The sequence below is a fragment of the Calliphora vicina genome, chromosome 5, assembly GCF_958450345.1.
Source record: "Calliphora vicina chromosome 5, idCalVici1.1, whole genome shotgun sequence".
Taxonomy (NCBI): domain Eukaryota; kingdom Metazoa; phylum Arthropoda; class Insecta; order Diptera; family Calliphoridae; genus Calliphora; species Calliphora vicina.
In genome coordinates, this window is record NC_088784.1 from 66,580,010 (window position 1) to 66,652,098 (window position 72,089).

At 30.5% G+C, this 72,089-nt stretch overlaps 2 protein-coding genes across 2 annotated transcripts; both read right to left on the minus strand.

Moving 5' to 3' along the window:
• Nucleotides 1-9,543: 9,543 nt before the first annotated feature.
• LOC135961336 (uncharacterized) lies at nt 9,544-14,800 on the minus strand. Its single transcript, XM_065512832.1, has 4 exons — nt 14,398-14,800; nt 14,126-14,312; nt 10,574-10,690; nt 9,544-10,510 (listed from the first exon to the last, which is right to left on the minus strand). Exons 1-4 carry the CDS (start codon nt 14,747-14,749, stop codon nt 9,544-9,546), a joined length of 1,623 nt encoding a protein of 540 aa, XP_065368904.1. The 5' UTR covers nt 14,750-14,800.
• A 5,260-nt stretch (nt 14,801-20,060) lies between these two features.
• Nucleotides 20,061-27,799, minus strand: LOC135960193 (luciferin 4-monooxygenase-like). Its single transcript, XM_065511424.1, has 5 exons — nt 27,632-27,799; nt 27,360-27,567; nt 27,108-27,294; nt 21,094-21,210; nt 20,061-21,026 (listed from the first exon to the last, which is right to left on the minus strand). The coding sequence occupies exons 1-5, from the start codon at nt 27,776-27,778 to the stop codon at nt 20,066-20,068; spliced, it is 1,620 nt and encodes a 539-aa protein (XP_065367496.1). The 5' UTR covers nt 27,779-27,799; the 3' UTR covers nt 20,061-20,065.
• Between the last annotated feature and the right edge of the window lie 44,290 nt (nt 27,800-72,089).

Below are 72,089 nucleotides of genomic sequence, written 5' to 3' on the forward strand. Positions count from 1 at the left end.
AAACGAGTTTTCTCTGTAGTGTGTTGTACGAACCACTGACCAATCGACCATGAATGGATGAGCCCCCGCTGATGAATGCGTATTTTGTAAGAATATACGGGTATCGGGAACAAGTTCCCTAATTTTATAAGAACAAATTTCATTGTAGTATCAATATAACAGTGAAACACAACCCACATTGAGACGATGCTCCAGAGAAAAAATAGAGCTGTCACCGATAAGCACCTTCGTACTATCCTGTACAGGGTCGGGCAACTCCAAAATAGACTTCTAATCATATATGAGAGTTGTAGTCCAAAAAACGGAGACTTGCGGTACCTCTGAATTAATCTTGAACTTGTTTGAAAACTCGTATATTGCGTGCTCTGAGACAGCCCGATATAAATCGTGAGAAGTCGTTACCGACACCAAAAGCAATAAGCTGCATTCAATTTCAAGAATCAAAATCCGAACCTATCCGAAAGGTGTTCCCTAACATTGCACAAAATTACAATTGGTTGAGCGAACGTTGCACAGTGGGGGATCTGAGAAAAAAGTGGAAACAAATCTGTAACTTCTAAATCAATAGACCGATTTTAACAAGTTTCCATGGTTATAGAGGAGGTGTTCATAAGTTTATGTTTTGAATTTGGACTTATAAAAGTAAGGGGTCGCTGAGCCACAATGTCCCAAATTGGGGCACCTCGGGTATATCAATAATTAAATATGATGACAATTTTTAGTTTGTGATCCTTTGGGGCATTGTGGTTCAGTGTCCCCTTGGTGTTATAAGTCCAAATTCAAAACTTAAACTTACCAACACCTCCTCTATAGCCATGGAAGCCATCCGTTTAGAAGTTACAGATTTATTTCCACTTTTTTTCTCAGATCCCCCACTGTGCGTTGATACGAAAAACACTGATGTCGACGAATTGAATTTTATGATTCAAAGTGAAATTGCTGTCAAATTGATGACGTAAAAATCAGTGGATTGCGTTACTTTCCAAGATGATGTCGTTTCATATCCAACCGAATTTTTAAACTCGCTGGTATTACCCGAATTACAAACTCACAATCTTCAACTGAAAGTCAGATCGGTAATTATAATGTTACGAAACATAAACCAACCATGTATTTATAATGGCACCTGACTTTCGGTAAAAAACCTGATAAGTAACGTCATCGGCTTAAAGGAAAGTACAAAGGAGAAGATGTCTTACTAACATAGATCCCAATGGCTCCGACCGACATGCCATTAGATTTTAAACGCTTGCAAATTCCGGTAGGGTAGTTGCTACTACAAATCTGTTTTCTCTGTGTAGTTTATTTTTACAAACATCAAATAAATTTACTTATTTAATTTTCCAAATATGATTCTCCACTGAGAGAACTTTAATTGTTTAGTTTTAAGATTTAATTACATATTGTAAGGCCTGGAAATTGAAGGCAGGAATAATATTATAATAAACGTAAAAAAAAAATTGAAATCAATTTCTGATGTTTGTTCAGACCAGGGCACACTTAGAAAGGTGACTGCATCACTACAACAATACAAAAACAACAGGTACTTTGTTTTTGTTAAAAAGTAGGTGAACTGTCAAAGTTGCCTGTTGTTGTTTTTGCTTTTGGGTTTGTTGTATTTTTCGCCACAACAACCACAAGTGAATTGACAATTCAAACTGAATAAAAGAAATAATCAGCTGTTTCATCGCAGTCACCTTTTTAAGTGTGCCCTGGTTCAGACTATATATTCTATAAGAAATATCGGACGTTTTATCAGAAATTTGTACGATGTCAGTCAGACATATCTACAATTCATTTAGAATTTTCCGGAAAATTTTGCAGAGTGGAATGAGTATTTCGGTTTATAGAAGGCCTATAACACAGTGCAACACGAAAAAAATAACCATATACGGACAGCACTATGTGATAACAGACCAAAAAAAAGACACGTGTCTCCCAGTTTTGCCCAAAATCATTTACTTTTTTATGGCCCCCAAATATTTGGGGCCTCTGTGTCATTTTTGCAAAAAAGCGATAATTTTCTCAGGTTCATATCTTGCAAACAGTTCGGAATTTTGATTTACTCTCTCTTACAGTTTTTTGAGATTTTGATATTGAAGATGAAGTTTTTTTTTTTTGATTTTATATGTTCACAATTTTTGTTCTTTATGACAAGGGCTACAACTTTGCCCCAAACCTTTGGGGGACCATAAAAAAAGTACATGACTTTGGGCAAAACTGGTAGACGTGTCTTTTTTTTTGGTCTTTTATTACGTAGTGGTGTCCGTATATGGTTATATTTCCAAGACTCAAAAAATTACACACAGTAATGTGAAGATCTAGTATTTTTCCCGCTGGGATGTAAGCATAAATATATACAGTGGTGGTCACCAATTTAAGACAAATACTTGAATTTTTTTCATCAACTGAATTTTAAGTGCGATAGAGCCAAAATAAAAGGACCTCTAAGGGTATGAAATTTATTATTAATGTTTCTAGTTTCTGAAAAATGTTTGGAAAAATCGGTAAAACATATATGGACAAAGATATGTGGAAATACGTTGACCTACTCAGCGAACATCCGCTATTAATAACATGATATGACCGAAACTAATTGAACTAAAAATACGAAATTTGGTCCGAATATTTTATAATAATAAAATTATAATGATATAAATGTGAGAAAATATGTTTAATTAAAAAAAAAATTTTTTGGTCAAGTTGTAGAAAAATTGTATGTGTTAATGGTGAATATGTATGAATTGACACAGTCGAATAAAACAGACTTTTGTGTTAAAACAGTCCTCATGCATACATATTTGTGGAAATATTTGAAAAAATAATTGAGAATTACATGGAATTTAGCAAACAATTTTTGTCTTAAATTCCTGGCCACCACTGTACATCTATTTTACACACATCTGTATGTATGTATATCGAAATTCTATGAGAAAACTAAATTAAGAGAAAATTGATTTTATTAGATATAAGTACATACATGAATTTTTCTGCTAATATTTTTAACAGGTTGAGCAGAAAATATTTTATTATGTTTATGTTCTTGTTATCATTTCAGAAGCATACATAAACGAACAAACGTTTATTAATGTAGCTAAACCACCACCCAAAAATGTGGCGGTATATTGATTTTGTCATTCAGTTTGTAACACATAGATATATATATATTCTGGATAATTGAAGGCCCGTTATGGCCTAGAGAGAAGTTCCAAGCGGATGATATTCTCCCCAAATACTATTTATTGATCAGAAATAAAATGGTGTTGAAAATGAACAAAATATATCTGCTTGGCAAGTAGGGAATTCATATGTTTATTTTTCTTTAATAAATATATTATTAAAACAAATATTACAATAACGCAAGAAATAAATTAAATTTGAATAATATCACGTACAATGATTAATATTGTTTTTGTTATTTCTTTCGCTTTATATGACAACTTACATTGTAACTGCTTGACACACATTTTATTCGCTTGTTTCTTCCTTATTTTATTCGAACAAAAACACTCAGAAATACAAGACGTCTGTCCGTGAATATTAGGTTTGAAATTACCCAGTGAACATGTTTTGGCACTTTATCTGATGTTAGAAATAATCTGAAACTTTTTCGAAAATTAACCGATTTTTATTTTTTACAAAAATAAATAATATTCCAGAATAAATTTTAAGGAATACATAGTTCAGTTAAATGTATTCTGTTACATCGTTTTAGTCAGTTTGATTTATTGAGTTCCTGACAGTAATTGGAAAAAAGTTTTCTGGGATGTTTCATTGCAATACAAGATATTCTTCATTTTAACACCATACACATAAACATTAGGGCGTTGCATAAAAATTATTGTTTCTTATCTTTTTTCATATAAAAAAATATTATGATTTACAATTTTTATTAAATATTTTCCTACGATAAGTTTTTAATACTTTACAATATCGACAAAATTTTTAATTGTATTATTTGTTAAATTTATTTACTTATGAACTGCACTAATGCATTGTTAAACATAAGCATAATAAATCTGATCGAATTTAAAGATAATAACATTTTAATACATATGATATTAAATTTGCATTAGAACAGAATAATATGATGGAAATATTTAGTTGTAATGGAATTGAAATCAAATAATAAATGTTTGTATATTTTGGTTTTCTTATTAAAATACAGCAAAATGTTGTATATTTAATGATGGATTTTAATGAAACTTCAGAAAACTATTTCACTAGGAAATTATTATTTTTTTGCTCTGGAGTAAAATAGCTTGAAAATGATTAATTTTTGTATTCAAGTAAATAAAATAATATCGCACTGTTTCCTCTAAAGAGTGAATTTTCACTTTTTGCAAGAAATCGATGTACAGTGGTCATATCTACCCACTGTAAAAATATTACATAATTTTCTCTACTCTTGCGCCAAAAAATACAGCTGTATCCGTCTTCAACTTTCATTGTAATGTATTAAAAAAAAATGTTGCCATTACTGAAAAATTTTAAATTTTGAGTTGACTCTTTAAAGGAACCAGTGCACAGTGGGGCAGAATCGAAGTTTTTGGGAAATAAATCTGGCATTTCTAAACGACTCATCCGATCGGGATTAAATTTGACTGCCAAGTATTCGAGTTTAAGTTATTAAAATGGGTCCTACAAATGCTCCAGGAGCGGCGCTATGGGGGCTCAAAGTTTCCTATCCGATTTCAAAGATTTTAATATTTTCGGAAAGCCCTCGGCTAGGTCTTGAGTTATACGCGTTTCAATTTTAAAATTTTGCCATTCCTTTGTCCGCTTTTTTAAAAAATATATTGCGTACTTTTGGACCGAATGGACTCGATTTTTTTTGTTAGATAGACAAATAAATTACCAATAATATAAAAAAGATTTCAAAGTAATATCAATTATAAGTCCAAAAATATACGATTTTCAATTTGATTTTTGGACAAAAAGGTGACTTACCTCTTTTTTTTTATTAAAAAACAACTTTAAGAACATATAACAATTTTATGTTTTTCTGTAAGGTTTCTTTAAAATTTTGATACAAATTTTAGTTTTAGAGAGTCAATAAACACCGTACGACACTCAATATTAGATACGAACCCGATGATATACGTCTGAAACAATAAATTAAATGGAGAATAACTGCATTTTCAGTTTTTCATTTCGTGATCCTGTTTCCTTTTAAAAGGACTTCAAATTTTCAGAGGAGTACATTTTTAAAAAAATGTTTTAAAATACTTCTGATCATCCTACTATGTCAAATTTGGTGTCAAATGATCAAGAAGAGTTGTAGAATATTTCGTATTATTTTTATTTTATCCTGTAAGGATATTATTTTATCCTTTTAGATTTCCAATAATTTTTTTTTTAAAAATAGTGAGTTAAAGATCCAAATATTGAATACCACATGCCAAAATTTTATCTTTCTATCTTAACTACTTAAGTGTTAAAAAATATTTTAAATTTTAATTATTTGATTATTTATATTTTATTTTAATAGTTCATTCGAAAAAAATATAACAAAATCCGTTGTGAAAAGCAACGAAGAAGACTTTTTAATAAACAAGTATAATGGTATAGTCGGGCAAGCCCGACATTATGATACCCAACACCGGGTATATGATTATAAAGAGTTTTCTTTTGGTATGAAACTTATTTGTGTTGAATCTTATTTGAATACACACATTTTCGGTAGTGGGCCTTATATGGGAGCTATGACTAATTATGGACCAATCATCACAAACTTTGGTGGGATGAATTGCGAATATATGAAACATATTTGTGTTGAATTTTGTTTGGATACTGACATATTTCAGAGATTTATGTATATTAATGACATTTTCGAGAATGTTGCTTATATGGGAGCTATGGAATATTGTTGACCGATCGTCACGAAATTTGGTCGTGAGAGTTCGGCTTACATAAAACTTAATTGTGCTTAATGTGGTATGAATATGTTTATAATTAAGATATTTATTAGAGCTTAACTATTTTCAAATAAGCCAATTGTATGGGGGCTAGGATAAATAATGGGCTAATTCTAACCAAATTCAATAGCCTTTGTCCTTGGGGCAATATAAAGGTTTGTGCCAAATTTTGTCGAATTATCTTTAAACCTGCGACCTGTAGTTTGATTACAAGGTTTACATGGATGGACGGACAGACGGACGGACATCGCTTAGTCGACTCAGAAAGTGACTCTGAGCAAAATGGTATATATTAAGGTGGGTGTTGGGACAATATTTGTGTATGTTGCAAAAATCAGTCCTAACCCATTATACCTCCCCCACTATGGTGGAGTAGTTTATAAACATGCACTTTTCTTAATAAAACTTTTTTGTATACTAATAAATTTTTTTTTATATTTTAATTTGACCTTTATATATATAAAGGATGAAATTTTGACATTTATTATAGAATATTTGGGTCTTTAACGCACTATTATTTTAAAAGGAATTTATAGGCAATCTTAAAGGATAAACATTTTAAAGGACATCTTTTGATCCTTACAGGATAAAATAAAGATAATACAAAATATTTTGCAACTCTTCTTGTTCTTTTGACATACAATGTGTCATTGTTTGAATAGCAGGAGTATTTTTAAATATTTTTTGAAAAATGTACTTCTTTGAAAAAGGACACAGGATCACGACATGAAAACACAGTTTTTCTCCATTAAATTTATAGTTTCATCATTTATAGTTATATCATCCGGTTCGTGTCTAACGAATTTTTTCTCTATTTGTCGGACGGTGAAATATGTAATATGTAATAAAATCATTATTTTTTAACAAAACTCAATGAAATTTTTAACGTTTTTTAAATTTATCATTCTAAATAAGAAAGTGTAAAAAAACTTGTCAATAGGTCAAAGGAAAACAGCAATTGCTAAAAATTGGATCGAAAATCCCAAAAATCGTATTTTTTACAATTTTGACTAAAGGCTCCACATTTACTTCGGGGCTGGGAAAATACTTTTGGAGTAAATTCTGTCAAATTCTGAATGGCGCAGGGGCGACATGTTTGAAAAATATGACATGGTTTTCAAATCCAAATCTTCATCAGATAACTTACAGAAAATCATAAAATTGTTATATGTTTATAAAGAAAGTTTTTTTTTTAATAAAAAAGAATTAAGTCACCCTTTCATCCAAAAAACAGCAATAATCTAGTATTTTTTGAATTTTTATATTTAAATCGTTTATTTTTGGATTCATAATTGATATTGCTCGGAAATATTTGTATATATTAATGATAATTTAGTTGTCTAACTAACAAGTCCATTCGGTCCAAAAGTACGCCCTATATTTAAAAAAAGAGACCAAGGTATGACAACATTTGTTGCCTATAAGTCGTTTACACCTTCAATTTTGAAGATAATCCTATAAAATTTGGTATAAGCACACAATTGACAATATTTTTATATAATTTTTTGGCTACCTTAGTTCCGATTTCAAACATTTTAATACCATTCAATATAAGAATGGTATTAAAATGTTTGAAATCGGAGTTAACAAAAATTTGGACTTTTGGCCATTTTAATAACTTGAACTCGAATACGCATTGGCTACGCCCACGTCAAATTTTTGATTGTTGATTCTGGAAATAAATCTGTAACTTCTAAACTCTTAGTCCGATTTGAATGAAATTTGACATGTGCAAAGAAGAAGACATGCATAGTAAGATCGATCAAGAACTCTCTGAGTTAGAGGGGGTCAAAATTTTACATTTTGGCCAAACCTATGTTTTTTTCTCATCCATGTAACTTTTTACCTATTGTTTTAAGCAACATGTATCCCAAATAGTTTAGATAGCTATTTTCTCAATCTTTCGACAAAAAATGGGACCTTTTTTTCTTAAAATAAAGCTTAGATATTTTCCTTGAAGACGTATTTGGAAGTCATCGATTTTAAAAGTTGTTTCACTTGACATGAAATCCCCCATATATGTAATATTTTTGAAATCGGAACACAGACGAAGATATAGGATCGTTTTAAAAATCGAACATACCCGAGTTGTCCTACTTTGGGATCCCTGGTGGGCCCATGCGGTCAAAATTCAATACTTAAACTCGACAACGCTTCTTCTTTGTGCATGTAAAATTTAATTCAAATCAGACTAAAGTTTAGAAGTTACAGATTTATTTCCGTCTTTTTATACCTCTATGCAGCGTGAGAAATTTCACAGCGATGTATAATGAAGAAACATATTATTCTACATTATAAATTTATGACCAATCTCATCACACTTTTTGTATAAATACTTAATATTTTAAAAATATCGGAGACAATTTTACTCCGACTTCTACTCAAATGAACTTTTTTGGTTAAAACAATATTTCCGATGACAAATGAAAAATCAATAGTCTTTCCAAAAATAAGTGACTTTAAATTTGAATACTTATTACAGAAATTTTGAATTTAATAGATTTTTATTAAAAACTCAAAAAAGAGCCCCTGGAAGAAATATTTACAATATTTTCTTAAATATATTTGCAGTCTACAAACGGTCTTAGGTCATTTGTCATAATGTCCTAATATATTATTTTAGTTTAAAAAAATTGTTGTTGTGTTTCAATTTGTTTAAACTAAATTTATTCAGCACACTAATTCTTAACAAATTTATTTTTATTCTTGTTAATTATGGGAATCCTTTTCTATAATGCATATGTTTACTTTGAGAAAATATTAATGCGTTTAAAATGTTTCCATGTCTCAGTTGGCCTCTTTGGAGACCACGTAGCGCCGATCATTTCAATCGGATCAGCCAGTCAGAAACGACGCCCGTAGAACAAGTGCGGTTGCAAAAATCAAAATTTCATGTGCCCCTAAAAAATACTGAATAAATTGTCCAACGAATTGAAATATGCTACTCTTATTACAATCAGATTTTTGGTTCAGAAGATATAGCCCTTCAAAGTTTACTAATTTTCAGTTTTCAAAAAAACAGAAAATTTTTAGGTAATTTGGTCCTCTTTCAGATACAGTATATCGAAAACTATGTAACGGATCGTCATTATTTTTGATTCTATTGATAGATCTATTTATTAAGAAAAGAATAAACAAAACTTGTACTATTTGCTTTGCATTTGTCTTGGTAAATCGATATTTACCAACTATCTATTTTTTCAATATTTCTCAACTTTGAAGGAAAATTAGAAAAACTATCAATTTCTATATTTGCCGTATTTTCAAAATAAGTTCTTTGATTATTCCTTTACCTAATGCAAAAATTCCTAGCTGCCCGTTCTTGCCCCAAAAAAATATTTTATTTTACTTCCCATAAAATTGATTCTTCCACAAATTTCAACTTTGCTAACCCATAAGTAGGCACCTGAAAGGCGTAAAACTCATTTCATATTTGATTCAAAAGTTATGATTTTTGCAACGAAAAAACTCAAATGGCGCCACTATGCGAGGTATTAAATTCCAACATTTTTGATTCTACCTCATTGTGCATCGGCACTAAAGTTTAAAAATACATTTTCAAAAGAAAACAATTATTTTTTCTTAATTTTATTTGCAATAATATATTAGTTTTTAAGTAATTTTTTTAATCATTACTAAACTTTATTTTTCTTATAGCCAAACAAATATCTTTTACCAAGCGTCGCTGTACTTTACCATTTTTGTTGTATGGAATTTCATCTAAAAAGTACACACCATAGTGCAGTCTCTTGTAACAGGCCTGTGATTTACTCTCCACATATTTCACAATATCTCTTTCTGTAATTCTGCTTTCTGAGTGCTTGACCACAGCTGCAGCTGGTACATCGTTCTTCTCTTCGTCATAAACACCAAAAACACAAACATCGACTACACCGGGTATGGTCATGACAATCTCTTCGATTTCATGTGGAGAATAATGGAAATGTTCAAATTTCATGACATCTTTGCAACGTTCCACCAAGTACAGATAGTGTTCCTCATCAATATAACCCAAATCGCCGGTGTGAGTAAAACCTTCAGAATCGACTATTTGTTTTGTGGCCTCGGGGTTATTGTAATAGCCCAACCACTTATTATTCGAGTTAACACATATTTCACCCAATTCGTTGGGACCCAAACGTTCGCCAGTAAATTGATCTACAATCTTCAGTTGTACATTTTGCACTATTTTGCCTACTGAATTGGGCTTATAGTCTGTATAATTATAGGCCACACCTCCGGATTCCGTAGTACCGTAGATATTTAATAAGTAGCCGGTAGTAAGAACCGAACGTATACGCTTTAGTGTGGCTTCAGAGCAAGCAGAACCTGTCATAAATATCAAACGTGTATTCGCCATGGTCTTTTGAGTGTAGCTGGGCGATAGGGAGACTTGAGCCATTTGCGATGGACAGGTCATGAGGAAATTTATTTTATATTTTTTTATTATTTCCAGCATATATTGCGGTGTAAATGATTTTGTAGTTATAATCCGCACGCCACCAACCAGTACATTACAGATCAGATTGTACAGACCTGTACCCCAGTCAATTTCGGCAAAGGAAAATATAGTGCTGGAACCATTTGTTAAACTGAAAGATGAAACAAATTTACTACAATTTATGGAAAATATCTTGAAGATTTTTATAAATTACCCAAATTGGGTGGAGCAAACGCGATTTGATAAGCAAACACCTTTAGGTAGCCCAGTTGTGCCAGAGGAACAGCAAATGGCCATAGTTTGATTGGGACCATATTTCAAAGGCTCAGCTCTAGAAGTAAATTTATAGTAAAGGTTTTAATAGTTATAAGTAAAAATAAACTGTTATTATAAAATGTATGGTTTAAATTTTCTTGACCATTCAACTAATTCTTTATCTTCCCAGTTACTTTATCATAAAAATTCTTTCATTGAAATCTGTTTCATATTTTTTCAAGTCACAAGCTGTACAAAGTACTCTAACAGGTTGTAACCAAGTAGGGTATTCATTCGACTAATGATCGATTAATCGAATAATTTCTTACGAATAATTATTCGAACAATTTAAAAATGACCATTTTCGAATAACGAATAATTCAAACAATTTTACGTAGAATAATCAATATATTTAAATTTATTAAATTGCTTAAAATTATTCATAATTCCAAATTTAATTAAGTAATAATGACTCACAAAAATTGTATTGTTTCTGAAATTCGACAAATAACTAAATATAAAGGGACTTTCGGTCACTGTAGATGAGTGTTCTGATAGCTCCTTCTATAAATATATAAATATTACTGCAAGAAGTTACAATTCTAAAAACAAATCTTTCAAAATGTTTAACTTAGGACTTGAACCAATGAAAATAAAAGGTACGGAATAAAATATTTGTTATTTAGCTGGCGAAATATTTGAAGAATCGCAATTAATAATCAAAATATTAACTTAGATTAAAGTGGAGTTGTGAATGTGAGTGGATGGAGAAAGTAATTTTGAAACGGTCGTCGAATGCGATATTGAGGATGATTACATTACAAAGCAAGGACTTCGTCTTATACATGATTTTGAACATCGTTGAACATCAATCATGCACTGACTTCAAATTAGCCACGTTCACTGACAATGATATCAAACTATTGACAGATTCCCTTTACTATGTAATTCCCCAAGACCACTTTATTAAGCAAAGATTCGGCAACGTTGATAGAGCTTGATGTATAATACAATTTGTTATAAATAGTGAATAATTAATTTACTAAAGAATAAGTTACTCAATTTAAAACCCGAATTAATGAACGACATAACAAAGTTCTTAATACGTTTATATTGTATTTGAATTCAGGATCATGTCCAACTAGATTGTTCGGGAGTTAGTCTGATCAGAATATTTCTGTTGAAAATTTAATGATGGACTTTGTTTCCGAATGTTTTTAACAATATCAGTACCTGAATTGTTAACTTTAACGTTATATTTCGTTATTCTTTAACAATAAAATGTTAAAAAACCGACATCAAAACATTACTTTAAAAGTCTTTACTTAAAAAAAATTAACATGTGATCGAATTATTCGAACAAGTTAAAATCTCTTATTCGAATTATTTGTTTTATTCGAACAAGAAAAAAATCGAATAATTCGAATACCCAGTTACAAGTTAAATTTTCTTAAAGTCTATGTTCTCCTCTTTATCATGGAATCTTAACATTTAGAACAGGATTAATAATGCCTATGTTGTCATCTATAATATAATTGCTATTAACTTCAGTGCAGTTGTCAAACCCATCATGTTATATGGAGTATTGGTGTGATGACACGCCTTGGATAATGCTACTCACCGGAAGGCAGTTGATCGAGTTCTAAGGACTATCGCGATACTGATTACAGACGCTATGATGTCTACCTGCTCTAAGGCAATTTTTACTATTATAAACTGTATATTAGTGGATTTGATGGTGATACAAATGGCTCTCAACTCTCTGTGAGACTAAATGCTGGTTGTTCGTGGTCTGGTAAGGACTTTGGACAATCTCAGATAATGAATTACTATGGGCACATACATAGTAATGTCGACTACTGCTTCGCAAAACCTTTTTTCGAAAGACGATGTTATACGGATATACACTGATGGCTCTAAAATGGGCAATAGGGTCGGTAGAGGTTTCTATTTTGATAACTTTGGGATAAAATCCTACTTTAGGCTACCTAACTCCTAAATCGGAAATTACTGCCATTGAACCTGCATCCAATTTTCTGAGGTATTATCGAATATCTAGTGATATATGTGCATTTGCCGTTAATGGAATAGCGGTTGTCTTCACGACATCTAGGTTAACCGAGCAATGCCGGGTATCGCTAAATGAGATAGCGAGACATTCTACGATAACGCTTATATGGGATACGATGGAAATCAGGGTAATTGTATAGCAGATGAATTTGCCAAAAGGGGTACGATGATGAATAAGTAGGCGATCGACCCTTTTGAGAGTATATGAAACTGCTCAAAACAGTTGGACTAATGAAACTGTCATCAGGACGAATCTACTTATGGAATACCGTAGTGACCAAATAAGGCAAATTGTCTCCTTTATTACAAAATATTGTATATGTAGAAAATATCATAATGAAGAAGAGGCAGAGACTGTGTATCACATTTTCTGCCAATGCCCGATTCTGACAAACTTGAGGAAACGCATCCTCCGAAATAAATACCCTTTGGGTATCACAATAGGATCAGATTTGAGTGGACTCAAGTGAGGTGCTTAAGGAGTGGCTGCCCTAACCTGGGGCCAAATTACCGCATTCGATATCGAGTAACATTTATCGTAATTTTCTTATTTGAGATTATGGTATCCGATCTCGAGCAAGAAATTTAATACATTTTATAATAATTTCGATATGGAAATCATTTTTCGATACGATAGCTCATTCGATAACGAATGTGGTAATTTGGTTCCTGTCCTCCTCTTCGATTCTTTCGTACATGATTTTGTAATCGGACCAGTAATTTAGAATATATAGATTTATTACCACTTTTTTGCGATTGAACTTTATAGAGTTGAAAGTTTAATCTAATCTAACATTTTGGATATATAATACTTGACTAAACCTTATATTACACTGTCCAACAAATTGAGACTTTTTGATTGGAACAGAATATCGACCCTATAATTCTGAAAAGCCATGTTGAGTAGATCATTTTTGTAGAAAAAAATTATAGTCCAGCTATGTAGTCTGAATTATTATTTATAGTGGGTCAAAGTTTTAATTTTTTGGTCGAAAAAATAAAAAAAATTTTGTAAGTTAATGTCTGTGAGAATTCTTATTGTCAGAATTATATTGTGGAATTTTTTGTGCATCATAAAGTTAAATGTTCTTTTTGAAAGGATTTTTTTTTTAATTTTCTCGAAAAAAGGGTCAAATTGACCCCTGAAGATAGGAGCTAGAGGACTAAGATCTTCCACAAAAACGATCCCCATAAAATTCTCTCAGACCTTAACTTACAACATTTTTTTCAGTTAGTATAATGCTCCCTTCGATCAAAAACATAAAACTTTGACGAACTCTAAAAAAAATTCAGACCAGCAGTTTATTCTACAAAATTATCTACTCAACATGTCCTTTCAAAATTATATGGTCGCTATTATGATCCAAAAAGCTGTTGGACAGTGTTATTGTGCTAAATTTAACATTTACTTATTATTTTCTTTATTGTTTTGTCCACTTACTGATAAAACATCTCCGTTCTGGTAGGTTCAAATAAATCTTCAATTGTGTTAACGCCAGGCAAATGATTGTGTATTGTATAAATTTTAGGTTTAAATCTCTTCGTTGCCTCTTTGACTTTATCGTAATGCTGGCCATCACAAAATATAATTTTTGGTTTCGTGATATCAAACAGATGTTTAACCACATCTTTAAAAAGTAAAAGTGAACAATTCAATTAACAAATGCACATAAATAATCACTTTAAATCTTGTTGGCTGGCTGGCTCACTCACCTTTATCCAGTACATGATTAACAGCATGAAATGCATTTCCATTAAACCAGGCAGCCATAACAACTGGCATTACGTAGGTGGTATTGGGAGCCAATATACCAATCACATCGTCCACTGTTAATCTTAATGTTCGAAAATGCTGAGCCATGCGTATGGCAGCAGTTACGGCTTGACCATATGTTAATGTCGTATTTTCTGAATCACTGACTTGACAGATTTCTTGGGGATTTTTACTGCGCATCATGAAGAGCGCTATCTCGCCGACCGAAACATTTTTGTTAAACATTTGATTCTTGGTGGCGCCATGCCACACTTTCTCTGTTTCATCGTAGGTGACTGTGAAATCAAACATTTTCCTTAGTGCCCGCCTTTCTGGATTGTTGTGTTTTGTTAATGCTTTCTGTTCAGTGTTTTGATTGTTAATGATTTAAAATTGTTATCGTATATGTGAATAATTGTTTATACTAAATATACAATTAATTGGTTTTGATTGCTTTTTTTCTGTTTGTATCACAATTTAATCTAATCTAAAAGTATTTCGATATTAAAAAACTATTATCAAATAAAATTTCAAATTATGATTTAACAATGTAATTGGGTATTACAACAATAAATAGCCGTTAGTTGAATTAATAGTTGACTGAAGAATAATAATAATTTATTATAGTACCTATAGACAGTAAACTAATTAGAAAGGTATGTATAAATATTAGAGTTTCCCGATTAACAGAAATCGAAAAATTATCTAGTGCTTGAAAATCGGAATTTAAGTATAATGTTTCTAATAATATCGAAAGTTTTTCAATAATTCTCTAAAAGTCCTTTAATAGAATAAATTATAAAAAAACAATTTAAAAAATGATATTCGGCCGTGCCGAATCTTAAATGCTGAGTTGAAACTCAGCAAAATCGAATTAGTAGAACTAGAGTTATGGACCAAAATCTAAGACAACCTCAAAATTATAAATACTAAGTACTACTGAATTTTGTGAATATCGGTCCCTATTTGACCACAGCCCCTGTATAAGGTTCACTTCCGTGAATCACCATAACACTCATAAAAATCTTCTAACGTTATTGATATGAAATTCAATCAAAATAGGCCTCAAATACATAGAAATATGTTTTATTTAATGCACTTTTAAGGCCAAAGTGCTTAAAGAAACTAACTGCTAACAGCTGTTGTATGTTAGTTGCCTAGTTCGTTATTACGTGCACACTAGGGTGGCCCTTAATAAACGAAAGTTGGATTTTGGCCATTCTCACCCCCCAGTTTGGTGAACATTAGTAAAAAAATCATCCTAAACAAATTTTATGTAAATCGGTTGGGGTTAAGACGTGCCGCAAGCCATCTGAAGTTTTGAGATGCATTTACAAGGGGAAAAAATGCATTTTTTTCAGTTTTTGTAAAAATTTTGCCATTAAAAAATTACTTTTGTAATTTACTTTAAAAGAATCGAAATGTGTACGTAATTGTCGTTCTAATGAGGTATAAAAAACAGAAATCGGTCAAAAAATGTTAAAGTTATTAAAAATTCGCCAGGCCATTAACGTGTCTCAGGCCACTAGAACAAGAAATGTAGGAACAAAATTAACATATTTTGATAAATATTAAAATAAAAGCTCATTTTTACTTAAAATATGTCCATATATACTTATATATGAGTTTTTGTCTTCGTAGGATACCGTTAATCTATTCTTAGGTATGAACAAAAAAATAAAATTTTTTTAACGGCAGTTTCAAAACTCCATTTTCAAATTTTTAAAAATTTTGTTAAACAAATTTCAGAATTTTTTGATCATCTCATTGGGATTTATTTAAAGTTAATAGGGAATAAAAATGTGAAAAAATTATGAAAATATTTCTTATAGTTTTTCTGTACCTGCGATTTAAATTTTCGAGAAAAACCAATTATTTGGCAAAGTATTTTTTAATTTTTTTAACAAAAGTAATTTTTTAATGGCAAAATTTTTACAAAAACTGAAAAAAATGCATTTTTTCCCCTTGTAAATGCATCTCAAAACTTCAGTGGGCTTGCGGCACGTTTTATCCCCAACCGATTTACCCAACATTTTTTCAGGATGATTTTTTTACTAATGTTCACCAAACTGGAGGGTGAGAATGGGCAAAATCCAACTTTCGTTCATTAAGGGCCACCCTAGTGCACACTCGTGAAAAAAAAATGTAAGATACAAATTTAATTGGAATGTATATATAGGAGTAGAGGGTAAGGAAGGGAGTACTGAGGAAGGGGAAGCCGGGGTTGCAGCTATGGTCAGGTAAGGGTTTTGGATGTGGACGGTCTGCTCGAGAGACTCTATTGGTGATTCGAGTACCTTTCAAAAGTTCGAGGAGAAGGCCCTGCTCTCTGAGCTAGATATCACTATGATATCTAATAACAGTCAGAAGGCAGGGGGATCACCTCACATTGGCGAGGACAAGAGAATCCAAAAGAGTCGATCGTTAGAAGATCGTCCACATGGCATTGAGGACGCCAAGCTTCTTCGGCAGGTCGCCGTGGAGAAGTTGTCAAGTGCCCCTCCACGTGATATTTTGAATACCAGCCGAACGAAGGAAGAGGAAGCTAGGAACGGAACCCGGAAATCTCTAACTTATCTGGCTTAGATGGAATAGTGAGACCCAGCTTCCTTTACCTGAAAGGAGATGCATTTTCTCAAAAAGCATCGGTAGGACGTCGCACAGTGGCGCCCGTAGAACAAGTGAAGTTGCAAAAATCAAAAAATCCATGTGCCCCTAAAAAATATTGAATAAATACAGTAAGTTGTCCAACGATACAATCAGATTTTTGGTTCAGCAGATATAGCCCTTCAAAGTTAACTGTTTTTCAGTTTTCAAAAAAAACAGACCATTTTTAGGTAATTTGATCCGCTTTAAGATACAATATGTCGAAAACTGTGTAGTGGATCGTCATTATTTTTGATTCTATTGATCTATTTATTAGGAAAAGAGTAAACAAAAATTGTACTGTTTGCTTTGTATTTGTCCAGGTAAATATATAACCTTAAAAAACCAAACAAACATTTTTTTCCAAAAAATTTTTCTTTTTTAATCTTTTAGTACCGCAATTCTTTAACTTTTTATACTTTCCTACCGATGTCGTTAAGTAACGAAAAATATCGGTTGTTTTAACGAATTTAATATTCACTATTTGAAGTTAACGATATCTCTCGGTAATACATTTTAACGACGAATATACATAGTTAAAAATATAAATGTCAATATTTTTAAAATTAAAAAAATCATAAAAATATTTACTATTTTTTCGTGTTTGCAGATAACAAGAAGTGAAACGCTGTCAAAAAAAACCTATGTGTGGAAAAAAATAATAAAAATATTATGTGATGGTGAAAGTGTGTGTTAGAATTGCAATTTTGTGCAATTTTCAAGAAAAAGTTTTGAAGTTAAATCTCTCTCTCAAGTGTGTTGAATTTACATACTACTTGTATGTGAGAAGAGATAGAAGTTGTTGTTGTAGAAAAAATGAGAGGCTTCCCTTCTTGTTATTCTTTGGCAGATAAATTCGTAGGCGTGTGAATAAATAATCGCATTTATATATAAAACTCAAGCATCAGCTCACCCAAATATGTTCGCGAAACATACTGAAAACAAAAGAACAAGAGTTTTTTTCTAAAAATAAAAGTAACCCAGTGTAATACATTTGTCTATGCCACCACAAATGATCATTGATTCAGAATTTAGATATGTGTTGTTATAAGGACAGTCGACAAATTCCAACGAATTTCCTTCTTAGAATACGGTCTTGTATAAGTTTGTACTCGTATCACATCGCCAAATATGGTTTAAAATGCTCACTAGGAAATTTTAATATAGGGATAAACATTATACATTCCAGAAATGGGTTACTTATGCATAATCTTAAAATTCGAATACTATTTTCTAAAATTAATATAATTGGTCAATTCACAAGGTCTCTTACTATGTCATATTGTCCTAATATTTCAGTGGTTTTTATTGCTTTTCAATCAAAAAAAATGTCCTAAAATAATACTACTATGTATGCTATGTTTATTGTGTTATCGTAACCAGCCAGCAGAGACCTGCGCCGAATGCCTAAGAGTCGGTTAAGCCGAGCCGCCGAGACGAGATATATTAGGACAATATAACAGATAAGAGACCTTGTGAATTGACCAAATATATGTCCAAATTTATCTTAAAAAGGTAATTAAAACATGTTAATTTTTATATTTAAAACTCAAATCAGTCCGTATCTAACAAAAACAAAATAGTTGACCAACTGTACTTTCAATGAACATCTTATTTCGAATATTTATGTTACAAAACTAACTCCTAAACAATTATCGTTATGGCTTAACTAGAACATTTTATTTGTCGTTAACCTACCGACAAATTTCGTTATCTACCGACTATTTTTAACGAAAATAATCGGTAAAATTTAATTCGGAATATCTTTTAACGATAAATATTGTCAACTAACGAATTTTGATTACTTAACTACAAAATTTTGTCGTTAAAAAGTTACAGAATTGCGGTACAGGAATAATTTAAAATCGTAAAAGCCTTTAAAAAGAAACATAAAAAATCAAAAATTTAAAAAAATATTTTATTTTACTTTCCATAAAATTGATTTTTCCACAAATTTCAACTTTTCTAATCCATAAGTAGGCATCTGAAAGGCGTAGAACCATTATAAAACACCCATTTCATAGGCTGATCAATTATCTATCATATGCTTTTTAAATTTGTTGATCATCTCATTTGGTTCAAAAGTTATGATTTTTGCAATGAAAAAACTCAAATGGCGTCACTGTGTAAATTCGAAAGAATTTACGGTCGTGTAATAGCGGTTTTGGGTTGGACCTCTTCTGGGGAGTGTCATGTCAAGTACTCGTTAGGGTGTAGGGTCGCGGACTTCATCAGGTGTAAATAAGAACGGTGGTGCTCTAAATTCTGAGGCACTCAGGGCTTCGGTAGGAGATGTGGATTTTAGTAGAGCATCAACGTCATCTCCACAGCTACCAAGAGTGAAGAGTGCAGGGAAACTTTCGGCTAGTTTCAATAAGGTAGTCCGTAAAGGGGACCTTAAAGGCAACAACGCTGGCAGTGTTCGGCATTCATCAACGAAGGTATTGAAGATCCCATCAACGGTGAAGACTGGTGCTTCAAGTCCTGCTAGCGCTGTTAAAGGCTCCCAAAAAGGAGACTGTTAATAGAGCTAGATCTGGGGACGATCAACAGCTCTCATCAAATAAGAAGGTGAATTAATCTTTGAGCCAGGGTAGTAATTTTCCTGTAAGAGTCATCGGTACCCATGGCAGTTGGATGAATGTAGGATTTTAGACGAATTCGCCGTATATAGTGGCAATTCGGAGGATGTATCCTTCATGCTTTTATACTAGGAATGTATGTACATTCCATAGAGCCATATTCAGGCAACAAATATGTTTGGGGCTAGGAGAAGTTATATACCCATTCTTACCATTTTATACAGAGTTGTCCTTTTATTATAGGAATATCTCGAGCAATTTTCCAATGTCATTCTGCATAATATTTTCTATATTTACTTTAATATACAAAACAAAAAAAAAAACACAAAATTTATTTACTTTCCTAATAACTTAAATACTATTTATTTATATTTTTATAAACTAAAAACTTTATCAACATTTAAATTTTACCATTTAAATTCTTTAATTTAACAAATAATTCCCTAGCTTCTCGCTTCACAATTTTACCATTGAAATTATGCGGCAATTCATCCACGAACAACACACCATTGTGAAGTTGTTTTTGCTTAGCTTGTAAACGATTCTTAACATGATCCACGATATCATGCTCCTTCAATGAACTGCCCTTGACCTTAACAACTAAGGCTCCGGCTAAATCACCATAATATTCATCAAAAATGCCCACCACACAGCAATCAACAACATCATTTAGCTCTCTTATACAATTCTCAATTTCACTTGGCCAATAGTGTTCGGATAGATATTTACAAATTTCTTTCTTACGATCAATCACATAGAGGAACCCATCCTCATCCATGTAACCCAAATCACCGCTATGAAACCAGCCTAACGAATCTCTTATACGCTGGGTTTCAATTGGATTGCCATAGTAGCCGGCCCAATGATGGGGATAGTGGACCTGAATTTCTCCCACCTCATTGGGTCCCAAATTGTTACCCTGTTCATCTTGTATTCTTAGGCGTATATTGGGTACAAGTTTGCCCACCGAGTTGCCACGCTCTAAACCAAAATAACCCGAAACACCACCAGCCTCTGTGAAACCATAGCCAAAACATATAAAGGCACGGGGCAAGACGGTTTGGGCCTTCTCTAAAGTTTTGGTGGTAATACAGCCACCACCACATTGTAGTGCTTTTAAGGTTTCCATATTTTCTGTAGTAAAGCTGGGACACTGAGTCAAGGCAACAACATGAGATGGTGCCAGGGTGGCATTTGTTATTTTGTATTTTCTTGAAAGTTCTACAAAATATTCTGGTGTGAAGGTTTTACGTGAGATGATGCGGGTACAACCCGAGTAGCAACTGAATGTCATTGTCATTAGACCGCTCATCCAATCTAAGCCACTGTTGGTGTATATGACATCTTCGCTGGTAATAATGCTGGATATTTTGTGTAAAAGGTAAATATTTAAATAAATTTCTTGATTTTATAATTGATTGTACTTACGGATTATCAAACATTAATTTATTAACGGATATAGTCACAGCTTTTGGCAAACCGGTAGTTCCAGATGAGCACAGTATAGCCACAGTTTGGTCGGAACCCAAGGATAGCTTTTCGGGTCTAAACATGCACACAAAGTTCGGTAAACCAATAGAAAATAGTTAGTTAAAGTGTTATATTGGGCTATGCAAAATCGTATAAACCCACCACCAATGGGAAATAATTCTGTAACTTCCAAACGGATACTCCAAAAATGTCGAAATTTGTATCAACGAAATTTTGGCTTTACTTCTTTATTTAATAAAAAAAAAATGCCGCTGAAGCACATCGATTGCTCACTGAAGTTTATGGTGAATGTGCGAAAGTTTGTTTTGTGCGGTTCAGAAGTGGTGATTTTGACTCGGAAGACAAAGAATACCAAGAATTGGACATATTACTCCATGAAAATGGTTGTAAAACTCAACAGAAGCTTTCAAAATCATTGGGAGCTACTCAAGCAGGAACTTCAAAATGTTTTCGTGCAGCAGGATTCATCCAAAAACAAGGAAGCCGAGAGACCGTGAAAACGATTTTACTTGTCCGACATGATGATTAAACGCTATAAAAGAAAACGACTTTTGCACCGAATCATTTCTTGCGATGAAAAATTAATCCATTACAATAATCCGAAGTGTAATTTATTGTTACGAAATTGTACTTGAATTCAAATATAACGATTTTAACGGCTGATTTAAAAGTAGCATAATGCTTTCAAGTAACAGTGCTGTAAAACTGTAACATATCTGTGGGCATTGTTAAATAAAAGCTTTCAGTTGATTTGATTGTAAGTTGGCAACGCTGTATTCGAGTTCGAATAATCAGTTAAAGAACATTGTAGAAAGTACACCACAGATGGCGTATGATCTAGAATATTCGAACTTTGACAGTTAAAGAGCTTTCTAGATGGTAATGCAGTGTTATAAATAGTGGCAGAGGTTGCAGTCGTTAGTGAGTTTTATCAGAGACGCTTTTCGAATAAACATCATCTGAGTGCCTTAAAGTGTGTTGTGTATTTCAAGTAAATTCGTGTACATTATAAATTGTGTCTGTAATTCTGAGAATTTATAAACCTGTGTAAAAAACATTGAGTGGCTATTTAATTCTGTAGTTGTTGTACATTTTAAATAAATAAAGAGTTGTTACAATTTTTTGCAACTCTTTATTTACTTTTGATTGCTTTTATTTGCAATCAAAAGTATCCGGTTTATTTAAAGGAAATAAACCAGCGTTTTGAAAAGGTTAAAACGTAACAATATTGTATGTGAAGCCCGATCAACCAGTCGAATCAACACCAAAGCCAAATATCCATGGCTCTAAGGTAATTCTGTGCATATGGTGGGAGCAATATTGTTCTGTCTGTTATGAGCTGCTGAAATCTGACCAGACCATTTGAAACGTGCTTTGGCCAAAAAACTCCCAGAATATGCGCCCATATATGAAACCCAAATATTCCAACATGAACATGTTGCAATACCTGTTAAAAAAGTATTTTAAACTAGCTGACCCGACAGACGTTGTCCTGTTCAAACTAAAAAAAATGCTTGTGTTCGATCTGTGAATTTTGTGAGAAGCGGTTTGAAAAGGGTAAAAATAGTTAAAAAGAAAAAAAAACGTATTGTTGGATGATACTTTTTATTCATATAGGACATAGAATAAAATATAACATGGAAGCGCTACTGAGAGACAAAGAATCTAAGTTTGTTGTCAAAAACCTAAGTCTTGCAACAACAGAATACATGTAAATCAATGTAAATATTTTGAGTTTTTATATAAGTAATCGAATTTTTGGTCAGAAATATGAGTGATCACAGATCGAGCTCCTTTTCTTGATTCAACGCTTATTGGCCAAGTTATTAGCGAATTTAGATATTTTTAGTTTTTATATAAAAAATTGATTTTTGTTAAGAAATATGATTGATCACAGATCGAGCTCCTCTTCCTTATTCAACGCCAAGTTATTAGCGAATTTAGATATTTTGAGTTTTTATATAAAAAATCGATTTTTGGTCAGAAATATGAGTGATCAAAGATCGAGATCTTTTTCTTGATTAAACGCTTATTTTCCAAGTTATTAGCGAATTTAGATATTTTGAGTTTTTATATAAAAATCGACCGATGTATTTTGCAGATGTATTTAATAAGTGGGCGTATTATTGGATGTGGACAATTTTTATTTATGTAAAAACTTTAACTGCAAACATTAAAAATAATTAGTTAAATCGGTCCAGGCTTCCCGCGATTTTTGATATATCGAAAAAAATTACCGTGGTCAATTTTTCTTTCAGTAAAAACTTAAATTGGATTACTATGATCATTTAAACAAAAAATTAGCCAAATCGATGTAACCGTTTTTCGATTTTAGATAAAGTTGGGCTATGACCAACATTTTAAAAAAAAATTTGTCTAAATCGGTCCGGCCGTTCTCTACTGATGCAATTACCAACGAACGACATTTGATTTTTATTTATATAGATAGGTATAGATGAAGTGGTTGTGATGTTTTGCTTCACCCGCTTTATAGTCCACACCGTGCCCCTTCCAACAACTATTTATTCGATCTATGCAGAAATCTCTATCTGGGATACGCTTCACTTTGGAACTGCTCTTTGGCCTCAAAAGATGATCAGTTCTTTTGGCTCGGAATCCACATATTGCCAGAAAAATGGGAAAAGTTCATAGCAAACAATGTAAAGTACACAGTGGTTTAACATTTTTTTTTTTGGAAATATTTCGGTATCGTGGGATCTATTGGAGATATTCTTACTAAATATCATATGGCTTGAGCTGAGGTATTTTTGATTTACATTTGCTAAGCTTCCTAGCCCTAATGGAGGCCAGTGCGTGTGATCCGAATCAGCTGCAATTTATGAAAAAACGTAAAATTTTTCAAAGCGGGCAAGGTTTGTGGAACTTCTGAGGATTAAATAAAGCCTTTTATATAAGTATTTGATACTGATGAAAACCTAAGGTCTTAAGGATTGATATTTTAGTAAAATTAGATAATTTTATAAATTTTTGGGAAGTAATTTACTTTGAAAACTAAAAAAAAATATAATATGGTGATTTTCCATGAAGAAAATTATTAAATTTGAATTAATTTGAAACTTTAATGGTCAAAGGTTTCATAACAAAATTTGAGACTAATATAGACCAAAGTGTCGTGAAATCAATGACATTATAATTTTTGTCATATTTTATTTTCAAATACTGAAATTCCTAAAACGGGGTAAATGTTAGGGTATTCAATTAATCGGATTTCTGGTTTAATTGGTTAATTGAGAAAAATAGGGTTTAGATTTATTCGGTTAATAATCGGTTAATTTAAAATTATTCGATTAACCGAATAATTTCTATTTTAATTTTAAATTGAAAATACAACAACGAATTTTATGTACAAAAACATAAAAAACAGCAAATAAGGTATTTGAGATCATTTTTGTAAACTTATACTCAAAATCCATGTTTTTTGAACTGAGTAATATAACCTTTCATATAGTTTTATCAGTTTTCAAAAAAGTCAATTATTTTCTGTGTGAGAATGTTTTCTTGTTGTAAACATCAAAATTAAAATACATGTTTTCTCGTATATTTGATAAGTAAAAATTTGAGTTAAATACAGATTAGAAAGATATTAACATCTACTATTTATATTTCTGAAATCGCATGATTTGTTGAAAATATATTTAAGAAATAGTAAAATGTCATAAAACATTCAAAGACGTTTTTCTAGAAACAACTTTTTTTGAATTATGACGTTGTTGCAGCAAATGAGTTCTTTAGGGTTTTAGTGAGATCTTCTGAAATAATCTTTTATAAAAATAATATATGTAATTTAAACGATTTTTTTCATTGGATTTAATAAAACTTTTCTTGGAAAAAAAAACTCTTTCGCTGATTGTATATGTTGGAGAAATCAAAAGCATGATAAAGAATATTCCTTTTTGGATTGTTTTAGATTTTGATTAATTTAATAGTTTCGTTTAGCTATGATAAAAGACCCATTTCAAAAAAAAGTTTCGTCTATACATGTAAATATAAAAAAAATGTCAAAGACATGTAAATTAAATATGTCAGTTGTTATACATACTCACTAATCATGTTTATAGGATGTTCAAAAAATATCTAATTTTAATTTGAAATTTGTATTTGAATTGAAAGGGAAAAATAAATACAAAAAAAGGAATTTCGGTTAATCGACACAAATTAATCGGTTTATTTGTTATTTGAAAATAAATCGGCAATTTTAAATTATTCGAACAGTTAACCGTCCAAAATTAATCGGTTAACCGATTAACGGTTAATCGATTGAATACCCTAGTAAATGTGTTCCAAAAACTGAGTTTTTTTAGAAAAGTTCCTACTGTGACGTTATTTACCGTGTGATAACAAAAAAACTTTGTAACTACTTAAGAATCATATAGGGCTATACAAATATGGAGCATTTTCGAGGATCGGTGCTTTGAATTTTTAGAAATTTTTACTCAAACTATTTTTTTTTGGAAAATTGGTTATGTCCGCTTTAGTGAGCCAAATTTTATTTTACACTCTTTTACATTAAGTTCTCTTTCAAGATCATATACAAATTGTATATAGTCCAGAACAAATTTTTTTTATAACAAAGAAAAAAATATATAGGATTTATTGGGAAAAAAACGTTAAAAATACGGGTCTCTTTATATGTTCCAAATTTGCATAGGAAACGAAATAACTGTTAGCAGATTTTTTTATTTTATTTACCCGCCATAACTAAAAAGCCATTAAAAGATCGAGCAAAATTAAAAAAAAATCATTAAACCTAAATATATCTTCAACTAATAGAGATAACCTACACATGGAAGCATATTTTTTGTAAATCTTTTCAAGGACTATTTATATTTCAGCTCATTTGGATCATAAATGGATTTTCGCCGATTTTTTTAAAAAAAAATTTGAGGACCGAAAAAAATATATGGGCTTTATTGGGAAAAAACGTTAATGTTTAAAATTTGGATGCGTGTTGCTTTTTAAAGGGACGAGATAACTGTTAGCTAGTTTTTTTATTTTATTAAGAATTGTGTCATCAACATAGAGATAACCTACACATATATGTATATCTTTTATAACTCTCCTCAAAGACTATAATACATATATATTTTAAATTTCAGCTCATTTGGATCATAAATTGATTTTTGGAAATTTGGGTACCGAAGTGACTAACTTTGAGGGGCCACGCACTGGCACCCATTAGCGCTAGGAAGCTTAAAAAATGTTAATCAACTCGAAAATCCAACCATGCGGAAGTTCTTAAAAATATCTCCAATAGTTCCGAGATATCGAATTATTTCCAAAAAAAAAACGTTTCTAAACTACTGTTGTTTTATATTGTTTCCCGCAAATGCACATAACTTTTTCAGTACTGATATCCACTTTTCCTTTGGACGAACTGACATTTTTATAATATTTTTTTAGAAATTTTCAATAGCAAAAATATCTGATCAATAGAGAATATTTGGGAAAAATTTAAGCCTTCTAAATTCTGATTTAACTGACAGTCCCTTCGAAGTAGATCTATTTTTACTTTAAATGCACATAACATTTTCAGTACTGATTTTCAGTCTTTTCACTTCTCACTGTGTGTTAGATGGAAATTTTGTTATAAAATTTTGGTTTGACTGATTTTCTCCATTTTCAAGATAAAAAATGTCCGATCAAAAGGGAATATTTGAGAAAAATTTCATCCTTTTAAGTTGTTTCCTCGATTTCCTACCCCGACTTCAACAGACAGACATAATAGACGGACATTTTGTTATTAAATTTTGGTTTGACTGATTTCATTCATTTTCAAGATCAAAAATGTCAACAGAGAATATTTGGAGAAAATTTCATCCTTCTAAGTTGATCCCTTTTGTGGTTCTATGACCAATATTTCGATGTGTTAAATACATATTTTTGGTGGTGGGTATAAAAATTACAATGTGATGTTTAAAACTTCCACTTACTGATAAAATATTTCAGTTTTTGTTGGCTGTAGTAAATCCAAAACCGAGGCAACACCTTCAATATGTTCGCTAACGGTGTATATAAGCGGTCTAAAGGATTTAGTAGCCAAACGTATTTTTTCATAATCTGAACCATCGCAAAATATAATTTCAGGTTTTGTAATACCAAAACAGTGACTCAACGATTCTGTAATATAAAAGTAATAATGTTTAATCATTGGAATAATTAACAATCATTTCCAATAAACTTACTTTCATCATACATAGGACTAACCGCATGAAAAGGTACCGAGTTGAGGAAACAAGCCACTGCCACAGGCATTAAATAGGTGGTGTTACGAGCCGCTATTCCCACTACATCGTCATAACGCAAACGCATTTTCTTAAAATGTTGCGCTATACGCACGGCCCAGGTTAAAGCTTCACGATTTGTTAGATTTTTATTATCAACATCATCGATCTTTAAGTCAGCAAATTATGGCAATTGAAACTGGATTTTTATTATACAAATTCTAATTTATTACCTGTATAACTTTATTGGGATAATTTCTCATTTGTCCATATAAAATTTTACCCACAGAATGATGTTCCACATTGTACAGTGGTTCCATTTTGGGACCACTCCATATTTTGCTATGTTTGTCATAGTTGGCGGCAACTAATTGATCCATTTTGTATGCTTACCTTACGAATTGTTAATAAACACTGATTTATTCTTTGGTTGTAATATGGAAGTGTCTTAATATTTTGTATACATTGATAATTATACTTTATCTTTTCAAGTAGCTAATTAGAGATAAAGATTTTGTTTGCAAACTGTTCGAAGTCATATTTTACGTTTTAGACAACGACACATGTACTGAAAATCAATAACTGGCTGTTACCTGAAACATTCTCATCAATTAAATGTTTGCGGCAAATACAGTGTGTGTCCGAAATTACTGATCACCACATAGTACTATTGATAAATAATTTGATGTTACTAATGCATTTACTACAGAATGTGTGTAGTACACATATGATTTTAAAAGTTTGCCATTAAGGGTTAATTTTAATTTTTGTACTGTTATTATTAATACTAGACTTCATGTTATATTTTTCTTAAGTTTCATCAAAATCGGACCAAAATATATAACATTTCACTATCTTTAAATTGGAAATTCCAAATATTGAACATTTTGATTTTTGACCTTCGCGATTTAATGCTTAACGTTTTCCAATTTTAGTAAAACTTTCAGAGTATATTTGGAATTAAATATATAAATCGTAACAGTAAGGAAATTGAGCTCATTCGCCAAAATATGGTCAAATAATTTTTTTTCTCGAAAATTTCAAAATTTAAATCGCAGGTATGGAAAAACTATAGGATATATTTTCATAATTTTTTCATTTTTTATTTCCTATTATATTCTCAACTAGCTGACCCGGTGCGCTTCGCCACCCCAATTAGATGAGTGAAATAGTACTATTAAGTCTCTCTTTGTGAATCTGATTGTAAATGTCTAATTTCATATTTCTGGGTCCATTATTATAGAAAATGCAAAAGAAAGTTACCACTAAAGTCACCTTTTGTGAATTCAAATTCATTCAGAATCATGTGTGTCTAATTTAAAATTTTTGGGTTTATTATTATAAAATAGTACCATTGCAATAAACAAATAGTACCACTGATTATCACTTTTGAATTCGCATTCACTAAACCATAACCCGTCAAGTTTGAATTTTAAATTTGATAGCCTTTCCTATATTATCTACTAATTTTGTTTCTATAACAATTAATATTTAAAAATGATCACAAAACCGAAAAAAACGAAACCGCGGTTTTGAAATTCTTCGGTTTTTTGGAAACTCTAGGTCCGTTATTATAGTAAATTCAAAAAAGTACCTATGAGAACAAAAAAGTACCAAGAAATATGGCCTTGAATTTTCACTCACTTGGGACCATAGACGCCTAATTTCATATTTCTATGTCCATTATTGCCGAAAATTCAAAAAGTACCATTAGAATATATAAAAAGTACCAAAAAGCCCCCACTTGTGGTTTCCCACTCACTCCCATATAAGCTTAATTTCATGGTTTTAAGTTAATTGGTGAAGAAATTACAAAAAGTCGAATAAAGAAAAAGTACCAAAAAGTCTATCTCTAGAATTCTCACTCACTTAGGACCATATATGCTAAATATTATGTTTCTAAGATCATTGTTATAGAAAATTCAAAAAAGTACCATTAGAATAAAGAAAAAGTACCAAAAAGTCTCCCCCTAGAATTCTCACTCACTTTAGAACATATACGATTAATTTCATATTTTTATGTCCATTATTACAGAAAATTAAAAAAAGTACCGCTACAATATATAAAAAGTACCAAAAATCAGGCACTTGTGAGTTCCCACTCACTCCGGTCCATATAAGCTTTATTTCATGTTTCTAGGTTCATTGGTGAAGAAATTACAAAAAGTACTATTCGAATAAAGAAAAAGTACCAAAAAGTCTCCCCTACAATTCTCACTGACTTAGGACTGAGTATACTTAATTTTATGTTTCTATGTCCATTGTCATATAAAATTCAAAAAGTACCATTAGATGAATAAAAAAGTACTTATAGTTCAGTTCTCACATTTGTTACCTAAATATTGTACCCTATTCCTAACACAAACTTCACTCAGATACATATCAGCTAACTTTAATGTCGATAAGTGAAATAATTTAAAATATTAAAAAAAGTACCATTAGGAGAAAAGTACCAATTTCCCTTTTCTTCCTTGAAACAATCAAGTTCGAACTTTAAAAATATTCCATTTTGCTAAAATTGTTTATGCTACAGACATGTCTCAAAATATTAAAATCTGTGTTAATGTGCCCAATATACACCTTGGCACTCGAGTTCCAAATAACACCCTGTTAGTTAATTTTTGTACGAATCCAGGAACCAATGTTAAAAATTATCAAAATTGGCTTAATAATTTCAATAAAATGTATTTTCCCGATTTTATCACCTTTTTGGTACCTTTTTTATCCCCATTGCTTTGGTAAAATTTAATTCAAATAAATTTCTGTATCGTGGTGGGAGCTCATAATAAAATATTCGTATGTCTATGTCAAATTATAGAAAAACATATTTTATGAAAAAGTACCAAAAATAAACACAATTTCCAAAAAGTACCAAACTTATATTTTTTATTTTTTGTTAATTAAAGAATACGATTTAAAATTTGTTTCTATGTTTATTGGTTTAAAAGATACATAGGGTGCAAAAAAAGTACCAAAATACAGTTTTTACCCGTTTTCTCCCCTAAAAGTTTCGAATTTCCAAAAAGTACGAAGAGGGCTTGCCCCAACCGATTTACCTAAAACATTTCAGGATGATTTTTTAACCAAAGTTCACCAAACTGGGGGGTGAGACTTGCAAAAAACCAATTTTCGTTTATTAAGGACAACCCAAGGGTGTACTTTCTAGTTTTTAATGGTCAATAATTATTGTTAATTTGCAATAACGATTTGAATTAAACGGTCTGTAACGACTGCCTGCAACATTCATCAAGTACAATGTAGATAGCATGCAGTTATTAGCATTGTCTGTAAGTATGGCAACACTAAACGTTTAAGCTGCTAACATTAACATCGAAAGCTCTAGAACTCGTATGTACTAGTTTTGTCCATTGAGATCATTGTAAGTATAAATTTAAATAGCGAGTTTTTACAAATTTTAAACTGATTTTACTTGCAATCAAAGGTATCCAGTTTATTTAAAGCAAATAAACCACTGTTTTTAAAAGGTGAAAACGTAACAATACGACTCGTGAATAAAGTGGAATAAAGCAAACCTACTACATTTGGATTTTCAATTAAAAAAACAATAATAGTTTCCATTATATCGTTGCATTATCAATATGTTACTTAAATATAAGCGAACTTACTTCCTCAGTTAGTCTTATCAGTTTATAGTTGTCTGTCATAGTAATTTTATGGTCATATGTATAAACTTCTTTAATAAACAAGTAGGAAATATCGCTTGAGTTACAATTTTTCTTATCATATTTTATTGTCTTTGAAACTGAGTGTAATGCTGATTAATCAAGACTGTCTATACAAATGTACGCATAAATAGTTGCTACCTACATACTAGGGTATTCATTCGATTAATCGAATAATTTCTTACGAATTAGCTGGCGAAATATTTGAAGAATCGCAATTAATAATCAACACATTAACTTAGATTAAAGTGGAGTTGAATGTGATGGAGAATACGATCGTCGAAAGTGATATTGAGGATGACATTTATAATGATTACAATGAAATAGATGAAGGCCATGATCTTAAAATATATGTATATAAGTGATGTTATTAACCGCGTACGTGATGCAAAATATTTAATAAATCGAATGATAAACACAAATATTGCAAACTTACGTTTTGTTGCAAGAAAAACATGGAGTTTGTCTTATACATGATGTTAAACATCGCACAGTGGTATGAGAATAAAAAAAGAGGGAAATAAATCTGTAACTTCTAAACCCTTACGCTGATTTCAATGAAATTTCACATGCGCAAAGAGGAAGTGTAAGTTTTGAACTTGGACCTCATGACCCCACCAGGAGTGGGACCAGGGGTTCCCAAAGTAGGACACCTCGGGTATGTTCAATTTTTAAAATGATCCTAATTCTTCGTTTGTGTTCCGATTTAAAAAAAATTATACATACAGAATCTCCTCGTCGAGTACTTCATAAAACCTCGTCGTAGCTATCAATTATCTCGTATAGCTTAGGAGATATTCGCATTTGAAAATTTATTTTTCAACATTTTTACCCACCCTACTCCAGTTTTTTGGTGACCGCGGTTCCAAATATTCTCCGATTTTATCAATTTTTCATTTACAGTAAAGAAAGAAGTGTTTAAAAATTGTGACTGAGTCCAAAGTTAAATGCATTTGAATATAAAAAAATTAAAACAGGCGATTTTTCGCAATTTTTTTGGGAAAAAAGTACTTTTATTCTTTTTAAGTTATCTAAAAAATTTCTAAGAGGATGTATAATGAATTTATACTTTTTGAAAAGCTAACTTTACGCCAAATATTTTAGATGAAAAAAACATTTATTATTTTTAATACCGACGGGATCACGGCCATTAAAAAAATTCCTATTTTTTATGTAAAATTCAACTTTAGGGCAAAAATTCTCAAATCGCATACTCGATATCAAAATATGGTAACCTATTTTATATGGCCCAATAAGTTCATAATTATTTTGTAATGGGTTCCGATAACCCCGCCCCTGGTATGGATATTATAGCCAAAAAACGAAAAAATCCCATTTTTGGGATTTTTCAAGATTTTTTTGGGAATTGCGGGATACTTGATAACACAATTCAAAATTTGTTTTTATTTTTCCATTTTAAATAGAAAAATCTACAGAACTGTGAAATTTCATTAAAAAATATAAAAATTTTAAATAAAAATTTTATTTCAATTTGAAAAATTTGTATCTATGCAAAATTCAATAAAAATCATTTTTTGTCATATTTTTCAAAAAAGTATTCCATGAATTTTTTAATTGTCAAAAGTTATATACATTTTTGAAAAGTAGACAAAGTCCTCTATCCATTGATATATAACATGTCTACCTTAGGTTTTTTACGTGTTAAATAAATTAGGGAAAACTTAACAACTCGCTGAGAATTTACCTAGCACTGTTATTTACATTCATAAAAATGTTGTTATGTAGGTAACAGCTTTTTTATGAATTGCTATTAATTTACTAAAGAATTAGGATCAAATTTGGATTTTGTTTTTGAATGTTTTTTTTTTAACATTATCAATACATGAATTGTTAACTTTAACGTTATTTTTTGTTTTTCTTTAACAATAAAATATTAAAAACCGATATCAAAACTTAATTCCTTATTCGATTAATTTTAAACGTGTGATCGAATTATTCGAACAAGTTAAAATCTCTTATTCGAATTATTCGTTTTATTCGAACAAGAGAAAAATCGAATAATTCGAATACCCTAATAAATAGTTGCTACCTACATATGCATATGCACTAGGATGGCCCTTGTATTGGACTTTTTGTTATTTTGATCAAAGTTTATCATATATTTTGATCTAAAATGTGTTAACGATTCAACGTATTTTTGGATATGTAAGTTAGCTATTAGCAATAACTATTTGTGGCAAATATAGACCAATAAGTCTATTATCATTCTTGCTGAAAACCCTTGGGAGAATCATAGACATCCACATACGAGTGTCTTTGAAACAAGGATTACTATCTTCTTCTCAACATGTCTATATGAAGGGGAAATCTGTTGAGACAGCACATTGAGAAATTCTTTGAATTTACAATTTCAACTTAGTGGCCTTTCTGGATATGGAAGGAGCTTTCAATAATGTAGAATCTACAACTATAGGTTCAGCCCTACATGATATTGGTCTGGACCACTCAATTGTTAGGTTTATCGTGAACCTTCTACACTATATCATTCGTTCTGAAAAGGGAACGGTCACGTTCACGAGAATGGCCACCAGTGTACGCCTCAAGGAGCCAGATTTCGCCACTTCTGTGGAATTTAGCTATAGATTGTATGCTCAGGATATTTGATCGCATGGGATCCACTTGGGCACGATATCACAGCGGTTGGAAAATGCACTCGTTATACTAAGTCGGTGGTAAGCAAAACCGAGCTTGTTCTGTTCACAAGGAAATGCAGATTCCACATTTGTGGCTACCCCGATTAAATGGTGTTGAACTAACACTAATGGACAGCGCAAAATACTTGGGTGTTATTCTGGATAGTTAACTATTTTGGAAACCCAATACCCAAAAAGAACATACAAAGCCTTGACTGTAATGTATGTCTGCAGGAAGGCCATAGGTACGCCAGTATTAGACCCCAATATGTTTATTGGCTCTTCAACACTGTCATCAAGCCGATATTATTCTATGGAGTCTCTGTATGGTGCAAGACACTAGACAGAGGCTCAGATTTTATGCTATTCGGAGAATGGCAATTCTGATAACAGGAGCACTAAGAACGGCTGCAACAAAGTCGCTCTTTACTATATTAAACTGGATCCCTGTGGATCTAATGGCCAGAAAAATGGTATTCACTACGGCCTGTATGTAAACAAGTACCATACGGTATACAGAATCGTCCAGATAATATTGATTATTGCATCTCCAGGCCTTTGGTTTCTCAATTCCGTACAAAACGGAACTAATGAATGGACCTTTACAAAGCACATATGAACGGTTCTAGGAAGAGAGATCGAGTTGGTGCATTCAGGAATTCGGAATTAGGTTAGCTTTTATAATTCCAAATGATTGTAGCATTATTCCAGCTGAAATATCGGCCACTAATAGCGCGGCTAAATGGCTTATTTTCAACAAAACATCAGGCAGGGATATTCGTATATATATACTGATAGTCAGGCCGCAATAAAATCTCTGACATCGAACTTAGTCCAGGAATGCCGGGCATCCTTAAATATAATGATGAGACATTCAACAGTCGTACTCATATGGGTATGTGGACACAGAGATATTACGGGCAACTGTGTAGCTGATATTTAGGCGAAAAAAGCGCCATGATGGCTGACGAAGACATTGACATTAGTGTTATTTTTAGCCACAGTTAACAAGAACAGAATACACTGATATCTTTTGTATAGACAAACAAGTGTATTGTGCATAGTTTAAGGGTAAAATTAATTTTTCGGGTTTATATAACCCGACAAATTAATTTTGAGTTGTGTCACTTTTGAACTGGGTGTGCGATATCTTCTTGGTCTGTCACGCTCACAATTAAGTAATGTAGTGGCGTGATAACCGGACATTGTATATTTGGCAACCATGCGAGGAGACATGGCCTGTCATATAACGACTTTTGTAGAATTTTCAAAATGCTGAGGAGGATGAGATCATCTTCCATCTTCATTGCCTGGCATTAGGAGATCTACGCATCAGGTTTCTGGGATATCATTTCTTAAGTAGTCTTTCTGAGCTTTCGGACATGAAGTTAGAGTGCATCGCAATGATTATTATTATATTATAAATAGCATTCGGCTAATCAAGCCAGACACGAGAATATCCACAGAGTGACCTAATGTCCGTCAATTGACTGTTGCATAATATTCTGCTCACCACTCTTCTTCGGACCTCCTTCCTATTTGCTTCTTCTACTCCTTTATTCTATCTGACTTTCCCCTTCTTTTTCCATTTCTATCTGGCCCTCTTTTATTTCTATTTTCAGGTATCACATGACAGGCGGCTGCCTGTTAACCTAACCTATCAATATCAGCCACAACAGGACTCGGAAACCCGTATCTGATATATTGATGTACCAATTATGTTTGTAAATTGTTTGGAAAGTTTATTTCAATAGACACGCGAGTATATATTATTATATCGATTCCGCTGTCTATAAGTATACAAATTTTCGTAAATGAAAAACTTACAGACGGTATGAAAATCTTAATAAACAATGTGCAAAGATATTTAAAAACACTTGATAAAACAGTCAAATTCAAAACACTTTATTAACGCTTAGGAATTATATTCATACACTTCACTTACGGAACATAAATTCGGATATTCAGGATTAACACCCGTCAAACACTTACTAGCCGTAGGACCCTTCTCATATATAGATGCCTTGAATACATTATTGCGGGCATAATTGCAAGTAAAATATATTTTATTCCAACGTCCTCTTTTCTCGGCTACAGCGGCGCAACCAACATGTGTATTTCGCTCATTGATGATGTTTGTAAAGTGTGCAATGAATTCATTGTTGGAACCAGTGATTCTGTGAAATTTATCCAAATCTGATTGTTCAGCATAAAGATTTTCCGAATACCAATCGGATATCATTTGTGTGATAATTGTTGTCAAATCCTTTTTGCGTCCCGACCAATTGTGTAAAGCTAAATTTTGTCCAGTCTTTGTGAATTCTTTGGTATTGTGACAAAAATCGTGTTCATCGCTGCAGCTCATAGCATTCAATTGGGCATATGTGGCCAATTCGGAATGCCATTGTGTTGTAGCCATGCGAACAGCAGGTTCGAATTGGGTTAGATTGCCCGCCAATTTGTTGCGAAGTGTGTTGTGTTGCTGAATGATGACAGCCTGAATATTATTTAAATTGATCAATTTGGCATTGTGAGAACACTGGGGTGATAAGGTCTGGAAATAAAGGGATATATATTTACATTTTTCTTATAAACAAGAGAGCTATATTCGATATAATCTTGTATACCAAATTATACTTCAAAATATAAAATTTTAAATATTTTTAGGTAAACAATTGGGGGATTCAAACGGTCTGCTATTAGGCCGTATTGTCATAATGTAGTAAAATATTTTTTTAGTTTAAACAAATTCTTGTTGTGCTGCAAACAAAAAAAGTGTTATTTTGTGACAAACCAATAAACATAGTTCAAAAAGTTTTATTAGTTTATAACTTTTTTGTTTAAAATCCAACAAAAATTTGTTTAAACTAAAAAAATATTTTAGGACATTATGACAATACGTCCTAATAGGAGACCGTTTGAATCCCCCAAATATTTATTTTTTTTTTCAGTTATTTTTTAAATTTTTTGGAAAAAAATTTTGTCCAATTGTTATTTTAATTTTTTTTTTAATTTTTTTGGGGAAAAAATTTCGGGTTAAAAAATATTTTTTTCAATTTCTTTCCAATTGTTATTTTAAAATTTTTTGTTTTTAAATTTTTTAAATTTAAACAATTTTTTTTTTTGGTGGAAAAAAAATTCGTGTTAAAAAATACTTTTTCCGATTTTGGCCCATTGTTGGTCCAACTTACTATGGTATTATATACGTCGTTGCAAAGGTCTTTGAAATATCTATCATTAGATATCCATATTGTCTATATTAATAACTTAGTAATCCAGATATATTTCTCAAATTGGTCAAAAATCGAGGTTGTCCTGGTTTTTTCCTCATATCTCAGCCATTTGTAGACCGATTTTGCTGATTTTAGATAGGAAACTTCTCGAAAGAATGTCTTCAGAAAATTGATTTCAACAGACAACCAGACGGACGGTCGGAAAATTATATTATGGAAATTACAAAGGCAATGACAAACTTATGTATACCCTTCTCACGAAGGTGAAGGGTATAAAAATGGCCTTTAACCCTCCGTTAGTCGCAATCATTTTCAATCTAGACTAGTCGCAATGTATCAAATTGATATCAATAAAAAAGGCGCGTTTGAAAAAAAATCTCTTCACTTTTTGTTTCGAAAACATAAAAGCAATATTAAATGCAATGTATTTAAAAGAGTAATACAAAAGAAAATATAATTTTATCAAAAAAAATTTTTACCTGTATCAACCAGATCAGTTGCGAGTAACGGAGGGTTAATTTTAAGTTTGTAAATTGATTTTATACCAGCGACTCAAAGGTCTTAAAGGAATAGACTCAAGCTTTCTTTTGAGCAAAATAAAGAAATAAATATCGGGAACATTTTTAAAATAAAGTTATATTTTGCAAAAAAAGAGTCAAAAATTTTATGTCTTGAGTTACAAAACATTTATTTTGACAGACATCCCACTCGCATTCCACTCAAAGACAAGCTTTCTTTTGAGCAAAAAAAAATTAAAAAGTGCCCATTTTGAAAAAAAAGTCAAAAAGTTTTTGATTTTGGAAAAAAGTCAAAAATTGTATGTTTTGAGTTACAAAACAGTTATTTCGATAGCTATCCAACACTCATCCTACTAAGCGACCAAAAAGGTCTTCAAGGTAAAGATCTAAGCTTACTTTTGAGGATAAAAAGGGCCTATTTTGAAAAGAAGTCAAACAAGTTTTTGATTTTGGAAAAACAAATTTAAAATTTTTTTATTTTTTTTCGAAAGATTGATGAAATTGCTATCTAAATTATTTATGACACATTTTGCTAAGGACCACAGATAATAAGTTACATGGATGAGAAAAAATACACAAAATGTAAAATTTTTACCTCATCTAACTCAGATCTAACCGATCATGTTGAAAATTCCGATCGGAAGACATCGATATCTAAAGTTGGTTCACTTGACATTAAATCCCCCATATACTATATTCTGGGTCCTTATAAACTTCTAAGACAATCTAGCAATGTCCGTCAGTCAATTGAAGGCAGGGACTTAGGCGGATGACATTTTTCTCAAATATTTTGATCAGAAATGTTTAGTATTGAAAATGGGAAAATCGATCAAGTGGAAATAGATTTATGGGCCAAAATTTGAGACAATAAATATATTACAGATAAAGGACAAGCTTTGTATAAATTGGTAAGAATTGGTGCATGATTTCACCCACTGCCTATACAAATTTATTCCCGGAATATGGGTCTATTGTACATAAATGCCAATAGATTAGCAGCATCCATTAACAATTCAGAAAAACTAAGCTTCACTTAAATAGAAACAACAAAACTATATTTTCTCTTGATCGGTTCATATTTGACCATAGCGCCTAAATAAAGTTCATATCCGAAAATCACTTAAATTTGCATATATCTTTTATAAATACTGTAATCAGATTAAAATTAAAAAAATGAATTAAATCCTTAAATAAATAGTTTAAAATTTTAGGGACTTATTTCATTTCCTTTTTGGTAGGTTATTTCGTGGTGATTTACTTCAAGACAACAAATAATAGTTGTATATACTCGTATTAGGGTAGTTCATATTTTGCAAAATTATTCTCCGTCATCTAAAAACCAAATGCTGAAAATTTGAGCAAGATGGAAAAATGTCTAGAGTTTACACATTTTATTTGATGTTACAAGTTTTTCAACTTTTTTTTGTGAATTAAATTTAACGATCTTTAACGCCTGCCTGCAACATTCATCATGTTTATAAACATGTCCATCATTAGAAGCTTCTGCTTCTCAACAATGTTGATAGCATGAGGTTGATTAGCATTGTTTTTAAGTATGGCAACACTAAATGTTTAATTTGCTAACATTAACATTGAAAGCACTAGAATTCGAATATACGAGTTCTGACCGTTAAGAACAATCTATGCTACTCAGATAAAGATGGCAGTGTGTATAAATAGTGACTGCTGTTCCAGTAGTCGATGAGTATAATTTGAAGCATCGTTGAGTAAAGACATCGACTGCATTGCCAGTGTATACTTGTACATTATAAAGTGTGAAAATTTCTGCGAATTTATAAAAGTGTATAAAAACACTGAGTGACTATTTTTATACCCTTCACCTTCGTGAGAAGGGTATATATAAGTATGTCATTCCGTTTGTAATTTCTACATTTTTCATTTCCGACCCTATAAAGTATATATATTCTGCATCCTTATAGATAGCGGAGTCGATTAAGCCATGTCCGTCTGTCTGTCTGTCCGTCTGTTGAAATCAATTTTCTGAAGACCTCAGATATCTTCGGGATCCAAATCTTCAATAATTCTGTCAGACATGCTTTCGAGAATTTTGCTATTTAAAATCAGCAAAATCGACAACCAAGACAACCTCGATTTTTGACCTATATCTGGATTACTAAGACATTAATATAGACAATATGGATATCGAATGATATATATTTCAAAGACCTTTGCAACGACGTATATAAGACCTTAGTAAGATGGACCTACAATGGGCCAAAATCGGAAAAAAAATTTAACCCGAATTTTTTTTTCACAAAAAAAAATATGAAAAACAAAAAAAAAATTTAAAATTTAAAAACTTAAAAAAAGAAATTTAAATAACAATCGAAAAAAATTTTTTTCCAAAAAATGAAAAAAAAAACAACTGGAAAAAAAATTAAATTTTGTTTACCTAAAAATATTTAAAATTTTGAAGTATAATTTAGTGAAGGGTATATAAGATTCGGCACAGCCGAATATAGCACTCTTACTTGTTTAATCTGTTATTGTTGTTGTACATTTTAATAAAAAAAAGAGTTGTTACCAATTTTAAACTACTAAATTGCTTTTATTTGCAATCAAAACTATACGGTTTATTTAAAGGAAATAAACCACGTTTTTAAAAGGTAAAAACATGACAATTTTTTTTATCGAATATCTAGGGAACTATAATAGTGAAATTCTCAAAACTTTGCGTTAGTTATTTTGTTGCGTTAATTGTTATTGGTTAATTTTTCTTAATGGGTATCTGGAGATCCATGATACAACACCTTATGTTGTAGTAGAAAATAAATTCTCAATTATACAATTCTTGTAACATCAAACAAAAGAAAATATAAAAAAATATGAAAAAAACCAAAATCAAAGTTTGACGTTATAGGGCTAAATATTGAAAACTCTCCCTAGTGATTCTACCTTCTACAATTATTGTATCATGTGGTGATCAACACTTTTCAATATTTTGTATTTGTTATTTTGGTTTCGTTTATTACGATAGAGAAATTTACTTGAATAAAATTTGTGTTACTTCAATGCGAAAAAAGTACCATAAAGGGTAAAAACTGGAAAATGAATTTTATTCAAAATTATTCAGCAAATTTTGGTAAAATTTTAAACATTGGTTTCTACTCTCACATATAAATTAACAAAAAATGGTGCAATAGGTAAACAACAGTTTGTTAATTTTTTTAAGCAAAATTTTTCTTGATCAAATGAACGCAGATTTGTATCATTCAAACTGAAAATAGATTACTTAAACAGTTTTAGCTTGTAGAGTATTCAAGGGGTAGGTAAATTTATAAATTTTTCTTCTGGTACTTTTCTAATATTTTTAATAAATTAACTTAAAAACATAAAATATAGCTGGTGTGCTTCTTAAAAAGTAATTATAGGAGGATTAATGGTACTTTTTTCCCTTTTAATGGTACCTAATGTTACTTTTTTAAAATTTTAATAATAAGTATAAAATTCTGAAGATAGACAAAATTCATTTTCAGCACATATTGAGTAGTAATGAAACGACTATTAAATAATGAAAGCATTAGCTTTAACGGACAACGACAAAACTGAAAATTTACACAACAGAGAAAATTATATTGAACTACAGTAAATTGTATTGACATTTGTCTTATTATGAGTGCAGTAGCTGCTTTTATTTGGTATCATGTATATTTTTCTACAGCGACAATAGAACATACATGTGAAATTTGTCGTATTTAAGTTATAGTCGACAATCGCACATAATACCATTTTATCAAACCAACTCGTTTTTGATTACGACAAGGATACTCGTAATAAGGATGAATATTTCAAGAGAAATTCCAATCACATATAAAATGATTTAATTAACTCGGATACTGATGTTATGTGATGGTCTTAAAGTTAAGGAAAATTCTATAAAACTTATAGATTTAATATTGGTAAACATTTAGAACTGGTGGAGAACTTATTGCTCAGAGCTATAATGGTGCACTTGTCATGTTTATTGATTTTATTGCAACTTATTCTTATATCAGCTAAGTATTTGCAAATGCAATAAATATTATGGTTGTAATTTAAGAAACACTTCACAATTAAAACCAAATATATTCGGCTGAGCCGAATAATAACATATGGTTGATTCGATTTGGGTAAAAAGGAATTTTTTGGTAAATCTAATTTTTTGTTTTACATTGGAGGAAGATATAAACACTGAATAACGAAAACTTCAAAAGATGTTCAAGTTGTTAACTCAAAGTTTTATGAAATTTATTTGTTATGAAACTTACCCAATTATGGCCACAGGCAATGTGAGGAAATCTCGAGCAATTGTAGGCACATGAGTCTATGCTTAAATTATGATCGTGTTGTCCAGACAAAAGTTCCCTTTGATGGGGTAATTTCATCTTAACAGCTGATAAGTCTATACTTTGAATACCTTTGTGCAAATCAATATCAATAAAATCATCCTTAATGGCTGTTATTGAGTCATCATCATTTTCGCTAATAGAAGATACTGACTTTCCAAGTGGTTTAACATTTTCAGATTTATCCTGTTTCTCATTAATAGAGGATACGGTCTGCTTGTGAGTTATTGATTTATTCTCAGATTTTAAAGTTCCATTATTTCCCTCAGATGACTTTTGCGATTCATTCTCTGAATTTTGTGATATTTCCAGGGGATTCTTTGTAGTTTCATGATTAGATTTGCCTGTAAAATTCTGAGTATCCTCTACAAATTCTTGTGGCTCCTCACTAGAACCTTGTGACATTTCCAATTCATGAGTAAATTTATTGTAACGAAAATGTATTAATATTTCATCAATACTGTTTGTCCAAAAATCAATTTTCTTTTGATTTTCATCGCCATTTACCGCATTAGAATGTGTAAATACAATCATTGAAATTATAAGAAATTTTAACATTTTTGAAAACGTTTCTTTTGAATCACTACTCCTCAGTTAAATGTCTATTTCAAAACTAATTAATTGTTTTCGTTTTATAATGTATTGTTTTCAATTTGTTTGCAATTTGGTTTCACTTAGCGGATGTGCAAATATTGACATTCTATTTAATTTATTGAAATATTTGCATTTTAAAACATCATAATTTTTTTACGAAAATCTCACGTTATTTAATTAGTTTAGATTTATTTATTTTAAAGTTTTATAATACGTAAGCAAAAAGTTATTTAAAAGTGTTTTGATTCATCTGTTATTCATAAGAAATTTAAGGGGAATTTAACAATTATTTAAATACATATACCCAGTGGGAAATTTTGACAAAATTTTGGCAAAAATTTTAATTAATCAAACAATTTTAAAGGAATTTGGTAAAAATTTCATCACTTAATTTTAAACCGATTTTTTAACCAGAATTAAGTGCTCGAAACTTCAACTTATCAACAATGTTTATAACACGCTGTTATTAACATTGTTTGTGGGTATAGCAGCATTAACTTTAGAGCTGGTAAAAGATCTGAAAACATAACATTCTAGTTTGAACCGTTAAGATAATTCATGAAACTGCTAGAAGATAGCTCTGTGTATATAAATAGCAGCGCACACTGGGCAGAATCATAATTTTTTGGAAATAAATCTGGCATTTCTAAACGGCTGGTTCGATCGGGATAATAAGGCGTCGGCGTAGACAAGGAGTATTCGAGTTTAAGTTATTAAAATGGCCAGTACAAAGGCACCACGGGCGACGCTATGGGGGCTCAAAATAGCGTACCTTCCGATTATATGGGATAAATAGCCCGCTTTTTTAAATATATAGGTTGTACTTTTGGACCGAATGAACTCGAACATTTGGGTATAAAAAACGTGTCCTATTCTGCAAATATGTCGCCCCTATGCAGTTCGGAATTTGACCTATTTTTTTATAAAAATTTAAAATTTGGGCCACATGTTCTAAAATTGCAAAGCTGGGATTAGAAAACGGAAAGCAGTTTTAGAAACCTTGATGTGTTCCCTATTTATCCCCAAAATATTTTCTCGGCCCGAAGAGTGTGGACCCTGTGGGCATTGTAAAAACATACCATTTTTGGGATTTCGCTACAATTTTCGGGATTTCGATATTCCCTTTGACATTTTAACAATTTAGAATGACAAATTAAAAAAAAAACGTTGAAAATTTCATTGAGTTTTGTTAATAAATAAAATTTTTTTTACATATTACATATTTATTGAGTTTGTAAAACTAAAATTTGTATCACAATTTTAATAGGATTGCAATTATTAGGATAAATTTGATCAAAATTTATTCCGAACTAATTTGGTCTTACAAAAAAAATTCAAGTCAATATCTCAATTAGATTTAAAAATATAAAACACCTTCCTGCTCTTTAGAAATATTGCACGTTTATAAATGCCAGTTTTATTTCCAAAAAATTCTGCCCCACTGTGCAGCGCGTTGCAGTCAGTCAGTGCTTTGTAGGATCATATTGACGGCATATCAACAGATGAGAACAAAATAACAGCTGTAAAGGACTGGCCTTATCCGAAAAATCTTCACGAATTGTGGAGTTTTCTAGGCCTTTCCACGTACTACCAACGATTTGTATCGAATTTTGCCAGTGTAGCTGCATTCTTACATGGGCTAAGTGAAGGAGTTGGTCAACGAAATCGAGCGGAATCGAACCATATTCAAGTCCTTGGAACTCGCAATAGATTTTGCGTCGATTATAGAAAGCTGAACGAAAGCTGGAATAAAATGGTTCTCCACATTGAAATCGCAAAGAGGTTATTGGCAAGTAGAGATTTCGGACAAAGACAAAGAGAAAAAAATGGTTCTCCACATTGAAATCGCAAAGAGGTTATTGGCAAGTAGAGATTTCGGACAAAGACAAAGAGAAAACATCAAAGCAATGTGCATTTAGTGCATTCTGTAAAAGTAGTACAACTCGGGTGCTCCATTTGAGCGGATTGCAATGGACGTAGCTGCTCCCTTTCCTGTCAGCAAATGGAACATTCTAGTTTTGTTCGTTAAGATAATTCATGAAACTGCTAGAAGATGGCACTGTGTATATAAATAATAGCAGCGAGTTGCAGTATTGTATGCGTTGTTAGTAGGGTATTCAAATTATTCGATTTTTCCCTTGTTCGATTAAAACAAATAATTCGAATAAGATATTTTAACTTGTTCGAATAATTCGATCACACGTTTAAAATTAATCGAATTATTCGAATAACTTAAATTTTTTAAACAAGTAAAGAACGAAGTTTTGATGTAGGTTTTTTAATATTTTATTGTTAAATAAAAACAAAAAGTAACTTTAAAGTTAACAATTAAAGTATTGATAATGTTAAAAAACATTCGATAGCAAAATCCATCATTAAATTTTCAACAGAAATATTCAGATCAGATTCCCTCCCGAACAATCTACAAAACAATTGACTAGCAAACTCTTTAGTTTCCGTTTTGCAGCTATGCTTTAAAAAATTTGAGCTAGTTGGACATGTACCTGAATTCAAGTACAATATAAACGTATTAAGAACTTTTTATATCGTTCATTAATTCGGGTTTTAAAATGAGTAACTATTTCTTTAGTAAATGAATTAATTATTCACTTTTTCTAAATTATTTATAACAAATTGTATTATGTAAAATTAAAACTCTCTAACAAATGAGCCTTCATTGATAAATGGCACTCATCTTAGCGGGGTGGTAGATCTGCTCTACGGAGCCTAGATGGGGCTTTGTAGTTTTACAATATATTTCTCACGGACTTTCTTGAACTCTTCCTTTACCAATGGCACCTCCAAGTTCCTGTGGATGTTTTCATTTCTTATATACCATGGTGCTCCCGTCATGGTCCTAAGAATTTTAGAATGGGCCCTCTGTATAAGATCAATACTGGTGTTGCCCATAATTGAATTCCCTCCGTTAGTCGCAATCATTTTCAATCGAGACTAGTCGCAATGTATCAAATTTATATCAATAAAAAAAACCGCGTTTCAAAAATAATCTCTTTACTTTTTATTTCGAAAACATAAAAACAATATTAAATGCAATTTATTTAAAAGAGTAATACAAAAAAAAATTGCAGTAAAATATTATTTTATCAAAAAGTAGCTCAAAATTTAGGGTGTTGCCTGTATCAACCAGATCAGTTGCGAGTAACGGAGTGTTAAACGGTCTTATACAGGATGACTTTATATTCAAGGCTTAATTTTGATTGATCACTAATTATCCAATGAAAGCTAGAGGCTTTTAGCTTCATGTGAAGTCTATTGGTATATATGTATGTGACGGATGCATATATTAACGGTATATTAACGTTGCACAGTGGTATGAGAATAAAAAAAGAGGGAAATAAATGTGTAACTTATAAACCCTTACGTGCGCAAAGAGGAAGTGTAGTCGAGTTTAAGTTTTGAATTTGGACCTCATGACCCCACCAGGAGCGGGACTAGGGGTTCCCAAAGTAGGACACCTCGGGTATGTTCAATTTTTAAAATGATCCTATTGCTTCGTTTGTGTTCCGATTTAAAAAAAATTACACATACAGAATCTCCTCATCGAGCACTAAGCTATAAGAGATCAATTATCTCTTATAGCTTAGGAGATATCCGCATTTGAAAATTTAATTTTCAAACTTTTTACCCACCCTACTCCAGTTTTTTGGTGACCGCGGTTCCAAATATTCTCCGATTTTATCCATTTTTCTTTTATAGGATTAAAAATAGATCTATATATCAAATAAAGAAAGAAGTGTTTAAAAATCATGACGGAGTCCAAAGTTACATGCATTTGAATATAAAAAACTAAAAAAGGCGATTTTTTTTGGGAAAAAAGTACTTTTATTCTTTTTAAGTTATCTAAAAAATTTCTGAGAGGATGTATAATGAATTTGTACTTTTTGAAAAGCTAACTTTACGCCAAATATTTTAAATGAAAAAAACATTTATAATTTTTGATACCGACGGGATCAGGTCCATTCAAAAAGTCTATTTTTTATGTAAATTTCAAATTTAGGGCAAAAATTCTCAAATCGCATAATCGATATCAAAATATGGTAACCTATTTTAGATGCCTCAATAAGTTCTTAATTACCTTGTAAAGGGTTCCGATAACCCCGCCCCTATTATGGATATTATAGCCAAAAAACGAAAAAATCCCATTTTTGGGATTTTTCAAGATTTTTTTTGGGAATTGCAAGATACTTGATAACAAATTTCAAAATTTGTTTTTATTTTTCCATTTTAAATAGAAAAATCCACATAAATGTGAAATTTCATTAAAAAATATTCATAAATAAAAATTTTATTTCAATTTGAAAAATTTTTATCTATGCAAAATTCAATAAAAAGCATTTTTTGTTATATTTTTCAAAAAAGTATTCCATGAATTTTTTAATTGTCAAAAGTTATATACATTTTTGAAAAGTAGACAAAGTCTCTATCCATTGATATATAACATGTCTACCTTATGTTTTTTACGTGTCAAATAAATTAGGGAAAACTAAACAACTCGCTGAGAATTTACCTAATGGTTTTCTGGTTGACTAGATGATATTAGTGGGTTTTCGTGTGAGCTAATAACGGCGGTATCATCAGCAAATGTAGAAATTGTTAATTCTTCGCACGGAGGCAAGTCAGAGGTGTAAATTAAAAGTTTTAGTACACTTCCCTATGGAACGCCAGCTCTAATCTTGTATTCTCTCGACACATAATCATTGTACTTAACATTGAAAAGTCTATCCGATAGATGAGAAGTTATGGTGAGCCCTAACCATATAATATAATGTCTCCCAATTGTCCCCTACACTCGCCAACTTAAGGTAGGGTCACAACACACGGCAAATATTTGCTCAAAAAAGCACAAATTTGTTTGACGTGTTTACTCTTACAAGTGTTTTATAAGATCAAACAGCATCAAATAAAATAAAACTCAATTTTTTGTTTTGAATCATCCTAAGTAAAATAAGTTTTTAAAATAAATAAAAGAATTCAAATGTATTTTATTTAGTGGTTACGTCTTTTTCGTCCTTTAGAATTATGCAAACTTGCACTTTTGCTCTTTTACTTTTTTAACTTTTACCTTTTTTAGTCATACGGACAAAATTAATAATAATTTTGGCAACAAATTAAAAACACAGTAAACAATTCCATAGAATTGTTTAATTTCTTTTGCAATTGCACTTGTTTGTAATGACCACAAACGAGTTCAATAAACTAATTTATTTTGAATTTCCGTTCCTACAGACAAAATTAATAATAATTTTGGATCAAAGGAAAAGGCGGTAAACAATTCATTAGAATTGCTTACCGCCAACGTTAACACATTATTCAATAAATAGATGTAAAATGTATTTGGGAGTTAGTAATTTGATTCATATCCAATCTGGAAGTAGTTTTAAGTAAAAATATAAATAAAAGTAATTTCTTTGATCAACAAAGAAAACATAATAAAACTAAGTAAAGTGTTTTATTTTTAAAGGAAAAAATTCTAAATATAAATTAAGTGATCTTACCTTTTTTTGAATAACTAGAATATGAACCTAAAACTGATTTTTTGATCAACAAAGAAAACTAAATAACGTATTTTTATTTTTAAAGGAAAAATCTTAAAGATAAATTAAGTGATCTTACCTTTTTTTTTAATAAAAAAAAGAACCCAAAACTATAAGACTCCAGTAATTTATATACTAGACCTTCAACTGTTCAATGGTGCCATGATGTTCACGGAAACCAAATTGATGTACTGTTATAATGTTTTCATCATTAAAAAAAGATATGATCTTTTCCTGGAATATTTTCTCGAATAGCTTTGACAAACAGTGGAGTAGACTAATATGTCTATAAGAAGATGGCAGCGTTAAATCTTTACCCGGTTTTGGTATCATTATAATTTGAGAATTTTTCTAAAAGTTTAAGAAAAAAGTCATATCTGCTTAATAATATTTATTACAGGTAATGGAATTTATTGAAATTTACATAAATTAAAATACATTACCACTATTGAAAAGTTGATCATAACATCTGATCATTTGTTGTGTATAAAATTCTTCGCAAATATGAACAGAGTACTAGGCTATAGTTTAAAAACTGTTACCGAAATAATAGCAAATACCGTTACGACTAAATCAGCTTAATCTAATTTGACATTACCATATTGAATCGGTAGCAAACCTTGATCCATCCTTTTCGTTTCCAATAGCAATTACATATAAACCTATTAAAATATTTTACTGAAGTTTCATAAAAAATCACCAAAAATAAATAAAATTTCGCTTGAAAAGGTTAACGTTTCTCGATTACACTGTGCAGCAAGAAAACCCAGCCTCAACAATTCCAATAGGATATGAAAATAGACCATTAGCTCGAATTTAATTTTTATTGCCTCTTGAAGTTGGGCCGTTTTTTACCATTTTTTGCACTATGATTGAACTCGGCTGTGCCGAGTTTTAAATATTTTTAGGTAAACAAAATTATTTTTTTTTTTCAAAGTTGTTTTTTTTTTTTTTTAATTTTCGAAAAAAATTTCGAATTGTTATTTTAATTTTAACAAAAATTTTAGGTCCAACTTACTATGGTCTTATATACGTCGTTGCGAAGGCCTTTGAAATATTTATTAATGACTTAGTAATCCAGATATAGGTAAAAAATCGAGGTTGTCCTGGTTTTTTCCTCATATCTCAGCCATTTGTGGACCGATTTTGCTGAGTTTAAATAGGAAACTTCTCGAAAGCATGTCATCTGGGGTCTTCAGAAAATTGATTTCTACAGACAGACAGACGACGGGCATGGCTTAATCGACTCCGCTATCTATAAGGATCCAGAATATATATACTTTATAGGGTCGGAAAATTATATTGAGGAAATTACAAACGGAATGACAAACTTATATATACCCTTCTCACGAAGTTTTAATTTTCACTATCTTTCAGAAGGATTTTTTACATTCCATTAAATATTTTTATACGTTTTCATTACGTTTTGTTTATCATTTTTCACTCATAGTGCAAAAAATGGTAAAAAAATGGCCCAATCAACTTCAAGAGGCCATCAAAATTAACGCAGATAAGCCGACTGTACTACATGTAGTACATGTAGATCTTGTTTACAGGATACGTCACGTTTATTAAAATACCATTTTTTTTGTTCACATACTTAGTACTCACCAATACCTCATGGGAGATTGTGTGATCGCATTATTTTTTGCTACTATTTTTGAGTTATTGAATTTTTAATTTGTGATATTTTCATAATACCCATATTCAGTCATTATGGACATATTTCGTTTGTACGGAAAGTAAAATTTTGTACATTTACAAGTGAATAAATACTATATTTTTTTCGAATTTATATATATGAAGAGTAGCTTGATTGTTATATGCATGAATGTATCATTATTGCGTTTTAGTTTTGTTGTTGTGACCCCAATGTCCTCTATATTGGACGACTTAAAAAAACACTTTTTTCAATAAATTTTTAAAAAACACTAATTGAACAGCTTTTTATATCTCATTTGCTTCCAAAATAATATAAAAGTACTTTTAAAATGATCAAGCTGAAGCCTTCGGCATATCTGGGTTAAATTCGTGCTAACTTTTCAAACCACTTTGGCAGTTTTGTCAAGTTAATAGTGAACTTTCATTTCCCATTGGAGTTGTTGAGGCTAGCGGCGATGACCCGAAACTTATTGCAAAGTGTTATTGGATTTATTAACACAATTATTTTTGATCTTGGAATTATAACGTTCAATGCAATTTTTAATAACTCGAACATTTGCCAATCGATTTTTGGCTTTCATAACATTTTAAATCATAATATTTAAAATTAAAAAAATTTCCAACAAAACAGAATTAAAAGATAATTATCTTTACATAATTAGTTATCTGTACAGATTCTGTTACAAAAATACAATATGTTCTGCTCTAAATTCTCCAAAAAATTTTCAAATTTCAGTTTTCTTAGGCCGGATTATAACCTGGCTTAATCAACTATAAAATTTATTTATTTTGTATTAAAAAATATATTTGAACATTGATTAAGCCTTAACTATACTAAATTTTGATAATTTACCCGGCCTTAGTATATTACTTTTATATATATGGGGGATTTCATGTCAAGTGAACCAACTTTTGAAATCGATGTCTTCCGATCGGGATGAAATTTGCACCAAGGTTAGCTCTATTGGATAGTAACTCAGACACAATTTTTCAACAACATCGGTCGAGAACTCTCTGAGTTATAGGGGGTAAAATTTTGACAATTTGGTCAAACAGGGGTTTTTTCTTATCCATGTAACTTATTACCTATTGTTCTTAGCAAAATGTGTTCCAAATAGTATAGATAGCTATTTCTTCGATCTTTCGAAAAAAAATATTTAAAAAAAAAAATAAAAAATTTTTAATATTTTTTTTCCGAAATCAAAAACTTTTTTGACTTTTTTTTAAAATACGCTATTTTTTTTTATTTTTTTTTTTTTTCTTAAAATAAAGTTTAGATATTTTCCTTGAACACCTACTTGGTCGCTTAGTGGGATGCGAGTGGGATATCTATCAAAATAAATATTTTGTAACTCAAAACATCAAATTTTTGACTTTTTTTGCAAAATCAAAAACTTTGTTGACTTTTTTTTTTCAAAATGGACCCTTTTTTAATTTTTTTTTTTAGGTCAAACAAAAGCTTAGATATTATCCTTGAAGACCCTATCAAAATAAATATTTTTTAACTCAAGACTTACAATTTTTGACTTTTTTTTTTGCAAATACGATTTTTTTTCCAAATGGGCCCTTTTTTTAAAATTTTTTTTGTAGTCAAAAGAAAGCTTAGGTCCATTCCTTTAAGATATTTTTAGTCCCTTAGTGGGATGCGAGTGGGATATCTATCAAAATAAATATTTTGTAACGCAAGACATACAATTTTTTAATTTTTTTTTGCAAAATCAAAATTTTTTTCCAATATGGGCCCTTTTTTAATTTTTTTTTTTGCTCAAAAGAAAGCCTAGGTCCATTCCTTTAAGATATTTTTAGTCCCTTAGTGGGATGCGAGTGGGATATCTATCAAAATAAATGTTTTAACACAAAAATTGTATGTCTTGAGTTACAAAACATTTATTTTGATATATATCCCACTCGCATCCCACTAAGCGATCAAAACCATCTTAAAGGAATAGGCCTAAGCTTTCTTTATAGCAAAAAAAAAAATTACAAAAAGGGCCCATTTTAAAAAAAAGTCAAAAAAGTTTTTGATTTTGCCAAAAAATCAAAAATTGTATATCTTGAGTTACAAAATATTTATTTTGATAGATATCCCACTCGTATCCCACTAAGGGACCTAAAATATCTTAAAGGAATGGACCTAAGCTTTCTTTTGACTAAAAAAAAAATTTTTAAAAAAGGGCCCATTTTGAAAAAAAATTCGAATTTGCAAAAAAAAAGTCAATAATTGAATGTCTTGAGTTACAACATTTTTATTTTAATAGATATCCTACTCACATCTTCCTAAGTGACAAAATAGGTCTTAAAGGAAAAGACCTAAGCTTTCTTTTGAGCAAAAAAAATTTTTAAAAAAAAGTCCCATATTGGAAAAAAATTTCGATTTTGCAAAAAAAAATTAAAAAATTGTATGTCTTGCGTTACAAAATATTTATTTTGATAGATATCCCACTCGCATCCCACTAAGGGACTAAAAATATCTTAAAGGAATGGACCTAGGCTTTCTTTTGAGCAAAAAAAAAAAATTAAAAAAGGGCCCATATTGGAAAAAAATTTTGATTTTGCAAAAAAAAATTAAAAAATTGTATGTCTTGCGTTACAAAATATTTATTTTGATAGATATCCTACTCGCATCCCACTAAGGGACTAAAAATATCTTAAAGGAATGGACCTAAGCTTTCTTTTGACTACAAAAAAAATTTTTAAAAAAGGGCCCATTTGGACAAAAAATCGTATTTGCAAAAAAAAAAGTCAAAAATTTTAAGTCTTGAGTTAAAAAATATTTATTTTGATAGATATCCCACTCGCATCCCACTAAGCGACCAAAAGGGTCTTCAAGGATAATATCTAAGCTTTTGTTTGACCTAAAAAAAAGATTAAAAAAGGGTCCATTTTGAAAAAAAAAAGTCAACAAAGTTTTTGATTTTGCAAAAAAAGTCAAAAATTTTATGTTTTGAGTTACAAAATATTTATTTTGATAGATATCCCACTCGCATCCCACTAAGCGACCAAGTAGGTGTTCAAGGAAAATATCTAAACTTTATTTTAAGAAAAAAAAAAAAATAAAAAAAAATAGCGTATTTTAAAAAAAAGTCAAAAAAGTTTTTGATTTCGGAAAAAAAATATTAAAAATTTTTTATTTTTTTTTTTAAATATTTTTTTTCGAAAGATCGAAGAAATAGCTATCTATACTATTTGGAACACATTTTGCTAAGAACAATAGGTAATAAGTTACATGGATAAGAAAAAACCCCTGTTTGACCAAATTGTCAAAATTTTACCCCCTATAACTCAGAGAGTTCTCGACCGATGTTGTTGAAAAATTGTGTCTGAGTTACTATCCAATAGAGCTAACCTTGGTGCAAATTTCATCCCGATCGGAAGACATCGATTTCAAAAGTTGGTTCACTTGACATGAAATCCCCCATATATATAACCCATTATTATTTATTATAAAAACCATTACTCTGTTTTTTTATAATTTTTATTAAAAAAAATCCATCAGTTTTATTATGCATTGTGTTACCAACAAGTGTCTGTTAATGCTTTCAAGAAAATTTGTATTGCACAATAGAACTAAAAAATCACACTGTTTCCAAAATCTTTGTTATACGGCATATAAGCAAATAACATAACAAAACATCATCGACAAGCCAAATTTTAACCACTACAGCTGAGTTGAAATTTTGAATTTCTACTTTATACACTAAAAGAGGCGGAACCTTAAGATCCCAATGTTGGGTATCTCGAGTATATGAAATATTAAAAATAATTGAAAAATTTTATTTTTATCAGATTTCAGTTTTTTAACCTACCTTAGTTTGGATTTTTGTATTAGCGGAAGTAAATCATAAAGTATACTTGTTATAACAATTTCGTATTAATCATACGCATATTATAATTCTTGAATATCGAAGTTTATGTCGCTAAAGCTGCCCACACACGGATGATTTGTGTGTGCGATTTGTTCGTGTTCGAATTGTTAATGGGGCTATGCGCGCACAAAATCACAAGTAATTGAAAATTTTCAATCACAAATCAGGCGAACAAATCATTCCGTGTGTGTTCAGCTTAAGAATTTATTAAAAAATATATTGTTGCGAAATTGCATTATCAATTTGAATTAAACGGTCTGTAACGGCTGCTTGAAATATTCTTCATGTTTATACATATTTCCATCATTGCACGGTGGTAAATTCTGGCCAAAAATGTTTTTTTTTTGTTTTTTTAATTTTTATAAAATTTTGATGGTAAATTTTTCTTAACACTTCAGAATATACAGTATCATAATTATTTTGGCTATAAAGTAACTATATGGTTATTTATAGAGCTGTAAAGTCAAAGGTTTTTTCTTGTCATTTTAATATTAGAAAAATGTGATTTTTTACTTTTGAATTGATTTTTTTTTTGCAAATTAGCACATTCTTTTATAAAACAGTTAGCAGTTAAGCATTCTACGTAGTTATTAAAGAGTTTTTGCGTGTTATTTATATATACAAGTGAAATGATTTGTAACTAGTTTAAAATCTATAGAAACTAAATTAAAAAAAAAAGTTTGAAAGGTTGAAAAAAGAAATGGGGCTATTAGAGGTTAAGTGTAAATTACATCTAATACTGTAAAGTATCAAGAGTAAGTACTATAAATTTCAGCTGCAATTATCTGCCATTCTAATAACCAGAACGATTTCAGTGCCTACATATTTTACAAATTTTTTTCGTATTTTTTTGGTCAATTTCAAAAATTATGTAAGTTTGAGAGTTATTTACGTCTAGCTGAATTGGCCAAACCATGTATTTGTATGTCGAAATTTTTTCAATGGATCATTTATGTTATTTTTAATTATAAACCTAATTGAAGCCATTTACAAAAATTACATACTTTTTTCGATACTTTTATAACGTAAATGTTAATTTGGCCAACTCCTATATTATAATATCTTTTGCGATGGATCATGTCTGTTTTTCTTAAATGTACACCAAATTTCAGATTTTACATGAATAACCTAACTTTTTCGATTATTTCAATACGTCCACGTTTGTTTGGCCAAACCCTGTATATGTATTCCGAAATTTGTACGACCATTTTTTTCAATCACTAATGCTATTCTTCATTTTTGGACTAAATTTCTGTCATTTACATGAATAACCTAATTTTGTCGATGCTTTTAAAAAGTCCATGATTGTTTGGACAAACCCTGTATATGTAATCCGAAATTTAAATGACCGATTTTAATTCGATCACATATTTTATTCTTTATTTTTGGAATAAATTTCAGCCGCTTACATGCAATGATACTTTGATACTTTTAGAACGTCCATGCTTTTTTGATCAAACCCTGTTTGAACATCGAAATATTTATCGATCGGTTGGTTATGTTATTCTTAATACAAATACCAAATTTCAAAAATTTTTATGAAGAAATAAAGAACTTATGGATTTTTGGCCGGAATTGACCACCGTGCAGTGTAACTTCTACTTATCAACAGTGTTGATAAAACGCTGTTATTAACATTGTTCATAAGTATTACAACAGTAACTGTAAAGCAGCTTTAAAAGTGATCATTGTGAAAATTTAACATTCGAGTTTTTTCCATTAGATTATTCTTGAGACTTCTGGTGCTGTGTATATAAATAGTAAGTAACAGCGAGTTGTGAGTGAGTTAGTTCATAATAGGTGCTGTTAGAGTTAACAACCGTATTACCAGTGCTTTTTTTAAGTGTGTAAGATAAGAGTTTGTTTTAAAAGAGAGTGTAAATTTGAATAAAATATTTTTAATTTTTTTGTAAATTTAATTAATTACACTAGTTTACAAGGTTTTTGCTCATGAATTGAAACATATGGGGATTTATGTATTTAGGTCTTCCAACTTCGGAAAAAATATTTTAAAAAATCCTGGACGCCAAACTTTTGAGATATTTATTAAAAACGAAACATATAAAAATGTACATTAAATTAGGACAAAAAAATTAAAAGTGAAGTGTTTTGGTCTTTTGTTTATAATTATTTTCATTTGTCTCCCTCGCGAGACTCCAACAGAAGGCTCCTAGCATATTCTGATTCCAAAAACCTTGATAATTAACATCGAAAAACTTCAAATCTTGATGGGAATGCTCTCCATGTTCGTCACTCATGTGTCCGAGGTTTTCCGGGATAAAATCCACATGAGAATGTAAATAGTGAATTTTGAGGGACATATTTACGCCCATCAGTTCAAAATTATGTAATAAATTCGCAACAATATCTCTGTATTTTTGACTTTTATTATTCCCCAAATATTCTTGAACAACAGGTTTAAAAGAATTCCATGCTGCTTTTTCAACATCGGTTAATAGACACTCAAATTTGGTATCACCCAAAATTTTTCTTATTTGAGGACCCACAAATATCCCTTCTTTTAATTTAGCCAAAGAAAGACTCGGGAACACACTGCATAAATATTGAAATGCTGGTTTTGTCTTATCTAAAGCTTTTACGAAATTTTTTAAAGTAAATAAGCATTTTGCAGTGTTTGTGTTATAGGAAAACCTCGATTTGACTGAATAATTTTTCCGCAAATAAAACAAAAATGGTCTGGGTTTATTTTACATTTTCTATAAGACATTTTAAAATAGTTTTTACTTTAGAGTTTTGTACTTAATAGCGATTTATTTACGTTTATCTACAGGAAAGATGTCCTTTTAAACAGTATTTATTTTTTTCTCGTTAATTTTTGTTGGAATTTGTCAAAATAATACAACTCTGAAAGTATCTGGTAGCTTCCCCAGAGTGTTGAGTACCCAAAAACGATGTAAATACTTAAATACCACAATTAGGTACACTACAGTATGCATTAGTAGTACTCAGGGCAGGTGAAAAATAAAAACCCATATATCTCAAAATTTTGACGTATAGGTGGGAAACAAAAAATGTTCAAATAACTAGCGTCCGTAGCTCTTCTCAAAAATATAAGTTTCATTCCATGAGCAAACAAACATGTTTGATTTGTAAACTAGTGTTATTAAATTATGGTTATCATTAAAATAGCGTTACCGAAACAATACCATTACTGCTAAATCACCGTTATAATAGTAATAGGAAATATAAAATTAACAAATTCGGGTGAACCAGATAAATGTTTTTATACAAAATGTATAAGACATTTTTCTCCTTATTTTAATCGTTTTGGATATAGTATAAAATTCAGCACAATCCACTATAGGTTGAATGACTACTTTTTCTGTGCTAAATTAATAACGACTACAAAATCATGGTATTTCAAACCAAAACCTTAAAGAATTTCGAAAGTAAGAATAACGACCAAAAATTAACCCATTTACAATTTATTTTAATTATACTAAAACTTTTAGTAATTGCTTAAATCTAATTCATTTTAAATCAAAAAGGTCCTCTTCGCTTTCATTAATTTCATTGTCTTGGTGGCTAACGTGAAATTCTTCCATGGGTTCACTGCAACATAACAGTTGAATTACTTCTGGTAGAAGTGTGGAACGTTTCCGGGTTTGTAAGCGCCTATCTAAAAATGATGTGGAAATTAATGGATCTGAGGTACAGCTTAATATTAATATTAATTCGGAGCTTAAAAAATATGTCTTCTCCGCTTCCATTACAGCGTATTTTTGTATCTCAAAAATTTTTCAGCAATATGAAGTAAAATAGATTGCAAAGAAACTTTGGCAAGAGTCTCATTTGCTTTTAATAATTTATATGCGTGAGAGATTTTCGGAAGAGGGTTATATGGGAGCTATGACCAATTATGGACCGATCGTCATGAAATTAGGTCGTGTGATTATTTTCTTTATGAGAGTTGAATTTTCTGTTGAATTTTATGTGTATACCAAAATTGTTAAGAGATTTAAGCATGTTAAAGTTATTTTCGGAAGCGGGTATTATATGGGAGCTATGACTAATTAAGGACCGATCATCATAAAATTAATTGGAGCAAAATGTGTGTAGATACCTATATAAATTAAACATTTATGACCGATAAAGTCCAATTACGGGAGGAAATTTGTATGGGGGCTAGGTGGTATAATGGACCGATTTCACAAATTTAAATAGTCTTCGTCCTTGGGCCGAAAAAATTATATGTACCATATTAAGGTGGGTGTTAGACTAATATTCTTGGACATTACAAACATCTGCACAAACGCATTATACCCTTCCCACTATGGTGGTGTAGGGTATAAACAATTTATTGTTTTCGTTATATGGTTCTCCACTTCATCTGAAAATATGTTTACATTAATTTTGTCCACTAAATGTTTGAAAACGCCAAAAGTTTTTTTTTGGGAATTTTCGTTAAGCCAAATTTCAAACAATAACCTTGAAAAGATATTATTATTCGAACGGCTAAAAATGGCTATTATATGTAAATGAAAATTGGTTTATAACATTTCAATATATTCATTTCTGATTTCATTTAATCTGCCGAACTTTGCCGAAATTTTAAAAGCTTCTACGAAATTACATTTTGAAAACAATCGCAGCACTTTTAAGGTTATGTTAAAAAAGTGGATTTATTTCAAGCAAGTTAAACAATTTTATCACATTTTTTAACAAAAAGCATTACTTACTTACTCAGTTTATTGTTCTCCATTTTCACTTTCTTGTTTATAACTCGCGAAATTATTTAAACATGCAATTGAAAATTTGAAAGCAATACAGGCTTTTCAACAAAATTTATTAAGTAATTACAATGCAATGTCTTTGACTGCGTGTTGTCAAATGGAATTTAATATTTAACAAAAATAAAAAGCTGACTTAGTTAATTTGGAGTATTGGTTACAAAGTGGCATTAAAAAAGTGCAATATTTGCATTTGAAAAATTGGACTTTAGCACAGTTTTGGTAGCCGTTTAACCTATAGTGCAATATAATATAAAACATTCACTTGATTTTATTTTAATAATATTAACAAAACTGCTTGCTGGAAACGGTTTAGCATTTATAGTTAATCGCAAAACCCATTTTTTCTGCAAATTATAGCAAATGATAAAAACCAGACAAACTTTTATTTCGAAAGTTGTTACGTTTGTGTGCTTCTGTGTATTTGCAACTTAAGAATACTACTCTCATAAATAAAATAACCAACATGTGCAACAGTTGTACGAGTTCAGAGTATAATAGATGGAATGAAAGTATTTTCAACACTTAGAGAAACTCCATAGTTGAAATTAAACTAAAATAAGTTTTTTAGAAAACCAATATTTCTTAGAATATTGCGTAGATGTATTGTTACGTTTTTACCTTTTAAAAACGGTGGTTTATTTCCTCCAAATAAACCGTATTCATTTAACTGTAAATAAAAGCTGTTTAGTAGTTTTAAAATTGTAACAACGGACGTTAACTGTACACAGTTTTCTATCAACTCAACTCACCAGCAACTTGCGGTTACTATTTTTGTACACCGCGCCATCTTCTAGCAAATTCCAGCGTACATCAACATTGTTTATAAGTAGAAGATTCTAGCGATTCAAAATGTTGATAAACATGAATGTTTTGGGCAACATCCGATTGAAATGTTTAGATTCATATAACCTAACCTAAATTTAAAATTTGCAAATTTCAACACTCTTGATAGAAATAACTAGGTGTAAAATTACTTATTAAACAATAATTTTTTTTCAGTGTAATGTATTTTGATAAATTGGAAAGCGCCCAGCTGGTGTTGGATGTTTGTACTATTTGCAGAAATGCTTTAAATCTAGTAAATATAAGCGATATAATTTATAGAATTTTCTTAATTATATCTTTGTCAAATTCGAAATGAATTAAGAAATTTATAGAAAAAAAACTGAAATTTTTTACATTTTTAAATTTAAATACTCATTTTACATTTCTCTTGTGTAAATAATAATGAGTACATGGGAGTTTATTTATAGGTAAAAATAAATGTCTATCAAAAGTCTGCAATTAATTGTTAAAATTGTTATTTAATAAGCAATATTTGGTTTTTTGTTGTATTAAAATTTAATTACTAAATAAAATTTAAATACATTATATTAAAAAAATATTACTGGCGTATAAATATGCTGATGTTAGTAAAACCATCCATATCCATCAATTCACTATAACATTATTTAATATTATTTTTGCAATATCTTTTTTTTTAGATCTCTTAAATTTAAGAACTTTTAAAATAACCGTTGACAGAATGACATATTTAAGGACATAAATATACGCTAGTGTACAATTTAAATAACATGCATGTGTTTTTATGAATACATATTTGTGAGCATTGTTATTTATACCTTTAATTAAAATTATAAATCATTATAATCAATACTGAACGTTCATAAATGTCTGTGTTAAATTCATGTTTAATGTTGCATATAAATTAAGGACATAATGAAATTATGCATTTTATTCTTGCATTAGCAAAAAGAAAAAAAAATCACTAACAAGCATAACGCAGCAGAGCACAACACAATTTTAATTAATTTTTATTTAAATTACTATATATAGCTTTATTATAGCCATAAAAGGCACAATTTTTAAGTCAGTTGAAATGGATTATTGTATAAACTACAAAAGTATTTCAATTATATACATATCTTAGCTATAAAATTTGAGTTTTATCAGTTTCTGAGAATTACCTCCAGAAAAATGTTCCGTTTGATGCGGTTTTTCATCATCGCACAGTGGTTTCCCTTATATGAACAAGCGGTCAATAATCAATATCTCCAAAACTAAAAAAGCTGGGGTCTTCAAAATTTGTCACCTCATAGCATGCCCGAAGAACTTAAAGTTTGCAAATTTTTAAGAAAAAATATTAACAACTGTAACCACAGTAGCCCTTTGATCTTTCAAATAAAATATTTCAGTATGAAAATTTGTTTGTTTTAAACAATTTAAGTAAATTTTTATTCCATTTTAATTCATTTAAATTATACACTGAAAAAAAAACTAAATTAAAAAGTTATACAAAGTTATATAATGCAATATGAGGTATTACTAAGTAATATAAGGTAGTAAGGTAAAATAGGGCATTAATATATATCAAATATTAATCAAATTTAAAAATCCTTGACTTAAACTACTTGTTTTCTTTGTTGGTAAGTTTGGCCTCCAGAAATAAATGGATCTGAACTTAAAACTGCCTATTTAGAAGTTCTGTATTTGTAGCATTGAGCGATATTTTTCGGGTATGTTGCAACCTAAACGTTTTATATGCTTATTTTTCGCATCAGCTGCTTCCTCCGATAATTCACCTATTGACACTACTACAAGCTTGCTTACCTCAGCTCCATGGATCAGATTTTTATGTACCGATGCAAAAATAAGGCGGTGCACAGAGGGATTTTGGTGTCAAAAAGTCAATTTTTCAAACACTTAATTTCAACAATCAAATGATGCAATTTTGTAGAGAAATGTTTATAGATGAAATGTACAGTTATAGTTTTAAGAAAAAATTTATTTTATTTTATTTTTAGAAAATTGAACTAAAGTCCATGCAAGGGTGTTAGCAAAAATTTACTTATATTTTCACGCAATTCAGTGGTATAATTTTCCTAATAATACCATTTACCTTTAACATATTTGAAAAATATAACATTTCAACATCAGTAAAAAAAAATTATGGGGAAACCATAAACCGTTAAGAAGACATGCCGAAATCTATAAGACTCTAATTATTATTGTATTTTTGATTTTCCATGGAGAAAAAAAAATGTAGCCCCACTTTCCCCCAAGCTCTTTTTTTAATAAAATGAAAGGTGGGAGTGTCTTGTTTCGATTAAAAAAAAGAATAGTTTTCGGAACAGGATGAAAACTTAACATTTTTTGTCGAATAATAAACGAAATATCCAAAAAATTCTTATCTATGTATGGGTTTCGTGGGCGGTGACCGATTTTATTGAAACTCGACATGTGTTCCTTTTTGGTTTCAATAAATGTATGTACCAAATGTCTAGACTTTTGCTTGGATATAAACAATATTATGCGAAAAAATCAATTTGGATTGTATGGGCAGTGGCGTGGACTTTTTTGATAAAATTTAATTTTTTTTTGTTATTTAGTCTATATAATTCTCGGTGCCAAATTTCAATACTCTACGACCACCCCTTATAATTTTTGCTCAAAAATGTATTGCATTTGGATTGCATGGGCGGTATGCGGTGGGCATGTCCGATTTTAATAAAACTTACGTTCTTCTTTTGTTTCAGAAAATATATGTACCAAATTTCTAGACTTTTACTTGAATAGGGAAAATTTTATGCGAACAAATCTATTTGGATTGTATGGGCAGTGGGCGTGGTCGATTTTGATAAAATTTTACTTGTTTCTTAGTTTGGTCCATATAATTATCTGTGCCAAATTTCAGCGCTCTACAACCACTCCTTACACTTTTTGCAAAAAAATGTATGAAGCATTCTTCTGTGGGGCGGGTTAGTATATTACAGATTACACGCCCATCCGCAAATTTCCGCAACTAACTTCAGCACTTTTATTATCTTAAGAATCAGATTAATACAATGAAAAAGGAACCTACGGGGGAATCTTGGGGGAACACAACTAAAACTTTAAGTAAACATAATGAAGTTTTAAAAAAAAGTAACAAACATATAGGTTAACTAAAACATTAATTTCACAAGAATTACAACACAAGTTAGTTTTTATTATTTTCAAAAGATAAAATAAAAACCTTTAACTTCAAAATCCATTGAAAATAATTTAATTTTGTAGACTACAGCAATTGCAAGACCGTTTTGAAGTGCACTTTTGCTTTGAATTATTGTTCCAGCGTTCAGCTGCGCTTTGCAAATGAATATTTGCTCATGCTTTCAATTTTATTTTTAAAAAGTCCCGTTAGATTTCCAGTAAAAACCGGTTTGCCATTAAAAAGATTGGATATTTAAGACAAAATTTTTTTGCATTTTGTCTAAATATTTTGTGATCGTTTTATTTATTTTTGGCCTATGGGCGGAACCACTGTGCATCGGTCCTAATTGCTTTAAAAATTAAGCCGAAGCTCGCATTACGTTCAATGGAGATCATTACGTCAGCGACCGCAACCATCGATCTATTGAAACTAGATTTAGTCATAACTTCATTTCGAGAAATGTACCTGTCAATTGGTCTCCAAGGTCATGCGATTTGACACCTCTCGATTATGTCCTGTGGGGTCACTTGAAGTCACTGGTTTATGCTGGTGGCCATATGTGCGAAATCATTTTCAAATGTGAATGCCATGTACTGATCTTTCGAATAAATTTTTTTTGGTGAATCAAATTTACCTTTTTGTGTTATTTTTTACAATTTCATGTTCTATCGGTCTTACAAGAACATCTTTTATTACTTTTATGTTTCGAAATGAAAAAAATTCAGTCGGTAGACCATAGAAGGAGAACCTGTGATATTTCACCTCTTATAGTTATGATCATTTAAAAATGGGCTTTGCAATTAGTTACACTGCACAGTGGGGCAGAATCAAAATTTGTTTGGTAATAAATCTGGAATTTCTAAACGGCTAGTGCTATCGGGATAAAATTTGACGTGGGCGTAGCCAAGAAGGCGGCGCGAACAAACTACCTTGACATATTTTTGGAAAGCGCTCGACTAGGTCTTGAAAAAGTGGAATATTTTTGAAGGACTGAGTTTCAAAGTGTCATATTTTTTTTTATAAATGAGATATTGACTTGAAATTTTTTTGGAAGACCAAAAATTGTGTTATCTAAAAAGATTTGTTCGGAATAAATATGGATCAAATTGTTCCTAATATTTGCAATCCTATTAAAATTTTTGATATAAATTTTAGTTTTAGAATCTCAATAAATCTATATATATAAAAGAGTAACGTTACTGACTGACTGACTGACTGACTGATTCATCATCGCACAGCCCAAACGGCTGAAGCTAGAATCACGAAATTTTAACTGTGGGTTCCTCCCTCCCCAAAACGATCCGATAAGAAGGGATTTTTGGAAATTCGAACGTTTAGGGGGTAAAAGAGAGTAAAAACGGGTAAATTCGGTAACCTTATATCTTCAAAACTAATAAAGATACAAAAAAACTTAAAGTTGCATGTTACTCCATTTAAAAAATAAGCTGACAGGTGTTTCGTACTTTTTCGAAATTCGAAACATTTAGGGGAGAAAACGGGTAAAAACTGTATTTTGGTACTTTTTTTGCACCCTATGTATCTTTTAAACCAATAAACATATAAACAAATTTTAAATCGCATTCTTTACTTAGCAAAAAATAAAAAATATAAGTTTGGTACTTTTTGGAAATTCGAACCCTTAAGGGATAAAAATTGTGTTTATTTTTGGTACTTTTTCATAAAATATGTTTTTCTATAATTTGACATAGACATACGAATATTTTATTATGAGCTCCCACCACGATACAGAAATTTATTTGAATTAAATTTTACCAAAGCAATGGGGATAAAAAAGGTACCAAAAAGGGGATAAAATCGGAAAAATACATTTTATTGAAATTATTAAGCCAATTTTGATAATTTTTTTAACACTGGTTCCTGGATTCATACAATAATTAACTAACAGGGTGTTATTTGTAACTCGAGTGCCAAGGTGTATATTGGGCCAAATCAATATTTTAAATTATTGCACTTATCGACATTAAAGTTAGCTGATTTGTATCTGAGTGAAGTTTGTGTTAGGCATAGGGTATAATATTTAGGTACCAAAATGTGTGAACAGAACTATAGGTACTTTTTTGAAATTTCTATAACAATGGACTTAGAAACATGAAATTAAACATATATGGTCCTAAGTGAGTGAGAATTCTAGGGGGAGACTTTTTGGTACTTTTTCTTTATTGGAATGGTACTTTTTGTAATTTCTTCACCAATGAACCTAGAAACATGAAGTAAAGCTTATATGGACCGGAGTGAGTGGGAATCCACAAGTGCCTGATTTTTGGTAATTTTTGTATATTGTAGCGGTACTTTTTGAATTTTCTGTAATAATGGCCATAAAAATATGAAATTAATCGAATATGTTCTAAAGTGAGTGAGAATTCCAGGGGGAGACTTTTTGGTACTTTTTCTTTATTCTAATGGTACTTTTTTGAATTTTTTATAACAATGAACTTAGAAACATGATATTAATCGTATATGTTCTAAAGTGAGTGAGAATTCTAGGGATAGACTTTTTGGTACTTTTTCTTTATTCGAATGGTACTTTTTGTAATTTCTTCACCAATTAACCTAAAGCCATGAAATTAAGCTTATATGGGAGTGAGTGGGAAACCACAAGTGGGGGCTTTTTGGTACTTTTTATATATTCTAATGGTACTTTATGAATTTTCTGTAATAATGGACATAGAAATATGAAATTAGGCGTCTATGGTCCCAAGTGGTACTTTTTCTTTTTTCTCATACGTACTTTTGTGAATTTACTATAATAATGGACCTAGCGTTTCCAAAAAACCAAAGAATTTCAAAACCGCGGTTTCGTTTTTTTTTTTTGGGTTTTGTGATAATTTTTGAAATATTAATTGTTATAGAAACAAAATTGACGGGTTATGGTTTAGTGAATGCGAATTCAGAAGTGATAATCAATGGTACTATTTGTTTATTGCAATGGTACTTTTTGAATATTTTATAATAATTTTAGGCACACATGATTTTAAATGAATTTGAATTCACAAAAGGTGACTTTAGTGGTAACTTTCTTTTGCATTTTCTATAATAATGGACCCAGAAATATGAAATTAGACATTTACAATTAGATTCACAAAGGGAGACTTAATAGTACTATTTCATTCTTCTAATTGGGGTGGCGAAGCGCACCGGGTCTGCTAGTATGTAATAAAATCTTTATTTATTAAAAAAAACTCAATCGGTGAAACTTTCAACGTTTTTAAAATTTGCCATTCTAAATAATCGCGCAATTCCTAAAATGTGGAGCGGTATTAACAAAAATGGTATTTTTTATTTTGTCCATAGGGTCACGTTTCCTTCGGGGCTGGGAAAATACTTTGGGGATGAATAGGGAACACATCAGGGTTTCCAAAGCTGCTTTCTGTTTTTTGATTCCAGCTTTGGGATTTTAGAACATGTGGCCTAAAGATGAAATTTTGATAAAAGTAATTGGTCACATGACATATTTGAAAAATATGACATGTAGTTTATTTTTGGATTCATAATTGATATTACTCTGAAATAATTGTATATTAATGATAATATAGTAGCGTAACTAACAAGTCCAATGAGTCCATTCGGTGCAAAAGTACGCCCTTTATATTAAAAAAAGCGGACCAAGGCACAGTGGAAAATTTTGGTAATTTTCGGATCAAAAATCTGTAACTTTTGAATAGATGAGGATTTTTGTAAGATTTTACTTTTGTTGAATAGGTGGGACTTCAATCTTGAATATGTATTTTTAATCATAAAATTCGAATTATTAAAAAAAAAGTTTGATCGGTTAAAATTGCATTTTTGATTTTTTTTGAGTTTTTGTATAAAAGTAATAGTACTATAGTACCTCTAACTTACATATTTTAAGACATTTCATAAATGTCTGCATATTTCATGAAATTATGTAAATTTTTTTAAAAAGTTTCGCATTTTTTTATTTTTTTTTGCAAATTTTAAAATTCAACAATAGTTATTTTCATTTTTTTCTATGAAAACCTATTTTTTTGCACAATGTTTTTACATAGACAAAAATGAGATATTATTTGTTAAAATCGGTTTATATTTACAAAAGTTATTAAACTTTTTCGAAAAAAGTTCAACAAAATTTACCTTGTAAATTAAAAATTGTAGAATAAATTTTTTGAATATTTAGTTTTTTGTTTTTTTTATTCACATGCGATGAGGGAGAAAATACTATAAAATGTGTTAATGAAAAGTTAAATAACTTTTACAATTTTCATCCTATTAAAAAAAATAAAACACTGTTTTGTTGAAAACTAAATTTACTTTATACGTAGTTATAAATTTGTATAAGCTATCATAGCAAAGTAAGCAATGAAAAGCAACTAAAATCAAAAAAGTTGATAATTATTTTTTTTTTTAAATTTCTGAGTTGCTTAACTTTTTTGCATTCCATTTGATTATAGGCACCAAAATGCAGCTAATTTTGATATATCTTTTAGATAATAAGTTGATCTTTAATTCTATGTAAAAATAGATCGGCGGTAAACTAGTTAAAATCCTAGTCAAAGTTGCGTAGGTAAGCCAAAAAAAATTATATATTTTAAATGAATAAATTTCAAATCTGCTAACAATATATACAAAACTCATTACAAAGATATTATCTGGATAAGATACCCTTTCCAACAAGGTATTACAATTCTAAAATAAATAATTATAAATATTAAAAAACCGCACTTGAATATGGTGTAATTTTAACTCCCCAAATCTTTATGGTCGAAAGTAGTTTGTTCTGTCACCATTTTCGAATACTTCTGTTGACATAATAACTATAATTTCTGAAAATAATTATTGCTTGATATCTTAACTGTACGATAGAACTTGTTTTAGGTTAATTTCAAAATCAATTATGAGATGCAAACACCTTATATAATCCACTGTACCCTGGTGCATTTATATCGCCCATTTTAATAACATAAAATCGAACACTCCATGGCTACGCCCAATCGGACCCGTCACTTAGAAATGACAGATTTATTTAAAAAAAAAATTTGATTCTGCCTCGCTGTGCACTATCCAACAATATAAAACTTTTTGATTGGAACAGAATATCGAACCTATAATTCTGAAATGGTATGTTTTTGTACAATAAACTCATAGTCCAGCTTTAACTTTTTTTTTTTGATCGAAAGCAGCATTTTACAAAATGAAGAAAATGTTGTAAGTTAATGTCTGAGAGAATTTTTATTAACAGACATATATTTTGGAATTTTATAGGGATAATTTTTGTTAATAGAGAGGAGCTTAACCCTCTAGCTCCTCTCTATAGGGGTTAATTTTACATTTTTTTTTGAGAAAGTCCAAAAAAGGTCCTTTCAAAAAGGACATTAAAGGATTAAAATATTCTACGAACATTTTTGCCGAAAAATTTCAATGGGGGTCACCATAGTTGTAAATAAAGCTCTTTACGATTAATGTTATCATTGATAGCTGAGCATCTGGAACATACCACCAACTTCTCAAACGTTCAATGAATTTTTTCATCACTTTTTTAGTAACAAACGTGATATGAGAATATCGTATAAAATCGTACGAGTATAAGTTTGCCATTCCATTTGTAATTTCCACATTTTTAATTTGCGACACCATAAAGAATATATGTATACTCGGAATCGATGTAGCCATGTCCGTCTCTGTATGTTGAAATCAACTTTCTGAAGGAACCAAATAACTTTCTTACATCAATATATTCCCTATATTCCAACATAGATTGCTATTTTAATTTTTTTTATCAACAAACATTTTTTTCACCAAAAATTGTTTTTAAAATGTTTCTTCATTCAATCATTTCAATCGAACAGTACATTACAGGTCAATTATAATTAAAATTTACTTCCGATCTGGAGGAAGATTTCCTTAAATTTTTATAAAAAAACTAGCTGAACCCGGTCCGCGTTGCTGGCCCGTACAATAATTCTGTTTTATGTTACATCTCGATTTGAATATACAGACATCATCAGACAGATCATTTGACAAAGTTGTAGCAGATATATATAAGTACAGTGGCATGATATGCCCTTAAAAAAAAGAAACGGATGTATTTAAGGCAAATTTGACATTATATTTATGAATTCATCTTAAGGACAGGGGATATAGGTTTTTTTTTTATTTACTTGGGAGCAAACCACATACAAAACATGAATTTACCAAATGTAAGCCAGCAATAGTCAACGATTGGCCTTATGCTTTGTCGTTGGAAATCTTTGGTATGCTTGAAATCATTATGTCTTCGCATTTTAATCTGCCACCGATGATTGTTGCCTCAATTAAATTTGGTGAACATTTTTTGATGGTCAATCGTGTTCCATTGCATAATTTTGGCGCGTTTATGTTGCGGAGAAACATCTGTGATCCAACCTTCAATGTTTCAGTAGCATAATTGAGGCTTGTTCTTCGTTCATTACTGTGTCAATCGATTTGTATTTCATTGTGTCGCCAGTCAGTTTCAATTAATTCGCTCATTGAGCATGTCATCATCATCATTTTTTGGTACCAAAATTGCACGTTCTCACAGCCAATCCGAATTTTTGTAGTTGGTTGAGAATACCTTGTCGACAACGGATTGAATATTCATTTGCATTTGGCAGAAGTTCGGCGGGAACGAAATCTGATTTGTCGACGTTGTTTACTATATTAGTTGTACTTTCTGTAATTTTGTTTATCATCGGTTGATAATATAAAAGCACTTTTATAGTACAATGTTAACAGCGGCCTACTTGTTTTATCGAACGATATGAAAATTTGGTATGTACCGGACATGTTACACCAGATCATTCGCTTCAGAGTACACCACTGTGAATTAACATTTTTAGAATGATGTTAAGCAACGAAATTAAAATTAGCATTGTTTGATCGTTGGGAATGAAAAACAGCATTTATTTCTCGAATGAAAAAATAAAAATAATTTTTTGACAATTTTTTTTTTTTGGATTTTTTTTAAACTTTTTTTTACCTTGAAATCATTAGCGGTATAGTGTAAAAATTTGATTTTACCACGCCCCTGTGCCCACAGACCGAAAATCAAAGAAGATTCACTGAAAATTTGATAAAAATCGGTCCAGCCATATCTCCGGAACCACTATGCCGATTTCGTGCAAACTTCACATAAACCATCTACAGACCATCCTCAACGTACCCTGAGATTTTGGTTGAAATCGGTCGATTTCATCAAAATGTACATTTCTTTTTATATATAAGATTCAAAAATTTTAAACCAATTCATTTCGAATCTCTGACAACAATTTTTGTATAAATTTTGTTACATTATTACTATGGTAATGCCAAACACTTGCACTAATTTTGAATATTGTAATTCAAAAAGTAGCTTCTCTTACGTGAGTGCATAAAAAACATTGCGAACAGACATCATTTGCAATATTGAAATGTGTTTAAATGAACAGCAATGAGTTTTAAAGATTCATAAACATCTGCAACAGAATATCGATGGTTTAATGTGGAATTGACATACATCGTTTTCTATATTAATTCATTGTTAGTTTACATACATATTGGTAGATTATTATAAAATACATTTCCCTTTCAGGATTCCACGACTTCCTCAATATTTATTGGGTTATTTTATCTGTTGAAAACGAATGAAAAATCATGGTATCTCCATTTTTGCATTACGCCAACGATATGTAGACATACATAATTAAAAATAGCGATAATAATCAGAAGAGAATTGTTTTATTTTTCATCTGATAATATTGTTATAATATTCACAAGTTACAGTAAATATTATCGTAGTTTATATTAAATCAAAATTAAAAGTCAGTCATTGACACATTTTATTATTGTTGAAAACAACAGCTGGAGGTATTTTATAATAAACATTAATTTAATTTCGTCATATTGTCGGAGAATAAGACAAGAATATTGAACATACGCTATTTAATAGAGAATGTATAAAATGTTCCTAAAGCACTTTCCCAAATAAATTTTCACATTTTAATCCTCTGCAACTGATGTAGAGTAATTTTTACAATATAACTGATGTGGGGTCTAGCAAACCCCTCACTTTTAAACTTATTTACTATGGTGAAGTTTCTGGCTAGCACCTTATTTGACTTACTTATTTATAACAGTAAATAGTTTTCAAGCTAACTTAATATTAAAATTTGAATTAAAGAACGTATTTTTAAAAGTATAACTTATTTTAATTAGTTTTATTTTAGAAATATACGCAGAATTTGCTTTTTGCGGTGTCTGTCAGACTACGACATAAGTTGCAGAGGATTAATAATGGTACACGACAACATTTAGGTTTCCAACACATTCGACTTTTTTGTTCCAATAAATATTTGAGTAAAATCGAATAATGTTAGAGGTCGCACATTTTATTTGAAATTTCAAAATTTTGTATGGATACTGCTATTATATATGGGGCATTTCATGTAAAGTGAACCAACTTTTGAATTCGATGTCTTCCAATCGGGATGAAATTCACACCAAGGTTACTTCTATTGGATAGTAACTCAGACACAATTTTTCAATAAAATTTTTGCAGGTGTTTTTTCATATCCATGTAACTTATTACCTATTGTTCTTATCAAAATGTGTCCCAAATAGTTTAGATAGCTCTTTCTTCAAACATTCGAAAAGAATAAATAAAATTTAATATTTTCCGAAATCAAAAACTTTTTTGACTTTTTATACCTTACACAACCATAGTGGGGCGGGTATAATGCGTTTGTGCAGATGTTTGTAACGCCCAAAAATATTAGTCTAACATCCACCTTAAAATATACCAATCGACTTAGAATCACTTTCTGAGTCGATTAAACGATGTCCGTCCGTCTGGCTGGCTGTCCTTGTAAACCTTGTGCGTAGAGTACAGGTCGCAATTTTGAAGATATTTCGATCAAATTTGGTACATATTATTTGTTCGGCCCAAGGACCAATCTTATTGAAACTGACTGAAATCGGTCTATTATTTCACCTAGCCCCCATACAAATGTCCTTCCGGAAATGGACTTTATCGGTCATAAATGTTTAATTTATATATGTATCTACACAAATTTCGCTCCAAATAAGTTTTATATATACAATTCTCATGTCACCAAATGTTGTTACGATCGGTCTATAATTAGTCATAGCTCCCATATAGACCCGCTTCCGAAAATCACTTTAACATGCATAAATTGCTTAAAAATGTTGATATACACACAAAATTCAACATACAGTAGCCCAAGAAAGTCTACATACAGGAAAAATTATTATGTTACTTTAATTTAAAGCAGTTTTTTCAGTTTTTTATGAGATATATAATAATACATGTCTTATGTCGATTTTAGCAAAAAAAATTCAAATAACTCCCAAAAGTTCACCGTTATTAGAGTTATTGATTCTGAGTAAAATAACGTAAAATTTATTCTCGGTCACACCTACTTTTGGGTGGGCGGGGCTATTAAGTTTCATAATATTTTGAACATAAAGCACAAAAAACCCAAAAAAAATCGTTATTTGACTCAGAATCATAAATTCTAATAACGGTGAAATGTTGGACGTGATAGGAAATGTTACTAAACCCGACTTAAGTGATGTTGTTTTAATTTTTTTTAGTGTGAATTTATTTTTTTAACAAATATATTTCATTACTTTTAACTTACAAATACAGCTTTCATCGAAAGAAATTTAATTTGAATTCCTATATGTAGACTTTATTGGGCTACTGTAGTTAACTTTCATATAGACATATAGAATTTCATGGTGATCGGTCCATAATTGGTCATTGCTCCCATATAAGGCCCACTTCCGAAAATCACTCAAAAATATAAATTATTGAAATTTTAAAAGAAAAAGGTTTTTGCTCTTTTACTTAGTGTAG

What these genes read in the sequence shown, in the direction of transcription:
- LOC135960193 (XM_065511424.1), bottom strand. Translation starts at nt 27,778, where the DNA reads ATGGATCAATTAGTTGCCGCCAACTATGACAAACATAGCAAAATATGG. An exon ending in AAAACTGAAATATTTTATCA is followed by an intron (nt 21,211 to 27,107) that starts GTAAGTGGAAGT and finishes GTGCATGTTTAG; the next exon opens with ACCCGAAAAGCTATCCTTGG. An exon ending in AAATTAATGTTTGATAATCC is followed by an intron (nt 21,027 to 21,093) that starts GTAAGTACAATC and finishes CAAAATATCCAG; the next exon opens with CATTATTACCAGCGAAGATG.
- LOC135961336 (XM_065512832.1), bottom strand. Translation starts at nt 14,749, where the DNA reads ATGTTTGATTTCACAGTCACCTACGATGAAACAGAGAAAGTGTGGCAT. An exon ending in TAATCATGTACTGGATAAAG is followed by an intron (nt 14,313 to 14,397) that starts GTGAGTGAGCCA and finishes TACTTTTTAAAG; the next exon opens with ATGTGGTTAAACATCTGTTT. An exon ending in GTTTGCTCCACCCAATTTGG is followed by an intron (nt 10,511 to 10,573) that starts GTAATTTATAAA and finishes TTCATCTTTCAG; the next exon opens with TTTAACAAATGGTTCCAGCA.